General features: G+C 37.3%; 1 protein-coding gene and 1 non-coding gene across 2 annotated transcripts; one reads left to right on the top strand and one right to left on the bottom strand.

Annotated features, from left to right (window-relative positions):
• Window positions 1-17,197: 17,197 nt before the first annotated feature.
• On the bottom strand, window positions 17,198-63,004 carry LRRC63 (leucine rich repeat containing 63). Its single transcript, XM_007187059.2, has 9 exons — window positions 62,920-63,004; window positions 56,301-56,978; window positions 55,756-55,824; window positions 52,457-52,617; window positions 46,387-46,485; window positions 41,464-41,600; window positions 34,933-35,016; window positions 33,156-33,395; window positions 17,198-17,441 (listed from the first exon to the last, which is right to left on the bottom strand). The coding sequence occupies exons 1-9, from the start codon at window positions 63,002-63,004 to the stop codon at window positions 17,198-17,200; spliced, it is 1,797 nt and encodes a 598-aa protein (XP_007187121.2).
• On the top strand, window positions 32,425-32,496 carry TRNAE-UUC (transfer RNA glutamic acid (anticodon UUC)). The gene has a single exon. It is a non-coding gene; the product is annotated as a tRNA-Glu (tRNA).
• Window positions 63,005-72,089: the final 9,085 nt, after the last annotated feature.

Genomic DNA, 72,089 nt, shown 5'->3' with positions numbered 1-72,089 from the left:
GACAGAAAGGGGTCATGTTCCAGCTGTCTCTTACTAGAAGAATATCTTTGGGAAAATTACTTAAATTCTCAAAACCTCAGTTTCTGATATTGTAAACGTCCCACCTTGACGTTTACTGTGTGGATTAGAGATACAAAACTAAAGTCTCTGGTGTTCCCTCTTGTGGTAGGCAGAATAATGGTCCCCCAAAGATGTCTCGGTCCTAATCCTTGGAACCTGTGACTATGTCATGTCACATGGCAATGGGAGAATTTAGGTTGGCAGGTGGAGTTAAGGTGTGCTAATCAGCTGATCTTGAGATGGAGAGATTATCCTGGATCATCTGGGTGGGACCATTGTAAAGAGGCTAAGAATCCTCAAAAGATGGAGAAAGAAGAGGAAAAATTAGAGACGACAGCGAGAGACAGAATCATCGCTGGCTTTGAAGATAGAAGGGTGTCATGAGCCAAGGAATGAAGGCAGCCTCTAGAAGCTGGAAAAGGCAAGAAAATGGATTCTCCCCTAGAGCCTCCGGAAGTAACACAGCCTTGCCGACACCATGACTTAAACCCTAAACCCAGTGAGACCCATTTCAGACATAAATCCTCCAGAACTGTACGATAATGAAATTGTGTTGTTTTAAGCCACTGATTTGTGGTAATTTGTTACAATAGCTGTAGGAAACGAATATACCTTTCATCTGAGCATTATTCCTGCTTTCCTAGAGCAGGCTTTACTTACCTTTTGGAAGACATAGCTGTTTGGAGGACATCTCATAGTGGTATTTGGGGGCAGAATATGCTCTAACAAAGCCAGCCAGAGCAGAAAGCCAGCTTCTTTTGAGGGTGCAGCTTCTCTCCTGCTGTTTCTCAGTTGCTTTTAGCTATTTGGGTTAGAAACAGTGGTTTCATTTGGGAGTCATCACACTTGGGAATTCAAATGTACTCTAAAATAGCTAATAATCTGATTTTGTTTTTCTCTTGCCTGATCGTACATTTTAGTTAGAGCTGCCCTCTTGCAATGTGTCAGGCGCTGTTTGCCAGGAAAGGGTTAAGGGAGCAGCAACAATGAGGTTCCGTGGTGCCTGGCAGTGGTGGCAGCAGGCGGTTTGTGGTCTCTGCCCCTTGCAACACCTACCATCCTGTTTGACGCAACCCTTTGATGCAGTGTGAAAGGCAGCGACTTGCTCCGTTTGACCCACTTCCTTATACTCGAGCACAGGTATTGGGATTTGCATGTTTCGTAACCGGGTACTCATTACATTGCATACAATTCTCAGCATGTGGAGACACCATAATATGACCATTGCCAGTGATGAGCTTATATAAAAAAAGGAGAAAATGCAGCGTGAGGCTCAACCTAGTTTTGACACATACTTGGCCGCTTGCTTCCAATCACATGGGTGTGTCGCCTTCAGCTTCTCTGGTGATACTGATGTTGGCGGGGACCCGCGCTGGCTGTTGAGAAGAGGAACAAACTTTTTTGTGGTTCCTCAGAGTAAAGAAGCTGTTTCTATTTCTGAAACAAGCTGTAGAAGTGTGGGATACTTCTAGCTTCCCCCTTTTCTAATTTTTTTAGAATAAAATAGCTAAGTCTGGCTCCAGGTAAAATAGTGAAGCATTTAATCCATTTCCTTAAGATTTATGGCAATCAATTTCATTTAATTTTATTACAAAATGAAACTAGTAGAAAATAGGAAAATTTAAACAGACAATTAAAATAACCACAATAAGATACCAGTTTCCCCTATCAAATGATTAAATATTTTAAATGACAATCCTCAGTGTTTTGGTGAACGTGTGGTGGAAAAGGTGACGTAGATTGCTGGTGTGTATATGAGTGAGCACACAAATTTTCCAGAAAGCAAACTGGCTTTCTGTGTCAAGAGCCTTCAGCATGTTTATATATGTAACCCTGAAATGATACTGTTCAGAATTCATCCTTTTTAAATTCATCCTTTCAGTTTCCTTATCTCTAAAATAGAGATATTAATAGAGACTATTTCATAGGGTGATTTGAGAATTAAATAATGGAAAACTGGCACACAATGTGTGCTAGACAAATGTTAGGCATAATTATTGATGAAAAAAATAAGAATCTTTCCAGATAAAAATTATTACAACGTGGTGGCATAGGACTTTCAGATATTGGTGCCCTGTGTGCTTGAACAAACCTCAAAAAATATTTTAGGAAGAGAGCTTTGGTCCACGCACTGCTCATTCAGCTCTGGAAATAGATCTCTTAAGATGTCTCAAAGTTACGTAAACTGGAGCTTTCGATTTAATTCAGACATATTGTCATAAAAAAGGTTAAGGACTTCTGTGACGTAAGAAAACTACACATATAATTTCTATGGATTGCTTTTAGGGTAAACTTTGTTTTTTTTTTTTAAGATTTTTTTGATGTGAACCATTTTTAAAGTCTTTATTGCATTTGTTACAATATTGCTTCCGTTTTATGTTTTGGTTTTTTCGCCATGAGGCATGTGGGATCTTAGCTTCCCAACCAGGGATAGAACCAACATCCCCTGCATTGGAAGGTGAAGTCCTAACCACTGGACTGCCAGGGAAGTCCCTAAACTTCGTTTTCTGAGGGAACATTCTAGTGAGCACTCAGTGCCTGGAATTGTGTGTTTCGTGTGGGCTGATTGAACTTTATCAGCAGCAGGTTTGTAGGATTAGGATCTGGGTCTATTTGAAGGTTTTCAAAGGTCTTTGATGACGAGCCTTCCTGGCCCCTAAGGAACGGGAATTCAGATTGGTTTGGCTGGTAATGATTGGGCTGTAGTTTGGGTGAGCAAATCAAAGTCTGCTGTGAAAGAAAAGAGGCGAATTCGGCTGTTTGGGAAGACAATAAAGGGAGTGTGCAACAGGAACTCACAGAAAATAGAGAAGAGAGCGCTGCAAGTAGTGTTTATGGGATGGAGAGCTAGTTACCTGGGACTTTAGAGGGGATGGTCAGAATGGGGAGGGGCTGCCCGGGGAGGGAGAGGGGGAATTGGGGAACAGAGTAGACTGATAGGCCTGTCCTGGGTCCTTCTCATGCAGTTGGAGCCGCCTTGAATGGTGTCTCCATCACTGTCCCACAAGCGTTCACACATATAGAGACCTCCGTCCCCTCCACCACTGAGCTGCATATGGGGTAAACCTGGGCTCTACGTGCCCTGTGCTTTTGTCAGCTGAAAGATAGACCCTCAGGCTGGGACAGTGCTTAATGGCATCCCCATTACCATTATAAGGTAATATTGTTTTCCTATTTTTTAAAAACCTGTTTGCCTTTTACACAGGACGTGATATCTGCTTGTGTCCATTGTGAACTATAAATAGTTGTAATTCCATTTGCTCTGTAAAAAGGGGGTCAAGGAGATAGATCCAGTAGTCATGATAACAAACACCCTCTGTTATCATAATGGAATGAAAACAGCTGCAATCTAAATTCAGGGACGTTTGGGGGTTCTTTGAGAAATCACCAAAAGGAATACTGTATATCATTTTGGGTCTCTTTCTTGGTGTATTGCCAAGTGGACAGGGAAAATGGAATTGGAAAGTTCCAGTTAAGGCAGTTCTTTCTATGACACATGATGTTACAAAGAAGTGCCCTTTCCTGGATGCTGTTTCAAGGACTGTCTATTATCGTGCTTTCTGGGCCAAGAGAATCTTCAGTTAAGGTCAATTGGAAATCTGGTGGCTGAGCAGATTTTTCCCAAATAGATAATGACTTTTTGTAATTGTCTCTGTATCTGTCCTAGGCCTTGTGGAGACTATTGATCTGTGTGCTGAGCCAAGTTTTGCATTACTATAAATTACTGGGGTAATTCTTACTTTTTAGTGCCTCGCTCCTTAAATTAAAAGTGTATGACCAAAGCAAGAGTGACTCAGGGATCAAAAAATGCAATTAGTGTGCATCTCTTTTTAGTACAGAAAACACCATTTAAAAGCTATGTGAAATTGAGCTAAAAAAAAGTAAAGGAAGAAAATCAAGCTGACTGTTATTTGTACAGTTTCAAGTAAGCCCATAGTTCTCACTGAACTTTTTAAACTTACGGTAAGTGGCTTAGCTGAGTTGCCGAGGAATATGCCAGTTGTCCCCATAAAGTTTCAACTTTGGCTTCTGCAGAATTTTCTAACATCAAATTTCTGTATTTGAAACCCAGTGAAAATTTCATTGGTTCAGGTTTTCCCAGTGATCAAACATACTCAGCAAATTGCTGTGGAAATGTTGTTAAGGCGGGTCAGACAGCGTTTCAGAACTGACGCTTTGAGGCGACTGATACTTATTCTTCTCACGCTCCAGGTGCCAGGAAACATCCTTTCCAATTTTCAGAAGCAGCCGGGGTGGAAATTCTCTCAAAAGGAACAGGTGGTCCCAGTGTCCTGCACTCGTGCATTGTCCTTGGGCCACGAGGGCCCGATGGCGAGGGGGCTGCAGCTGCCTTTTTGAGCGAGTGGGACCCAGTGAGGGCGGAGGCCGTTGTCGGGAAGGGGGCGGCACCGAGTAACTTGACCCTTTCTCTGCACAGCCCTTTATATCCACGTCCAAGGGCTGGTTCTTTCCCTGCCCCTGCATGGAATTTCTGCTGGATCCCAAAGTCCTCCTGCCCTCTGTGTCCTATGCAGTATCATTTCAGTACCAAAGCAGCCAGTCCAGTAAGGTAATCACACTCTGAACTCTTCAGCAAGTAAGAACATATCGGGTCAGGCCTGGAACCCATGGAGGGGAGGGGCTGTGACCCACTGCATCTGGCACCCCTCACCACCCTCCCCCACCTTGCCCTCCGATTGCTTAGCTACAGTTCCTGACCTTTCAGAGAGGTGCCGGGGCGGGGGTGGGGGGTGGGGGGGGGGAGGGCGGGCGGGCAGGGGATTAGGAGAAAAGGACACAGTCTCATGTCGCTGTCATGATCTGGCATTGCGCCACGTGGGCTTGATGGATGCTCGAAGCCCGCTCTTTCTGGCAGTTTTGTGGGTTTCTTGGAGAGTCCGCCACGCCCAGGAATCCCCCATTGCGGCTCCCACAATTCAGGCAATGCTTCCTTCAGTTGCCGCTTCCATCTCCCTCAAGCCCTGTCCCTCCAGCAGTAGATCCCCCTGCAGAATCATTTGGCTCCACACCCCGGTAAAGCTCGTACAGAGAGAGAACCCTTTCACAATGACCCCAGGCCTGATGCTCCCCCTGGTCACGTGACTCAAAGGGAAACTCCTGCATCCCTGCCCCTGGGTGTGGTCCTGCCACTCGTGCCCAGGCTGTCCTGTCTCTTTTATCTTTGCTTGGCCACCTCAGGCCTATAGCCACAGTCTCTTCCCTTTAGAATTCTCTGTGCGTGTCCTTCACCAGTGCCTTGTGTCCGTGAAGTTCCAGTGAACATAAAACTCATCAAGCAGGCCCTAGAAACCTCTCCCAGTTGCCTGAAGGCCAGGGGGACGCTACCTCCACGCTTTCTTTTGGGTAGCTGTCTGTCTACCTGTCTGTCTGCTTGTCTGTGACTATCACAAATCTAGTTTTGTCCACCTTATTTCCGAGCTCTATATAACGTTTTGACTTGAAATGTTATGTATAACACCTCAATTTGGAAACTTATTTTAAGCATTCAGGCCCCCGCAAAACAGAAACACCAAGAGTCCCACTTTAGCATCCTGTTACAGTTGCTAACCAGTATCAAACAATAGCTTAGAACCCAAGAAGTGATAGCAAATGCATTTATAAGGTGCTAACATGTAAACAAAGAAAAGCTTAGTCTGGCAAGTTATACTGACAAGGATTCAGAGGCAAGTCAGGAGCTAGCAGGTGTGAGTGTTAGGATTGATTAGTAATGTCTGCAGGGAGCTGGGGAATATGATGATGCGGGGCTAGGTGTCTGCTGTCCCAGAAGATGTTGGGGGCTCAATAACAAAGCAGATCTTGCATGCTGTTCCCAGCCTATCTTGGTTTGCTATTTAGAAGATTTTTTTTCTTTGAAGAGGTGTACAGAGGTACAAAAAGGAAAGTAATTGGACCAGGAGTGGTTGCTTTCTTGCCAGTAGGCCAGATAGACCAGTGTCTGGTGAGGTGAAAGACATGGGCCCCCTGCCCCACCCCACAAGTGGGATCATAGCAAATCAGTTTGCTTAACCTTGTTCCCAGCCTAACATATAAACCTAAGTGAAATCAGGTTTAAAAGAGCAGCTTCAAGGGAAAAATAAGTGAGCTCAAGACAGATGACTTTAGCAGGGGGAATATTACTCTTTGCTGGTATCATTGATTGGAGTCACACAACAAGCTATATTTGTTAGGGTTAGGTTTGGCTGGAGATAACAGCAAATGCAAAATATCAGTGGCTAAACCAAGCTAGAAATTAATTTCTCTCTCATATACAAGATATGCAGTACCAGGTCTGATATTGTGGTTTATGGTGTCATCAGATACCTGGGATCCTTCTTTCTGTTCTCAAGGTCGACCACCTCATGGCCCAAAATGGCTCCAGTTGTCTCGTTTTCATCCTAGGCTGGAGGAAAGAGGAAAGGGCAGAAAGGGTCTTCTCTTGGATCAATCTGGTCCCTTTAAACAGACTTCCTGGAGCCCTGTGGAAACTTTCATGTCTCATTGGCCATAATTTCATCATCAAATCTAGCCTCAAGGGAGCCTGGGAAATTCAGCATCTTATACTGGGAGGCAATGTGCCTAGCTAAAAATCAAGATTCTGGTCCTAATGAGGAAAAGGAGAAAGGAAATGCTGTGGGTTATCAGTCTTCTGTGCCACACAGGTAATACTAGAAAAGCAATGGCTTTAAAATCCCTCTATTCTTTTGGTATATGAAAATGCTTTGCAAATTATAAAATATTTAGGCAATGTAATCTGGTTTCTAATGGGTTGTAAGAGTTTGAAGTGATGCAAAGACAGGGCACTATTTGGTGAGAGATTAAATGAGCAAATTAGGAGTATTCAAATCGTAGTGTCTTTTTCTCCTGATAAATAACTTAAACATTGTGACCATATATCTGAATTTTTTTTTTTAAATGAGAATGTATAGTCTGGCATCTCATCTGAGTCTGGAAATAGATCAGAATATTGTGAAGTCATTTTGCAATATGTTATTAGACTCACTTTCTGTTCTGTTGAGAAATTATTCAATTGAATAAAAACGTAGAAGGTGCCTGCTATGTGTAAGGCATTGTCGTAGAAAATACCTGAAAAACTAGCAGAAGGGAAAATGGCATACCCTATTTTTAAAAAGTCCAGTCCATTAGAATGTAAATTTCATGAGGACAGGAACTTTTGTCACTTTCATTCACTGCTATAACTGAAGGGTCTAGGACAGTGTCTGGCATACAGTAGGAGCCCAATAAATATTTGTTAATTGAATGAATGACTGAATGCATCCTAGAAAATATTGACCTGTCTCCTACTCTAAAAAAACAAAACATAAATCAACTTGAAAGTATATATATGTATGTTTTTCTTTTTTTTTTTTAGGCCGCGGCATGCGGGAACCAGGGATCGAACCCATGCCCTCTGCATTGGGAGCACGAAGTCTTAACCACTGGACTGCCAGGGAAGTCCTTATATATGTATGGTTTTATAAAATACATATGTTTCTGAGGAGTGGTATATTAAATCATACTTAGAGCTAATAATTTAAAGATGCCATATAAAGATTTTCAAAGAATGCTTTTATAAAGAGAATAATCACCCTTATTTTGTTTGTTTGACAAATCTGGATTTTTTTAATATGTGACACTTGCATAAAGTGGCCTCAACTCCACTTCAGTGCCCAGAAGAGAACAGAATATGACTTAAAACTAACATAGTTTTAAAATATCATATCAGTTCTATAAAACTAATTTTTTCCTATGACAAAGTTATAGGCTTGGTGAATTAATGAATGAAATAAAGATTTTTTTCATACTTCTTCCTCCTATGAAGTATAAATCAAGGGAATCATTCTAGAGACTTCCTCCATCATGTTCAACATCTACTAATTTTATATTTTTAAGATATTTCTATATATTTTATTTTATTTTATATTTATGTATTTATTTATATTAATATTGATTTATATTTTATTTATATTTATATTTTGTTTATATTTTATATTTTTATTTTTTATATTTTATATTCTAAATATTTCTTGAAAATTCTCCTCTCTGCTATTACTCTTGTGGCTGGGTAGAAACCTTAGCACCTTCTCTGGATTTTTAAATCTATTTCCATATTTGATCATGTTATTCTTCTGTTAAAATCTTTCAGTGACTGTTCAGCAGTCAGCGACCCTCCTTAGCATGGCATGGGAGTCTTATGACCCCACTCTGTTTATTTCTCTAGCCTTATCTCCCATAATGCTCTGCTATACACTTTACAACAGTAACCCCTTTCATTTGGTTCAACTAATGTGTCCTCAGGAAGTCTTCCTTGAATCCCCAGAATTGGCCTTGTGTGACCTCACTGTGCTCCTGTGGCATACGGGACACACCTCTGTCATAGTACAAGCCACATTACACTTTATCCAAAGGACATATACTTCATGGTACCCATCATCTAGTAGGTACTCAATAAATCACTGGTGAATTGAACTCAGCTGGAAAAAATTTGATCTCCAGAAAACATTAGTTTGAAAGTTTTATTTAAATAATAGTTAATGTGATTATTATTTATTTTCTTCTCCCATTACAAAACTACTAGCTTCAGGTCTCACCAGAAGTATGCAGCAGGACACTCTGAACCCTTTGGCCTCCCACAAATAATATGTTCCCCAACAACTATTTTCTGGTGAAACATATAACATTTCTTATTGGTGAAAAATAGGACTTCCTAACATGTTAGAGAAAGTGGTTAGATAGTCAAAATGGTTTGGCACTCCTGATTTGTGGAGGTATGGATTTCTGAGATTAATTGCATTGGGAACATTTGTATTGCTGGCCTAGCCAAAGGAATCCTATTCAGAGATTAGAAGTGCTTAACTAAGTGCAACTTGGAGAAAATAGAAAGAAGAATCAATTTTTTGTCATTAATCTCTGCATCATCCCCCCCCCAAATGTAATGAAAACAACAAATAAGAATAATCAGAGGGGCTTCCCTGTTGGCGCAGTGGTTAAGAGTCTGCCTGCCAATGCAGGGGACACGGGTTCGAGCCCTGGTCCGGGAGGATCCCACATGCCGCAGAGCAAATAAGCCTGCGTGCCACAACTACTGAGCCTGCACTCTAGAGCCCATGAGTCACAACTACTGAAGCCCATGTGCCGCAACTACTAAAGCCCGCGTGCCTAGAGCCTGTGCTCCGCAACAAGAGAAGCCGCAGCAATAAGAAGCCCGTGCACCACAACGAAGAGTAGCCCCTGCTACTCTTCACTAGTGGCCCCGCTCGCCACAACTAGAGAAAGCCTGTGCCTAGCAATGAAGACCCAACACAGCCAAAAATAAAAATAAAAAAAAATAATAATAAAAAGAATAATCAGAGATCCTCAACTGACATTCAATCAACTGGAAACGTCATTGTGTCAAGAATTTAAAAAAAGAAGAAATTGGAGAAATCTGTGTTTAAAATCCATTAAAAAAACAAACAAACCATAACGCCCTTGAAGGCAGCCATCATGGTACAGGAGGGAGAACTGGGCTGGGCCTGAGGAGACACATTCTGATGTTAAAAATAAGAGCTACCCTTTTCTGAGCCCCTACTCTGTGCCAGGTCCTGTACTAGGTCCCTTATCAGTACTGTACTGAGCCGAGAAGCCTTGGGCCTCTCAACTTTTCTTGGACTTATTGGAAGTAAGGACTCTGAATCTGGGCTTTAGGAAGGAATCAACTCCCATGCTCGCACATCCTGCCCACGTGGCAGGGGCTGCTGACGAGAACAACTCCACACACATATGCCACCCTCACTGTGGCCTTCCAACTGGGTGTCAACCCTCACTGCTGGGAAGTGGGAGGAGAGAGAGGTTTGGGAGGGATGGAGCATTAGCAGAGGAGGGTGGTTGGGCTGTAGAAAGCCTATTCGCTACAGGACACTTGTCTGCCCTTCGTGAGCAAGTCAGGAAGGACCTGGCCTCCCGAGCCTGCAGGAAGCAGAGGCCCTGGGTGGTACCACCTGGAATGCTCACCGCAGCTGCATCAACTTGGGCTGGAGGAGGCCCCGGGGAAGCCGTGGTGGAAGACTGGTGCTTCCCCATGCCTCCCTCTGCGATCTCTGGCAGACAGTGATACCATAGAGGATCTTCAAATTGTCGCTCATGGGGTGTTGTAGGAAAGGCAGTTTATGGGAGTCAGATTATCAAGAGTCCAGACTCAGGATGTATGATGGCAGGTATATGAAACTAAAGCTCTGCCTCCATGTGCAGGTTATGGTTAAAGAGTGACACCAGTGAGTGACCTTTGAGCGTCCGCTGCCCAGGAGATGTTACATGCTTCTACCTCCTTAGATTCTGAGCAGGAAATGACAATGTCCAGTAAAGGGGGCTTAGAAGGCCCTACTTGCCTATACCCACCCCCTGCCTTTCGCCGTAGCTGGCGAAAGCAGACTGATTCCACTTGTGGCTGAGAGAACAAAGCAGAGGGCAAGCAGAGCTGGCATCCAGTTTTTCAGAGCAAGGTATAGTATTCCTTGGAGCTATATTGATCAAAACGCTGAGCTTGAACATAATATTTTTTGAATAAGTGCATAAGCACTTATATCTATGATTAACTCCCAAATAAGATGCAGACATTTTATCATAAATAGTATGGGTCACACAGAAACAAATGCCCCAATAACTGAATTATTACGCTTATTATTACAGGAATGAAGTCACAGTGTATGTTTCTGAATGGGGAGACTCTGTATTGTGTGGATATCAGTTTTCTTCAAATTCTAACCGAAATCCAAAATTTTTTATTTGGTGAGGGGGAGAAGAAATAAAATAATTTTTAAAATTATAATAATTTTTAAAAATATAATTATACAAAGCAAAGTAATTTTAAAAATTATAATACTTTTCAAAAATATAATAGTTATTATACCTTTGTATAAAAACAAAGGTATAAGAATAACTAAAAAGTATTGAATATGGATAACAATGAGTGGGAACTTGATAAATGAAATATTAAGATGTGGTTTCAGTTAAAACAGCTAAAGCAGTAATCGTGTTGGCATCACAGAAGCAAATTAATGGAACAGAATAGAAAGTACAAAAGAAGTGGGCCTAACTATGTAAGAATTTAATGTATCACAAAGACAACATTTCATATTGGTTGGGTAAAGATTCAGTAGGTAATGAAAGAGAACACAACTTTGCAGCATTCTAGAAAGACTTGAATTTTGGAACCATACCCCAGTTAATGATTCTAAAGTAATTTCGAGATGGATCAAAGATTAAAATGTAAAATACGTAAAATATAGATCAATATTTATGTAAATTTGGGAATAAGGAAGGACTTGTTAAGCTTAGCCATAAAAAACAAAAACATAAAAGAATAGATTGATTTGGACCAGCATCTCCCCGTTTTCCCAACCCTTTCCTCCCACACCCCTGCCGTCCCTGGTAAATACCATTCTACTCTCTGCTTCTATGAATTCAATTTTTTTAGATTCCACATATATGTGAGATCATTCAGTATTTTTCTTTCTGTGACCAACTCATTTCACTTAATGTCCTCCAGGTTCATCCATGGTTTTACAACCTAAAATATAAAAATCTTCGCATCAAAAAAACCCAAAAACCCACTTCATATAAAAATAAAAGGCAGGCAGTAAGCCAAAAAAATATTTTCATCATACAGGACAGAGGGGTAATGTTCTCAATACATATAAACCTTTATAAATCAATAAACTAAACATACCAATAGAAACATCAGAAAAAGATGTAAATGGAAAGTCAGAAAAGATGATAAAATCATGACTATTTAACATGGACCCAAAATCAACTTTATGAGTAGTAAAAGAAAGTAAACGAGTCATGTATACTTTTTGTCTAATTGGCAAATGAATATACTAGTTAATTAATTCACTAAAATTAGTGATGTTGTGGGTTTGAGGAAAAGGGCATTTCATAAACTGCTGGTGAAAAGGTAAACTGGTATGAAGGAGCACGCTTTCATTCTAGAAGAAAGACTTAAACTTATGCAGATGTCTGCAATTTTTAAGTCAGAAGATTATATTAAAACCATATAAAAACAAGTATAACTTCTGGAAAATATTTAGCTTTATAAATTTTTATTGTTGCTTATAATTGATAAAAACTGAAGACAATTTATTTAACAAAAGAATATTAGACAAGTTAGGGCACTTCCATGATGACTTATCAATATTGGATATACTAACATAGAAAAATGTTTATGTATATGTTTATATATATATGATATATATATGATATGTATATATGTTTGAGGGGAGAAAGACCCACAAAATGTCACTATTAGTAGATCCCATGAACGGGGCTACTCTTCGTTGCAGTGCATGGGCTTCTCACTGTGGTGGCTTCTCTTGTTTCAGAGCGCTGGCTCTAGGTGCGCGGGCTTCAGTAGTTGTGGCTCGCAAGCTCTAGAGCACAGGCTCAGTAGTTGTGGCTCACGGGCTTAGTTGCTCCGAGGCATGAGGGATATTCCCAGCCCAGGGCTCGAACCCGTGTCCCCTGCAGTGGCAAGCAGATTCTTAACCACTGCACCACTAGGGAAGCCCCTATACTGATTGATTTTTGAAGGTTAAATCAGTCCTGCATTCCTGGGATGGTTTTTATAGATGGGATCTCAAGGATGACAGTGTATGGCTGAGATGGAATGAGAAGACAATAAAGTATTCTACACCAAAATCTGCATCTCTTATTTAATCAGCATCTGTCTGTGAGCCTTCTGGCCTCCGGAGACCAGTGATTCCCAGCTTCAGTGAGCCTTCGAACAACCTGGAGAGATAGTAGTAATGAAGATTCCTGGATACCATCCCCAGAGATTCTGATCTAGTAGGTTTGGGGTGGATCTGAGAATCTACATTTCCAAGAAGCTTACAAATGATGCTAATATAGAATATAATGCAAAAAAATGTTTTTTAAGCCTACTGGAATAAGGGAGGTTCTCCTATATACAAATGCATGCTTATATGTGCTTATAATTTCTCTGGAGCTGGTAGCATTGTTTGCCTCTGAAAACTGGCTTCTGAAAAAAATTCATATGAGGCACACTTACTTTTCACTCTCACCTAAATCTTTTTTGAACTGGGTATTATATGCTACTATTATTCATTCAAAAGTAAGTAAAACAAATATATATTCCCCCCAATTCCCTATTAAATATAAATGCACATACCTTTTGAACCAGCACTTTCACTTCTAGGGATATATCCCACAGCTATATCTAAACGTGCAAATGACAAGGTTATTCACTGCAACATTTTTTTTTCATAGCAAGAGTTTACAAAAATTTGAAATTTCACTACTAAAGTGAACTGGTAAACTATATACAGTGCTCAGCGGAATAATATGCAATCATTAAAAATAATATAAGCTAATAATATGCTGATGTGAAACTATCTCTGTGACATAATATTAAATGGAAGGGAGCAGAAAGGAGCATGTATTGTTTTAATATTTTATAAATAGTAGGAAATATATATATTTATTAGCTTACATGTACATAAAATATCCTGGAAGAATATAAAAAGCTTGATATCGTTGGTTGTCTCTGAGAAGGGAAATGAATGACAGGGCACTGGGGTTAAAGAATTTTTAAGATATACTCTTTTGTATCTTTTAAATTTTGAGTTACGTGATTTTAATACCTGGTAAATATTTCTCTAACAATACTTGGTAGATATCTTTCCATGTCAGGCAAAACAAAGCTATCTAATTTTTTAAGTGGCTGAATGATATTACCTTGTTGGATTTACCATATTTAACCAATTCTCCACTGATGAAAACTTAGAATGTTTCTAATTTTTCACTATTGTAAGTATCATTGCAGTGAATGTCTTTTGATATATTTTTGTACACATGTACAAGTTTTCTTTTTTTAATTATTTTTTAATTTTTGGCTGTGTTGGGTCTTCGTTGCTGGGCATGGGCTTTCTCTAGTCACGGTGAGCAGGGCCTACTCTTAGTTGCAGTGCGCGGGCTTCTCATTGTGGTGGCTTCTCCTGTTGCAGAGCACGGACTCTAGAGTGCAGGCTCAATAGTTGTGGCACACGCACGGGCTTAGTTGCTCCACGGCATGTGGGATCTTCCCGGACCAGAGCTCGAACCCGTGTCTCCTGCATTGGCAGGTGGATTCTTAACCACTGCGTCACTAGGGAAGTCCTGTGCAAGTATTTTTGAGCAATAACTTCTTAACAGTTATTAGGATAAAAAATACACATACTAAAATTTGATTGTTATAGCTATTTAAATATTTAGTTCATCTTTTTGTTGTTATTTGTAAAAAGTCTCTGATAGCTCTAGATTTTAGCTGCCCAAAACATTTTTCCTTTCCCCAATTTTCAGTTCCAGAACTCTTCTTCCTTGTAAAGAATCTATTTCATGTGTTTGGGGAGGGGCTAATTTCCCTTTTCCCAGTTACAAAAATGGGCATGTGACTCAGCCAATCAGAGTATTCCATTCATGCACCTAGAATGATTTGTTCATATATGGACATGTGAGAACCATGTTGAACCAGTGAAAATCATCCCTAATATGTTTTACAGTAACAGTGGAGATAGATAGTGCCCTTTTCTCTGAGGTTCCTGACATTCCAGCACACAAACCTGGAATCATCAGTGGTCATCCTTGCTAACTAGAAATGAGACAGACTTACAGAAAGGTGTTGCTAAGAGGTAGATGATAGATAGATAGATAGAAAAATAGATAATGCCTTGATGACACAGTTTGAACTGAATTTGCTGTGCCTGAAGACTCATACACAAATGACTACTAATACATTTCCTTTTGTTGCTTCCACTGGTTCTAGTGGGTTTCTGTCATTTACAATCAAGATTCCTGGGTGAATAGTCTAGTTCTCTGTCGGTCATATGTATTACAGATGTTTTCTCCAGTATGCTGCCTTGTCTTTTGACTTTATTTGTGGTGGTTTTGGCTATACAGGAATTTTTAAAAATTTTACACAGTGAATCTGTTCATCTTTTCTCTTGGGTTTCATTTCCTACTTAAAAAGATCCTTCTCATTCTGATTTTTTATTAAGACCCTATTTATCTCTTTATATTTTCAATTTTGACCTTTAGGAATCTGGAAATTAATTGTTGTGTGTGGTGTGAGGCAGATACATAGTCCCGTTTTTTTAAGTAGAGTAATGCATTATTTCAGTGTGTACATATACACGTAAACCTGTCAAAATGATTATCTCTTTTTCATTGGGTGTTGGCATTACAACAGGGATTTTATTTTCCTCTTAGGTTTAGTTTTATTTTCAAATATTTCTATAATGTATGCCTTTAAAAAAAATTTATTTATTTTTGGCTGCATTGGATCTTCGTTGCTGCACGCGAGCTTCCTCTAGTTGCAGCGAGCGGGGGCTACTCTTGTTGCGGAGCATGTACTCCAGGGCGCACGGGCTTCAGTAGTTCTGGCGTGCGGGCTCAGTAGTTGTGGCTTGCAGGCTCTAGAGCGCAGGCTCAGTAGTTGTGGCGCATGGGCTTAGTTGCTCCGCAGCATGTGGGATCTTCCCGGACCAGGGCTCAAACCCATGCCCCAGGCGGATTCTTAACCACTGCGCCACCAGGGAAGCCCCTCTATAATGTATGTCTTACTTTCATATTTAAAAAACACACTGTAAGTTATTTTTTAAAAGATCTATAAGAGATCATTTAGATTCTAGGTTTGTACTAACCATGAAGAAATAGCGAGATTGAGCTCTAAGTAGGTTTCATGTTTGTCCGAATGTCTAGGTATATTTGTGTCTCTGCAGTGTCTCTAAGATATTGTAATTTCCCATGAACCCTATTCTTTCCTGTTTATTCTTATTCCAGTATGACACCACCCAACCAAGAAACAACATTTTTTTAAATAAAAAATAAATATACTTTTCCTCCAAGAAATATTTCAGGGACAAGTGTAAACATGAGTAGGCTATATGCCACTAGGATTTAGTGAATTAGGATTTATTTTTTTAAATCTTGTTTCATAATTATGGGCATATTACATTTTTAATGAATTTATTATCATGCTATAAATATCCCCTTCTGGATTACATGTGTGATATGATAGTTACTTCTCCTACATTAATAATTTTATTCTTTTGCTGGAGAATACCTTGTATACTTCTCAGGCAAGGTTTTCCTATTTCTGCTTAAAATTGAATTAATTCCCAAGGAGAAGAATACAGGCATCCTAATTTATTGAATTCATTAGTCAGAAAAATTATTTTGCCTGGCTTATTTTTTTTATTTAAATGATATTACTACATGATATGCACAAACTGACATAGAATGTATTTTCTGACATTCTCTAATGATACGATAGTTGTATAAATTTAAATCGTTTCATTTCATCAGGTTTCATTAGCAATGACATTTTAGATTTAAGTTAACTGCACATAAAAAATATGCCATAAGTGAAACAATTCTATGCCTTTCTAAAATTGTTTGTTATCTCAAAATGCTCTTTTACCTTCCTCTTACCAAATACTAATTCTTAAAGCCTCAAGTTCTACTGTATCCATATGTTGCTTTGCAATGTAATTTTGTACGTTTTACTTTATTTTCTTGCCAGGCTATCACTGAAAGCCTACTGAATGCTGGCACTAGCCTATGGCACTAGCTTTATGAGATGGCGGTGAAGATAACTGAAAGATTGTACCAGTTTTCTTAGAGCCTGGGTAATGAATTCAAACAACTAAGTATAGTACTGGAATTAATCTTTTATTCCCCAAAGCAATCCACAGTTGAGATGGTTGGCACTGGACAAATTTCCACAGAAATGCACAAATATTGAGTACTTGGGTACATGACTTTGAATCCATATGAGGCCCAAACCCCACTGATGACTTTGATTACTATCTTATCCCTGAGAATGGATGCATAAAAAGGCCAATTGTAAGATAAATACTTTTTGCAAAGGATTCTAACATTTTTCTTTTTATAGTAAACATGCTCTGAAAGAAATTTTCTAGATCTTCTTTGAAATCCCCAAAGACTTTTTACTAATCATTCTTAAGTAAATATTCTGCAAAGATTCCCTAACAATCGCAGACTTTCATTAGGAGCTAGGATTACAAAGAGGATTCACATGAGAAGACGCTTATCTTCCCCACAGAACCTGTGCTCTCAGAGACATGAATGATTATATATGTAAACTTTAATGGCTTTTAAAGTGGGACTCATAAATCACTGTATGATTCATCAACTCGGAATTTAGAGATATTCTTTTACCAGGAACATTATCGAAAACAAAATTGCTTTCCTTTACTTTTCTGTAGCAGGAAGAGGAACAGACATAAAATATAACAGGAAACTGTGTTACTCCAAAAATATTGCAGGATCGGATGATGCGAAAACCTTCACCGAACATTGGACCATGACACCATTCACATCGGGATGTGCTGCAATGAAGGAAACATCAAATCTACTAAAGGAAAGACATTTTGTTTGATGCTATGTAAGACTCAAAGTAGTATAAAATATATGGCCTTTCTCGTTATCAATCTTACCATCTCATTGAGGAGCTAAGACATACGCAAGTGAAAAACTAAATGCTAAAAAATAAATATATGTGTATAAAATAATCCTAGTTCTCTAACACAAAAAAAGTATAGATTCATAATAAGAAAACACCCTAAGGACAAATCCCAAATGGAAGACAGTAATTATCTTTGGACCTATTCTCCTATGTGATCACAGGGAATTTTAAATTTCTTCATAATGTTTTTCTGTATTTCCCAAATTTTCTATAATAAATACATATTATTTTTATAACTCAAATATATCATTTTAAAAATAAAGGGACTGTTGTAACCTAGTGTAGGATTAGTGTCCATGTATATTTTTAAATGCTCACAAATCAGTTAAAAAAAGACATCAGCCCATTAGTATACTAAGAGTAGCACATGAATGGACTATTCACAGAAGAAGAAACTTGAACATCCAGAGAACATTGAAAAATAAAGCTTCTTAATTTCATTAGTAATCAGGGAATACAAAACAAAATAACAAAAGAATACCATTTCATAAATCGTCAGATAGGCAAAATATAAAAGTCTGATAGTGCAAAGTTTGGTGAGGATACGTATAAATTGGTGGAGTATAAATTGGTGTAATCACTTTGGAACAATTTGGCAATTTCTACTTAGGTTGAAGATGCACATACTCATAGAAAGAGTAGAGTGATGGTTGCCAGGGGCTGGGGGAAGAGGGAAATGGAGACGTGTAGGTCAAAGGGTACAAACTTTCAGTTATAAGATGAATACATTCTAAGGATCTAATGTACAACATGGTGACTATAGTTAATGTGGTATTATATACTTGAAATTTGGTAAAAGTAAACCTTGAATATTCTCACCTCATAAAACAAGAGTTAACTATATGAGGCAATGGATGTGTTAATTAACATTATCTTTGTAATCATTTCAGGATGTGTATGTATATCAAATAATCCTATTGTACAATTTAAATATATACAGTTTTGTAAAAAAAAAAAAAAAGACGAAAAACAAAGACAAGAAACAAGCCTCCTCTGGCTGGGAATTGTAAGGGAGGAAAAATATCTTTTCCTCTACACATCTTAGGTTCATTGGCTGGGGCTCTGGAAATAAAATTTGTCAGTTTAAACTTGTCAAGCAGATTAGCAAGAGAAAAAAACAGTTTAATTATGTACACGTACATGGGACTTTCTCAAAGAAATGAGACTCAAAGAAGCAGCCAAATGATTGAGGCCTATATACCATCTTAGGCTAAACAAAGGAAAAGGGGATTTGGGCTTCTGGGCTGAGAAGCCCAGTTATGGGAAGGTAAAGGGTGGAAATATATGGTAAATAAGGGTTGTCTTGTTATACAGCTAAGAGTCTCTCAGGTGATAAGATTCATCTCCTGAAGTAGTTCTCTTCCTGGTGTGAAAACATTTTACAAATGGAAATTTCCAAAAGGGGAAGTTTATATTCTATTTTAAGGTAGTTACTGGGAGGTAAAGAGCTTTTCCTGCATCTGCTAGATCTCAGTTGCCTTAAGCTCAAAATAATACCTATGTCAAAGAAGCATATTTTGTGCAGGAAAAAAAAAAAAGAAGCATATTTTGGGGTGGCATATTCTGGTAGCCTTAAGAAAGTGGAAGAGAGAGCCTCCCATCAAGCCTCTTAGATAGCCTCAACCACCAGAGGGCAGACAACAGAAGCAAGAAAAACTACAATCCTGCAGCCTGTGGTCCAAAAACCACAGTTACAGAAAGACAGAGAAGATGAAAAGGCAGAGGGCTATGTACCAGATGAAGGAACAAGAAAAAACCCCAGAAAAACAACTAAATGAAGTGGAGATAGGCAACCTTCCAGAAAAAGAATTCAGAATAATGATAGTGAAGATGATCCAGGACCTCGGAATAAGAATGGAGGCAAAGATTGAGAAGATGCAAGAAATGATTAACAAAGACCTAGAAGAATTAAAGAACAAACAAACAGAGATGACCAATACAATAACTGAAATGAAAACTACACTAGAAGGAATCAATAGCAGAATAACTGAGGCAGAAGAACGGATAAGTGACCTGGAAGACAGAATGGTGGAATTCACTGCTGCAGAACAGACTAAAGAAAAAAGAATGAAAAGAAATGAAGACAGCCTAAGAGACCTCTGGGACAACATTAAACGCAACAACATTCGCATTATAGGGGTCCCAGAAGGAGAAGAGAGAGAGAAAGGACCAGAGAAAATATTTGAAGAGATTATAGTCGAAAACTTCCCTAACATGGGAAAGGAAATAGCCACCCAAGTCCAGGAAGCGCAGAGAGTCCCATACAGAATAAACCCAAGGAGAAACACGCCGAGACACATAGTAATCAAAGTGACAAAAATTAAAGACAAAGAAAAATTACTGAAAGCAGCAAGGGAAAAACGACAAATAACATACAAGGGAACTCCCATAAGGTTAACAGCTGATTTCTCAGCAGAAACTCTGCAAGCCAGAAGGGAGTGGCATGATATACTTAAAGTGATGAAAGGGAAGAACCTACAACCAAGATTACTCTACCCGGCAAGGATCTCATTCAGATTCGATGGAGAAATCAAAAGCTTTACAGACAAGCAAAAGCTAAGAGAATTCAGCACCACCAAACCAGCTCTACAACAAATGCTAAAGGAACTTCTCTAAGTGGGAAACACAAGAGAAGAAAAGGACCTACAAAAACAAACCCAAAACAATTAAGAAAATGGTCATAGGAACATACATATCGATAATTACCTTAAATGTGAATGGATTAAATGCCCCAACCAAAAGACATAGACTGGCTGAATGGATACAAAAACAAGACCCATATATATGCTGTCTACAAGAGACCCACTTCAGACCTAGGGACACATACAGACTGAAAGTGAGGGGATGGAAAAAGATATTCCATGCAAATGGAAATCAAAAGAAAGCTGGAGTAGCTATACTCATATCAGATAAAATAGACTTTAAAATAAAGAATGTTACAAGAGACAAGGAAGGACACTACATAATGATCCAGGGATCAATCCAAGAAGAAGATATAACAATTATAAATATATATGCACCCAACATAGGAGCACCTCAATACATAAGGCAACTGCTAACAGCTATAAAAGAGGAAATCGACAGTAACACAATAATAGTGGGGGACTTTAACACCTCACTTACACCAATGGACAGATCATCCAAAATGAAAATAAATAAGGAAACACAAGCTTTAAATGACACAATAGACCAGATAGATTTAATTGATATATATAGGACATTCCATCCAAAAACGGCAGATTACACGTTCTTCTCAAGTGCGCACGGAACATTCTCCAGGATAGATCACATCTTGGGTCACAAATCAAGCCTCAGTAAATTTAAGAAAATTGAAATCATATCAAGCATCTTTTCTGACCACAACGCTATGAGATTAGAAATGAATTACAGGGAAAAAAACGTAAAAAAGACAAACACATGGAGGCTAAACAATACGTTACTAAATAACCAAGAGATCACTGAAGAAATCAAACAGGAAATAAAAAAATACCTAGAGACAAATGACAATGAAAACACGACGACCCAAAACCTATGGGATGCAGCAAAAGCGGTTCTAAGAGGGAAGTTTATAGCTATACAAGCCTACCTAAAGAAACAAGAAAAATCTCAAGTAAACAATCTAACCTTACACCTAAAGAAACTAGAGAAAGAAGAACAAACAAAACCCAAAGTTAGCAGAAGGAAAGAAATCATAAAGATCAGAGCAGAAATAAATGAAATAGAAACAAAGAAAACAATAGCAAAGATCAATAAAACTAAAAGTTGGTTCTTTGAGAAGATAAACAAAATTGATAAGCCATTAGCCAGACTCATCAAGAAAAAGAGGGAGAGGACTCAAATCAATAAAATCAGAAACGAAAAAGGAGAAGTTACAACAGACACCGCAGAAATACAAAACATCCTAAGAGACTACTACAAGCAACTTTATGCCAATAAAATGGACAACCTGGAAGAAATGGACAAATTCTTAGAAAGGTATAACCTTCCAAGACTGAATAAGGAAGAAACAGAAAATATCAACAGACCAATCACAAGTAATGAAATTGAAACTGTGATTAAAAATCTTCCAACAAACAAAAGTCCAGGACCAGATGGCTTCACAGGTGAATTCTATCAAACATTTAGAGAAGAGCTAACACCCATCCTTCTCAAACTCTTCCAAAAAATTGCAGAAGAAGGAACACTCCCAAACTCATTCTATGAGGCCACCATCACCCTGATACCAAAACCAGACAAAGACACTACAAAAAAAGAAAATTACAGACCAATATCACTGATGAATATAGATGCAAAAATCCTCAACAAAATACTAGCAAACAGAATCCAACAACACATTAAAAGGATCATACACCACGATCAAGTGGGATTTATCCCAGGGATGCAAGGATTCTTCAATATACGCAAATCAATCAATGTGATACACCATATTAACAAATTGAAGAAGAAAAACCATATGATCATCTCAATAGATGCAGAAAAAGCTTTTGACAAAATTCAACACCCATTTCTGATAAAAACTCTCCAGAAAGTGGGCATAGAGGGAACCTACCTCAACATAATAAAGGCCATATATGACAAACCCACAGCAAACATCATTCTCAATGGTGAAAAACTGAAAGCATTTCCTCTAAGATCAGGAACGAGACAAGGATGTCCACTCTCACCACGATTATTCAACATAGTTCTGGAAGTCCTAGCCACGGCAATCAGAGAAGAAAAAGAAATAAAAGGAATACAAATTGGAAAAGAAGAAGTAAAACTGTCACTGTTTGCGGATGACATGATACTATACATAGAGAATCCTAAAACTGCCACCAGAAAACTGCTAGAGCTAATTAATGAATATGGTAAAGTTGCAGGTTACAAAATTAATGCACAGAAATCTCTTGCATTCCTATACACTAATGATGAAAAATCTGAAAGAGAAATTATGGAAACACTCCCATTTACCATTGCAACAAAAAAAATAAAATACCTAGGAATAAACCTACCTAGGGAGACAAAAGACCTGTATGCAGAAAACTATAAGACACTGATGAAAGAAATTAAAGATGATACAAATAGATGGAGAGATATACCATGTTCTTGGATTGGAAGAATCAACATTGTGAAAATGAGTATACTACCCAAAGCAATCTACAGATTCAATGCAATCCCTATCAAATTACCAATGGCATTTTTTACGGAGCTAGAACAAATCATCTTAAAATTTGTATGGAGACACAAAAGACCCCGAATAGCCAAAGCAGTCTTGAGGCAAAAAAATGGAGCTGGAGGAATCAGACTCCCTGACTTCAGACTATACTACAAAGCTACAGTAATCAAGACAATATGGTACTGGCACAAAAACAGAAACATAGATCAATGGAACAAGATAGAAAGCCCAGAGATTAACCCACGCACCTATGGTCAACTAATCTATGACAAAGGAGGCAAAGATATACAATGGAGAAAAGACAGTCTCTTCAATAAGTGGTGCTGGGAAAACTGGACAGCTACATGTAAAAGAATGAAATTAGAATACTCCCTAACACCATACACAAAAATAAACTCAAAATGGATTAGAGACCTAAATATAAGACTGGACACTATAAAACTCTTAGAGGAAAACATAGGAAGAACACTCTTTGACATAAATCACAGCAAGATCTTTTTTGATCCACCTCCTAGAGTAATGGAAATAAAAACAAAAATAAACAAGTGGGACCTAATGAAACTACAAAGCTTTTGCACAGCAAAGGAAACCATAAACAAGACAAAAAGACAACCCTCAGAATGGGAGAAAATATTTGCAAATGAATCAACTGACAAAGGATTAATCTCCAAAATATATAAACAGCTCATTCAGCTCAATATCAAAGAAACAAACACCCCAATCCAAAAATGGGCAGAAGACCTAAATAGACATTTCTCCAAAGAAGACATACAGACGGCCACGAAGCACATGAAAAGATGCTGAACATCACTAATTATTAGAGAAATGCAAATCAAAACTACAATGAGGTATCACCTCACTCCTGTTAGAATGGGCATCATCAGAAAATCTACAAACAACAAATGCTGGAGAGGGTGTGGAGAAAAGGGAACCCTCTTGCACTGTTGGCGGGAATGTAAATTGATACAGCCACTATGGAGAACAATATGGAGGTTCCTTAAAAAACTAAAAATAGAATTACCATATGACCCAGCAATCCCACTACTGGGCATATACCCAGAGAAAACCATAATTCAAAAGGACACATGCACCCGAATGTTCATTGCAGCACTATTTACAATAGCCAGGTCATGGAAGCAACCTAAATGCCCATCAACAGACGAATGGATAAAGAAGTTGTGGTACATATATACAATGGAATATTACTCAGCCATAAAAAGGAACGAAATTGAGTCATTTGTTGAGACGTGGATGGATCTAGAGACTGTCATACAGAGTGAAGTAAGTCAGAAAGAGAAAAACAAATATCGTATATTAATGCATGTATGTGGAACCTAGAAAAATGGTACAGATGAGCCAGTTTGCAGGGCAGAAGTTGAGACACAGATGTAAAGAATGGACATATGGACACCAAGGGGGGAAAACTGCGGTGAGGTGGGGATGGTGGTGTGCTGAATTGGGCGATTGGGATTGACATGTATACACTGATGTGTATAAAACTGATGCCTAATAAGAACCTGCAGTATAAAAAAACAAACAAAACAACTAATACTAAACTTTCATTGGGTTATTTGTATGGAAATATGTTAATATAAATGTTTCAGACATTACATGAAATTTCTAAAACTGTTATATTTGTATTTGTATGGAAATATGTATGGAAATATGTTAATATAAAAAAAAAAAAGTGGAAGAATTCAGAAGGTCCAATATTTGCTATAGTCCCAGAAAGAGCACAGAAAAATAGAAGATAGAATTTTCAAAGTAATAGTATAAGAAAATTTCTCAGAATTAAAATACATGAGTTTCCAGATTGAAAGGATACATCAAGTGCTGAACACATTGAATTAAAAAAAAAAATCTCACAAAGGCACATCATCATGAAAATTTTAAACAACTAGCAAAAAAAAGAAGATTCAAAAAGCTTCCCCTTCCAAAAAAATGGTATAGGTTATATATAAAAGATAAGGAATAAGAAAGCTGTAGATCTCAAATAAAAAATAGAAAAGTAGAAGATGATGAAGCAGTGTCTCCAAAATCCTGAAGAAAATGATTGAACCCAGAGTTTTATACCCAGCCAAATTATCAATCAAGTCTGAGTGCAGAATAAAGGCATACTCAAATACGCATGGTCTTAAATTTTTACTTCCATGCATTCTTTTGCAGGGAGACACTGGAGGGCTGGCTTCACCAAAATGTGGAGGTAAACAAAGAACAAGGTATCCAATGTGACTATAGTAAAGGAAATTCCAAGATAATAGTGAAGGGAAGTCTTGGAATAACAGTTGTGCACCAGATCTAGACAGCAACATTTCTAGATTAGGGCAGAAAGACACAGGGCTCCAGGATGATGTATTAAAAAAAATTAATAGGACTGATAGCCATATCTGATACATTCATACTGATAAAGATTTAAATAACTATTAGAATTTTCATGGCAGAATTAATGATAAACACATAAAGCAAAGTAAATGAATAAAAGTCAATTACTCTTTCTAGGAAAAACAAAAAGTTGTACAGTAAGAGAAATATATCCATAGTACACTGTGTAGCCTAAATATGCATTACTTAAATTTTATAATTAAATAATAATTATTGATTTAACTTAAAATCATTATTTTACTCGAGAAATATTAATCATTTATTATGTCGCCAGAACTATCCTAGGTACTGGAGATAACATTAATGAACAAAACTATCATGTATTCTTCTTTTCATGGAGTTTACATACTAGAGGACCAGCCTGATATTAAATAAAATAATTAGATAAAATATAAAATGAGGTGATAGTAAGTGCTACAGAGAAAAATTAAAGCAAGGAAGGGGGAGGAATAAGGAATGCCAGTAATGTGAGGCATAGGATGCTTGAAATTTTAAACATTTTGTAAATAACTATACTGTGAGGTTGGAGGAAGAAGACAGATATATATAAGGGCTGATAAGAGTCCTAATACCTATCTTGCTTAGTAGGAAATTTAGAGATAATAGCTAAAATTGAAAACACAAGAAGAATGACTCAAGGATGCTATTTAAAAATATAGAGGCAACTCCAAAATAAATCCTCATATATATGGTCAAATGATTTTCAGTAAGGGTGCCAAGACAATTCAGTGGGGAAAGGACAGTCTTTTCAACAAATGGTCCTGGGAAAACTGAATATCCACACATAAAAAAAATGAAGTTGGACCCTCACACCATATCCAAAAATTTACTCAAACTGGATCAAAAACCTAACTGTAAGAGCTAAAACTGTGAAACTCTTAGAAAACAATATAGGGGAGGGACTTCCAGGTGGGGCAGTGGTTAAGAATCTGCCTGCCAATGCAGGGGACACAGGTTTGAGCCCTGGTCCGGGAGGATCCCACATGCCGTGGAGCAGCTAAGCCCATGCACCACAACTACTGAGCCTGCACTCTAGAGCCCGCCAGCCACAACTACTGAAGCCCACACGTCTAGAGCCCCGTGCTCTGCAACAAGAGAAGCCACCATAATGAGAAGCCTGCGCGCCGCAACAAAGAACCAAAGCAGCCAAAAATAAATTAATTAATTTAAAAAAAAATATATATATATATGGGGAAAAGCTTCATGACATTAGATTTGGTAATAATTTCTTGTAAATGACACCAAAAGCACAGGAAACAAAAGAAAAAATAGATTAAGTTGTACTTCAGCAAAATTAAAAACTTTTGTTCATTAAAGGACACCGTCCTTTAACAGTGTGAAAAGGCAACTGACTGAATGGGGGAAAATATTTGTAAATTGTATTTTAAAAGGGGTTAATATCCAAAATATATAAGCAACTACAACTTGACAAGAGAAAACACAAACAATCCAATTTAAAAATAGGCAAAGGACCTGAATAGACATTTCTTCAAAGAAGATACACAGATGGCCAAAAAGCACATGAAAGGATACTCAACATCACTAATAATTAGAGAAGTGCAATGAGAACCACAGTGAGATACCACCTCTCACCCATTAGGATGGCCAATATAAACAAAAACAGAAGCAAAACAGAACATAAGTGTTGGAGAGGATGTGAAGAAATTGGAACCCTGTGCACTGCTGGTGGGAATGTAGAATGGTGCAGCCTCTGTAAAAAGCAGTGTTGCTGTTCCTCAGAAAACTAAAAATTCAATTACCATTTAATGCAGCAATTTCACTTCTGGAAACAGAAGAAAAATGGAAAGCAGGTATTTGTACAACCATGTTCATAGCAGTATTCACAACAGCCAAAAGGTGGCAGCAATGCAAATGTCCTTCAACAGATGAATGGATAAACAAAATGTGGTGTATCCATACAATGGAATATTATTCAACTTTTAAAAGGAAGGAAATTCTGACACATGCTACAGCATGGATGAACCTTGAGGACATCATGTTAAGTGAACTAAGCTCATCACAAAAACAGACTAATATCGCATGGTTCCACTTCTATGGGGGGTCTCTAGAGTCGTCAAACTCATAGAGACAGAAAGTAGAAGGCTGTTTTCCACGGACTAGGAGGAGGGGGAAGTGGGGAGTTGTTCTTTTATGGGTATAAAGACCGATTCCAGTTTTGCAAGTTGAAAAGACTTCTGGAGATTGGATGCACAGAAATAAAAATGTGCTGATTGCTGAACAGTACACTTTAAAATGATCAAGATGGTAAATTCTGTGTTATGTGTATTTTACCACAATTGAAAATAAAATTTAAAAAATATGAGAGCAAACGCCCAGAGGAGAACTGCAAAAAGAGTTTGGCAATAGATGACTCTGGAGGTAAAGAGTGAAGGGGGATAGAGATGCGGGCAGGGGTGATTTTCATGATAAGCCCCGTAGTAAACATTTGATCTTTTAAACTAAATACTTGTGTTGATAAAAGATAAAATTATTTTAGGGCTTCCCTGGTGGCGCTAGTGGTTAGGAATCTGCCTGCCAATGCCGGGGACACGGGTTTGAGCCCTGGTCCGGGAGGATCCCACATGCTGCGGAGCAACTGGGCCCGTGAGCCACGATTACTGAGCCTGCGCTCTGCAACAAGAGAGGCCGCGACAGTGAGAGGCCCACGCACCACGATGAAGAGTGGCCCCCGCTTGCCACAACTAGAGAAAGTCCTCGCACAGAAACGAAGACACAACACAGCCAAAAATAAATAAATTTAAAAAAAAAAAAAAAAAGATAAAATTATTTTAAAGAGAAGAAAATTTGGTTGAGCAAGTCACCTAAACTCTTGAGGAATGTCATCTTCAGAATAAGGGAGTTTAGTGGCCTGAGTTGTTATTTCCTTATTTCCTCTAACTAAATAGTTCTATTACTGTCCCCAAGTAAGTGATATATACTTGAGAAAATACGCTGGTACTAATAAAATCACATGGAAAATTAAATTGCAATACTTAATATAATAATTTTATCAAAAAATTCAAAGACTTTTGCACAATAATGAAAAATGGAAGGCTATAAAGATGTTAAAAAACATACTGAGTTATCTCTAGTAAAGATGACTTCCAAGTATTAAGTATGATCAAGGCTTTACAGTTTAGTGGAACTGAATAATACTTGTGAAACTTTAGTCTATATCTCTAAGTAAACATTTCTATCATTCTCGTGCGCAAGGAAGTTAAGATAAAATCCTATGGAACGTGAGTCTTCCGACCCAACTCTCAACAAAGGCAGATTCTCTGTCTGATTGAGGTGATAGAATGCAGGTAGAGACACAGGGAGGCAAAATGCAAAGAGAAGTTGTAGGGGTCAAAAAAGAAGCTCACAGCTGCTAATGGGTAGGGCCCAAGTCACTGGGGTGGCGGCAGAAGCCAGAGCAGCCTAGGCGCAGGAGTTGTGCAGAGCCCAGAGCTGAGTCACCATCCAGACTCAGCAAACGTAGTACTTGGGACGGAGGTTGGAAATTAAGAATCAAAGCCAAGAGTAGACGTTAGAGGATGAGGGTGGGGTTGGGTGACAAACACCTCCTTCGTTGTTTCTATCTTTATTAATATCACGACAGTTGTCCTTGATGAGATTGAACCCCTCATCGTTTTTACTCCTCCCTCTCTTACTTGCCTCACATACTCAGGCAGCCGTTGAATTCATTTTACCTTCATAATTTGTCTTGTGTCATTTCCTACCCATTTACTCCTATACCTATTACTTTGGTTTAATCCCCCCTTACCAGTTACAAGAGCGCTTTGAGTGAGCTCCACCCAGCCTTCGGCTACCCTAGTCCATCTTTGACACTACTGCCAGGTCTGCTGCTGTCACCTGCAATGGTTCCCATGGCCTAAATAAGGAACCCCATCAGTGGTCTTCATAAGCTAGCTCCAGCCTTCCTTTTTAAACTGACTTTTTGCTACTCTTCGTAGATGTTTTGTTCTGGCTGGACATTCACTTTTCTCTTTGCCCACGTTCCTATTTTTACTCAACTTTGGTTCATTTCCCCATTCAGTTCCCTCTTCCTGGAATGTCTCTTCAATACAACACATATTTCCAAATATATAAATTTTACCTGTTCTTCGAAGACTGTTTTCAAACACCATTTCATTCCTAAATCTTTTCCCTATTTTCCCAGCTGTAGTTGTAATCTTTCCTTCTCTAGCGCCTTTTGTTTGTAATCCACTTGTCACTTTTTATTTACATGAAAACCCATCCTTGTAAAATTTCCAAAAAATATAGAAGCATACTGGAAAAAAAGCACAGAATTTCCCCTTTACTTTAAATCACTCTAACTCCCCTTTGCAGAATAACTAAAGCTCATGTTTGGTGGTGTTCCCTCTAGCTCCGAGACACATGACTATTTTCTACATAAATGGAATCTCTATTGTGTATGTGTTCCCTCTGTATGTATGTGTCTGTACATACAGCTTGCTTTTCTGATTTAACAAAATGCTTTGGACAGCTTTCTATGTCAATACATTTTGTTTTACTTCATTCTTATTAACAGCACCATAATGTTCTAAAATATGGATACACCATTTTATCTTACCACTTTTTTATTGATGCACGCTTAGTCTGCAGTTTTCATCCCTCTGCCTGTGTGTTCACATATAACTATTTCTATAAGACATATTACTAAAATTTAAATTTCTGTTTTAAGGAATATGTAAGATACTGTCAAATTACCTTCCACAAAACTTTCACCAACTTGACAGTGCCACCAATGGTGCATGCTAATCCTGTTTCTGGGCATGCAAGGGCAACACTTAATATCAATCTTTTTAATTTTGATAAAACAGGTAGGTAAAAAACCCTATTGTTGCTATTTTACATTGCAGTTCGTTGGTTACTAGAGAGATTTAACATTCTTTATGTTTATCATCTATCTATATATCGTCTTCCATGAATTGCATATTCCTATCATTTAACCACTTTCCTATGGGTTATATCTTTTCTTATTGATATGTGGGAGATATATGTTTAAACAGTTATATGCATTGCAATATCTTCTTTCAGTTAATAGCTTGCCTCTTAATATTACTGATGGTTATAATATTATGTAGAAACATCTTTTGTCAAATTTATGAAACTTTGCTTTACTGTTTATATTTTTGAGGTTTGTTTAAGGTATCTTTCTCTACCTTGAAGTCATACAGATAGTCTCCTATACTTGCTTGTTAAGGCTTTAAAATTTTGCTTGTCATATTTAAGTCATTAATCCAATTGGAAATGATTTTGTAAATGATGGTAACATATACATAGCAGAAACATAATTATATACTTCTTACTTATAGATGCTCAGATGTTTCAGTGTCATTTATTGAAAAGTCTATCCTTTCCCTACTTATCCACAGTGCTATTTTTGTCCAACATCAAGTTTCACATGTACATGAGAACATAACTGGGCTATGTATTCTTCATTGGTTAGATTGTCTTTCCTTGCGTGTAATATCAACTGTATTTCTCTACTTTTATAAGTCTTTATATCTGATAGGCAAGTCCCTAATATTAGGCTCCTTTTTCAGGCTTGCTTTGGCTATTTTGGAGTCTCTGCTTTTCCATACACATTTTAGAATCAGCTTATCAAGTTTCTCAGAAAATTCTGTTCAGATTTTGACCAGAATTGCATTGAATCTATAGCTCTATTTGGGGAGAACTGATATATTTTTGGTATTAAATCTTATTATACCTGAGTGTGTGTATCTCTCCCATTTAATTCAGCCTTCTTTACCTTTTTGTAAAGTTTTAATCTTTTTCTCCATAAATATCTTGGACATACTTCACTTTATATAATCCTAGGTACATTATGTTTTTTATTGCTATCATAAAAGGTATCTGTTTAAAAATCACATTTCTAACTGTTTGATGTCTGATTTTAGTTACATCTTCTTTTTAACACCACACCATAGACTTTGTTGTTACTATTTATAGATCGTAGCACTCATATTTGTTTACCCCATATTTTCTAATTTCTTTTCCCTCCATCCCTTCTTACGTCTCAGGCATACTTCTGGAGTTTTCTTCCTTCTTTCTGATGCACATTCTTTGCAAGTTTCATTTCACTAAAGTGAAAATCGGGGGGGAATAAATTCTCTGTTTTATTATCTGAAAATCCATTTTTCTCCCTTGTTCTTGAAAGTTAGTTTTGCTGGGCTAAATAACATTTACTCAGTTATTGTTCCACTGTTGCTAGCAGTTTATTTGTTGTTCTTTGTAAGTGACTTTTTTTCAAGCTGATTTCTAAGTCTTTGTCTTTGGTGTTCTTCACTTTCACCACAAGGTGTTTTACTTGGCTTGTGTAGAGTGTTCAGTCTCTGTGAATTCACTCCTTTCATCACTTCTGAGAATTTACAGACACTACCTCATTGAACAATGACTCCCAACATTCTCTGGGACTCTAAGGATATGTTAAATTTTCTCCTTTTACTGTCCATGTCTCTTTGCATCCTGTCCACATATACACAATAATTTCTCCAGATTTCTCTTCATATGTGGATAATTGTCTGTTAAACCCACACACCAATTTCAACTATTACACTTTTAGTCTCTAGAATTTAATTGTGTTTAAAATTTCTTTTTCATATTTGCCTGGTCATATTTGATGGTCTTTTATTCCTTAACCATTTTAAAAATTATATCTTACTTCTTTAAACACTTAAAGTAGGTAATTCATATTCTGTCAACAATTCTAATATCTTAGATCCTTGGAGATTCATATCTGTTGATTGTGATAATTTTTACTCTTGGTGTTTTATTTCCTCATGTATTTGAAAATTTTAATTTTGAGATAATATTCATTTGAAATTAATTTTCTGGAATCTTTAATGTCTAAATTGAGGATGTTTCTCTCAAAAACATTTGTTCTGCTGAAAGAGAAGTATTCACTGCTCTGGGGCCACCAGCCCCTTTGGGAGTACAGATTTCACTCAGGAATACCATGTTCAGCTTCCCTATTTTGTGGTGAATTCAAATCTCTTGGTCCCATATATGTTTACAGTCACTAGTTAGGTTTTAATTCTTTTTAAATGTTTTTGTCCTTGGTGATTTTCTTACTTTCTCATGTGCATTCAAATCTCGTGAACATTGACATAGTACATTAAAATTGAAAACTTTGGCACCTGGTTCCTTTTTTTATTGATAGATATTTAATTACTTTTTCAGTTTCTCCAATGGTTACTAGTCTGTTCAGGTTTTCTGTCTTTTATTCAATCAATATTGGTGATTAATATACTCCTGGAAAACCATTTTACTTAGGCATACAACAAATATTATATCAGGGAATTCCCTGGTGGTCCAGTGGTTAGGACTCAGCACTTTCACTGCTGTGGCCTGGGTTCAATCCCTGGTCAGGGAACTAAGATCCCGCAAGCCGTGCAGCACGGCCAAAAAAAAAAAAAAAAAAGTTATATCAGTAATACAAGCACTGATGATCGGCAGTGCAGTAAAAAATATTTTTACACCACCTAAAAGGAAATAAGAGGTGAGCCTGAGTGGACTCATAGTGTGTGGGCTTTAAGAATCCTAGTCCTGAGATAGGCAATAATTCCCACACTGGCTGTCGACCCCTGAGGAAGAGAAGTTGCCCTGTGTGTGTCTGCTCTATTCCTGGTCTCTATGAAGTTAGAGTAGAATAAAGCATTTCCCTTCATAGTGTGCCTGGCACTAAAGAATCTTTTTTTGGAAGAATCCCCTTTGTCCTTAGTGGTTCATAGAAAAGACTTATACTACAACCGTATAGATATTGCCAGCTACACCTCAGCAATCTGTACCTCACATTGGATTTAAGTAATAACTTGAGAAGGTGGGCTGAATTCAGACTACAAAATTATGCCTGAAGAGCCAGAAGGAGCAATCTGAAAGATTGCATATGTTTTGGTGTGTGGTGGGGTGTGTGTGTGTGTGTGTGTGTGTACAGTAAAACTATCATCTGGCCCTGTAATAAAGAATATTTTAAATATTCATTTAAATGCTTAAAAGTGTGTTTGGGTAAAAAGAGCTTCAGTGTTTGCTCACCATTTTAGTAACTTCTGAATTTCCACTGGGATCACATTATAATATTTATGTAGATTATTCTTTAAAAAGAACAAAGAAGTAAGTTGAGTAAGACGTTGTGGACTATTCATAGAATTCTCTTTCCAAAAACTAGGATGAGTGAAATTATTCTCAAATAGGATTTTTTTCAGATTAAGCTTCAAAATTGCATGTGGAAAACTAGTCAGTTCATTTCCATCAACGATCAATTTTTCAAGTGATCTGCAAATAAAGGAAACCATATTTTAAAAGAAGAAGAAATCTGTCCCAATGTTCCCAAAAAAATGGTATAAAACTTAGTAGTAATAAAATATGTGTTAAGTATTTCCTTAAAATCAAGAGAATTAACTAAAAAGCAACCAAACCAATATATTATCATGGAAATAAGTGCATTTGTGTAAATAGTAGAGTTAAAGCACATATTTTGGGTCTTTGCAACAAGTCATCACTATGGAAAAAGAAATAATCACAAACAGAAGAATGAATGTTATACTACATAAAATATAATATAGTATAGTATAGTGATACAAAGAAAGAATTTATTTTCATAGACAAATTAAACATTAACACGTACTTTTTTTCATTCAGGTAAAGGTCTCAACTATTGGTGGAAGGCAGCAGTGGGGAAACAGACCATCAGGCTGGGGGAAGCTTTTATCTTGCTTTTATAAAATATTAAAGAAAAATGTATTTATGAATTTTGGGGAAGGAAAGATAGCCTGTAATAGACTCAGAAAGTTCAATGGAGTTCCAAAATTAACAAGGGAGAAAAAAAGAGAACAGATAGAATCCTGAAAAAAAATCTCCCCCCCCAAAAGAAATATGAAAAGGAGAAAGTGAATAAATAGTAAATACAAAGTAAAACAGAAGGTAAAAAATTAAATATATCATAACAAATGTGAACAGGCTGAATTCTATTAAAATACAAAGATTATTACACAGGAAATTAAATAATTGGTATAAATATTAGAAAAGCAGAAACAAAATGATCTCATTTTACTGAAGATAAGATAATGCTCCTAGAAACCAAATAAAATCTAGTAAAACTCAATCAGAACTAAGGTAATTTTTTACATAGTTTGATTTTAAAATGTAAAGAAGTAAATAGTTCTTCTCTATTCTGTTATACTCTTTATTTCTCTATTCTGACTGGCGATAGTCAACTAGAAATAGGAATTACAGAAAATATTACATTCATAGTAGCAACACAATTGTATGTTTTTTGGGGGAGGAGGGGATCTTAAAGATCACAATGTAAAGAGACTAGTTGAGACTATTATTGAAAAACAAATCTCCATACTAGTTATTAAAATTATTCTAAAGTCATAATCAAAATAGTATGGTACTGACCTAGAAGGTCAGAGATCAACTTCAGAGACTTTTCAGAAATTAGTACAAGAAAAAATCAGAGCTTAGTATTAAAGCACTGTGTATTACTAGCATTTTGTGTATATGTATTTCCTTACAAAAAAATCAACTGATAAGAATTACAGGTGCACACACGGATAAATGGACAAAAGCAGCTTGTCATTCTGTTAAGGTGGTCATCAATATTAGCTTTTAAATAATTACTGAAAATGTTATGTCTTAAAAATACTAAACAGTCATTCAATTTACATTATGGTAAACCTTATGCTTCACATATTATGTTTTATGGCTATTGAATAAATGAAAGGACTCAATTTTATCCATCACAATCATCACCTAATATATCCTTAAGGGGCATATGTCTTGTGGGTACTTATTACTTCCAAAATACCTGAGTTTCTGGATTTCATTTGGAATAAAAGCAATACTATTGTAGGAAATATCAAGTTCCTCAAGATTAAACAAGCAAAATAACCTTAAATAGAAAGAGAAAATGATTATATGTTTACCATTACTGGGCATTAATAAAGAATTTAATTCTTCAGTAAATAGAAGCATAGAGAAACTGTATTTTTCTAAGATTTTCAACTTATAGACTTTTTAAAATTATAGATGGTATAATTACAATGAAATTTCCTAAAAATGATTCATCTATCCCTTAAGACTGGTTTGAAATGTTTAGAGTTGGTAAAACCCCATCTAGAAAAAACCACCTCTATTAGTTCCCTAGGGCTGACATAACAATTACCACAAACTGGGTGGCTTAAAGCAACAGAAATTTATTCTCTCACAGTACAGGAGGCCAGAAGTCTGAAACAAAGGGGTCGGCAGAGTTGGTTCCTCTGGAGGCTCTGAGGGAGAGACTGTCCCTTGCCCCTCTCCTAGCTTCTGGTGGTTGCCAGCCATCCTTGGTGTTCCTTGGTTTGTGGCAGCATAACTCCAATCTCTACCTTTGTCTTCACATGGCCTTCTTATAAGGACACCATTTATCGGTTTTGGAACCCACCCTTATACTACCCTAATCCAGTATGACCTCATGTTAACTAGTTACATCTGCAAAGATCCTATTTCCAAATAAGGTCACATTCTAAGGTTCTGCATGGACATCAATTTTTTTTTTTTAAATTTTATTTATTTATTTATTTATTTATTTATTTATTTATTTATTCTTGGCTGTGCTGGGTCTTCGGTTCGTGCGAGGGCTTTCTCTAGTTGCGGCAAGTGGGGGCCACTCTTCATCGCGGTGCGGGGACCGCTCTTCATCGCGGTGCGCGGGCCTTTCACTATCGCGGCCCCTCCCGTTGCGGGGCACAGGCTCCAGACGCGCAGGCTCAGCAGCTGTGGCTCACGGGCCCAGCTGCTCCGTGGCATGTGGGATCTTCCCAGACCAGGGCTCGAACCCGTGTCTCCTGCATTAGCAGGCAGATTCTCAACCACTGCGCCACCAGGGAAGCCCGGACATCAATTTTTGAAGGGCAGCATTCAACCCAGTGCAGTTGCATTAAGATTTTCCTGGTGAAATATCTTTGGTCTTTCTTTCCATTAAACAAAGTACTTAAAAGTAAGAACCAAAGAACACAAAGGCTAACGCAGAGTCCTGTCTCCTGGGGGGTGGGAGTGGGAGTTGCTTCTTGGAGACTGGAATTGAAGTATGACATTTACCAAAATCCCTAGTCAATATTCCCCTCTTTGTGAATGCTCTTCTCAAATACCTTCCTGTTTTCCTTAAAGGATGAAAAATTACTTGCATGATTATTAACTAAAGCATCATGAGCACAATATTTCATTAACTTCCTACTATTTTAGTGTGGATTATAATGGTCCTCATGATCTGTCCCCAGACTACTCATCCAACTCACCTCTCACACTACCCCGCATTCACCTCAGGCCCAGAATTTATTTGCTGAATTTCCCTGAATTAGCCCAGTTCTCACATATCTCCAGTTCCCCCAAATTTGACTCTTTGATCAGTGTCTTCCATTTTTTAAGTCTTGGCTTAGATGTCACCTCTTCCAAGGAACTCTTCCTGCATCTTTCAGAATGGGTGAGCTGCCTCTTCTGTACTTCTCTGCTTACCACTATCATAGAATTTATCACACTGTGTAATAAATGTCTGTCTTCTAAACTATGACATTGTGGAGGCCAAGGATTCTATTTTACATTTCTGTATATCCAGTGCTTTGGCCAGTGCCTAGCACATCAAAAGTGCTTACGAAATCACAATTGAATAAAAGGTGTGGTGACCCCAGTTAATATAAAATCATTTGCTCTGAGAAATTAATGAGATTGAATAGAAAAGAAAAAAAAAAACTTTTCAGTTCAGTGTTCATCTCAGACTTTTTTTCCACCTCTGTAAAGAAAATGTTAATACCATCTGTTCCATTTTTTTAATTCAAAATTATGTTATTTCATTTTCTTGCCTCAGACAGTTTCTAGAGTCATTTTATCTTCCCTTATTACTTCAGTACAAGCAAACTAGTCTGGTTCTAGGCTTTCACTGTTGATGATAAATTCCTGTTGATTGTAATGTTTAATTGGGCTTGTAGACAGCACTGAGAAAGCTAATTAAGAAATTTCATAGGCTCTAGAGTTGAAATTTATCTCATCTATATATGATTTTAGAGAGCAAATCTGTTTAGACAGCCTCAGTTTGGTTTGATACTCTATACCCCACTAGCAACAAATCTATCACAATTTTCAGGGTGTATAGAATGTTTTACATTTATTTCATTGTTTTATTTATCAGCACATCATTGAGCAATGAGATGCTTAAACTAGAGCCTTGCTGTTGGCTTGGAAGATTGTGCTAGCATTAATATTTGCATGTCATAACATTAATCACCACCACAGCAACATAAATATTATTTATTGAGAGCCTACTATGTGTTTGTGGCAGTTTAGAATGGTCTTTCACTGGATCACAGCAATATTGTTAATATTATTTACAGATTTAAAAAATGGAAGCTACCTTGATTCCTTGCAATGGTAAATGGGAGTGTTCAAAAAGAATAAAATACCTAGGAATAAACCTACCTAAGGAGGGAAAAAATCTGTATGCAGAAAACTGTAAGACACTGATGAAAGAAATCAAAGATAATACAAACAGATGGAAAGATATACCATGTCCTTGGATTGGAAGAATCAACACTGTGAAAATGACTATACTACCCAAAGCAATCTACAGATTCAGTGCAATCCCTGTCAAATTGCCAATGGCATTTTTCACAGAACTAGAACAAAGAATTTTACAGTTTGTATGGAAGCACAAAAGACCCCAACTAGCCAAAGCAAACTTGAGAAAGACAAACAGAGCTGGAGGAATCAGGCTCCCCGACTTCAGACTATACTACAAAGCTACAGTAATCAAGACAGTATGGTACTGGCACAAAAACAGAAATATAGATCAATGGAACAGGATAGAAAGCCCAGAGATAAACCCACACACATACGATCACCTTGTCTTTGACAAAGGAGGCAAGAATATACAATGGGGAAAAGATAGCCTCTTCAATAAGTGGAGCTGGGAAAACTGGACAGCTACATGTAAAAGAATGAAATTAGAACACTTCCTAACACCATACACAAAAATAAACTCAAAATGGATTAAAGACCTAAATATAAGGCCAGACACTATAAAACTCTTAGAGGAAAACATAGGCAGAACACTCTTTGACATAAATCACAGCAAGATCTTTTTTGACCCACCTCCTAGAGTAATGGAAATAAAATAAAAAATAAACAAATGGGACCTAATGAAACTTAAAAGCTTTTGCACAGGAAAGGAACCCATAAACAAGATGAAAATACACCCTCAGAATGGGAGAAAATATTTGCAAATGAAGCAACTGACAAAGGATTAATCTCCAAAATATACAAATAGCACATGCAGCTCAATAACAAAAAAACAAACAACCCAATCCAAAAACGGGTGGAAGACCTAAATAGACATTTCTCCAAAGACATACAGATTGCCAACAAACACATGAAAAGATGCCCAACATCACTAATTATTAGAGAAATGCAAATCAAAACCACAATGAGGTATCACCTCACACCAGTCAGAATGGCCATCATCAAAAAATCTAGAAACAATAAATGCTGGAGAGGATGTGGAGAAACGGGAACCCTCTTGCACTGTTGGTGGGAATGTAAATTGATACAGCCACTGTGGAGAACAGTATGGAGGTTCCTTAAAAAACTAAAAATAGAACTACCATATGACCCAGCAGTCCCACTACTGGGCATATACCCTGAGAAAACCATAATTCAAAAAGAGACATGTGCCACAATGTTCATTGCAGCACTATTTACCATAGCCAGGACATGGAAGCAACCTAAGTGTCCATTGACAGATGAACGGATAAAGAAGATGTGGCACACATATTAATGGAATATTACTCAGCCATAAAAAGGAACAAAATTGAGTTATTTGTAGTGAGGTGGATGGACCTAGAGTCTGTCATACAGAGTGAAGTAAGAAAGAGAAAAACAAATACCGTATACTAACACACGTGTATGGAATCTAAAAAAACGGTACTGATGAACCTAGTGGCAGGGCAGGGATAAAGACACAGTCGTAGGAAATGGGTGGGGGGGGGGCGGGGGGAAGGGGAAGCTGGGACAAAGTGAGAGAGTAACATTGACATATATACACAACCAAATGTAGAATGGACGGCTAGTGGGAAGCTGCTGCATAGCACAGGGAGATCAGCTCCATGCTTTGTGATGACCTAGAGGGGTGGGATAGGGAGGATGGGAGGGAGGCTCAAGAGGGAAGGGCTATGGGGATATATGTATACTTATAGCTGATTCACTTTGTTGTACAACAGAAACTAACACAACATTGTAAAGCAATTATACTCCAATAAAGATATTTTTAAAAAAAGAACTGTAAAAAAAAAAAGAAAAAATGGAAGCTATAAGAAGTTAAGTGGTTTATCCAAGTCAGTATGAAATCAAATTAGTACTCCCCGTTCTTCAGGTATATGGATACAAAGTAATTCAATCCCTATCTTTAATCAATAGCAATATGGGAAAATAAATTTGTGCATTTCCAGAATCAGCTCTTACTTCAGGGTTCACAAGTATGTTCTTAGGTTCTTTATTCCAAACAGCTTCTCTTTGCCAAAGAACATGCTGGCTAATTAAATCAAACTGAACCAAAACAAGGCAAAACTTTGATTCTGTTAGTTAAAAGTAGTAATTTTCTATGTCATTTTCCTCCTGGTATCCACTGAGAAAAAGATAAGAACTTTTTTTTTTTTAACTTTTGTTACAGTTATGGCTTCATAACTTCCGGGAGTGAGGTGTGTGTACATATATATATGTGTGTGTGTGTATACACAGAAACAATTATAGATATGTGTGTACACACAGATTAGTATACATACATAAGTTACCTATCTCTGTCCACTGAGAGTGTCTAGAAGCAATATCATCCCAGTAGCAGTGGGAATATTCAGCACCCAGATCTTGTTTTTTAAATACCATCCTCCAATAGAAAGGAAATAGGGTTTCCTAAGAGAAATGGCTGATTCTAGTGTCAAGGCAGGGAATCAAGACAGTACAGTTTATGTTACTGTGGAAAGATAGATGAGTCAAAAATAAAACTCATAATGCAATATCTTTACTTCCTTAGTATTTATTCTTTCCTTTTAAATACATTTTATGTGTAATGTGTGATGTGTATATAAGCATTTTTACACAGAAATGATATAATTTTTACATTTTAATTTTTCAAAATGAATAGTTTTACAGTGTATTAATGTAGACCTTGGATTGTTAATTACAAACAATGCTGGATGAACAGTTTTATAAATGAATTTTGATGCACTTTCTTAATTAATATAAGAACCTTCTTTTGCAAAATGTTATTCAACTATTTAAGAGTCCCTGTGCTCTTTTAACTTTTTGCCCTTAACCTACATTCAATTTGTTAAAATCTAACTGGAAGAGATATCTTGTTTTGGCATTTGGTTAAGGTTTTGGTTCAAAACTTTCATTAAGACTTAAATAATTACCAGTCCATATGTGGGGAAAAAATCCATCTCTTTTATACCTGGATATCAACATTCCTATTAGAGTTTAAAGGATCTTAGACATCATACAGGTAATTTATTAGTTCATAGATTAGGAAATTGAGGCCTAGAATGGTTGTGTCTTTCTCCAGATCAAATAGATAATTCTCAACTTTGAAGTTAAAAGTCTAGAATTCTTTTTTTTTCTCGATCTTTTTTTAAAAAATAAATTTATTTATTTATTTATTTATTTTTGGCTGCATTGGGTCTTCACTGCTGCGTGCAGGCTTTCACTAGTTGTGTTAAGCAGGAGCTACTCTTTGTTGTGGTGCGTGGGCTTCTCATTGCAGTGGCTTCTCTTGTTGCGGAACACGGGCTCTAGGCACACGTGCTTCAGTAGTTGTGGCTCACGGGCTCTAGAGCGCAGGCTCAGTAGTTGTGGCGCACGGGCTTAATTGCTCCACGGCATGTGGGATCTTCCCAGACCAGGGCCCAAACCCATGTCCCCTGCATTGGCAGGCGGATTCTTAACCACTGCGCCACCAGGGAAGTCCCAAGGCTAGAATTCTTAATTCCAAGTTCAGAGTTCTTTCGATATCTAAAAAGGCTACCAAGGGATAGGTGTAAGTTTCTCACCTGAGCTTCTTTATATGATTTAATCCATACTCAGATAATGGATGTCTAGATATGTATTTACTAGCCCCAGATTAAGTGCCATCTATGTAGCTGGTAGGTTTTCTTTTTTTTTTAACACAATAATTAGAAGCAAATCAGCTAATTGGAACTGAATAAAAATTATCAAATGGCTAAAAAGTAGCTAGCTGCTTTCAGAAGGGAAATTGATCCTTTTCTAAATTATATGCTCTTTATTTTCTGTGTTTATAATCTCAGACTATCAACCTTACCCAGGTGGAAGCGTAGTAATCAAATTAAAGGCGATGTTGAAAGTTCTAAGGAACTTAAGTTGTCGAATTGTAGAAGGGATTTTTTTGATAGGATTATTTCTCAGATTCAGTATTTGTAAATTTTTAAGACAAAATATCTAAAGAATGGAAAAGAGAAATAAGCATGAGTAGAATACTAAAGTATGCGAATCCTTATTTTTTACATTTTATAAACCCTTTGAACTAATGCAGTCAAATCAGTATGGTAACACTAATTGGCTGTGTCATATATCTCAATAAATACCTTTGGTAAACCTTGAAAGTAACTAACCAGCATTCATATGTATGATATGGTAAGATAGTGCAACTGCTGTACTCATATACCCTTGACTCAAGAATGTTCCTTTTCTAAATGGGAAAATCATCCTGTTTGATCAAGCTCACGGTTTCATAAGAGGCAACCATGTCAAGAATGAGGAATGTAGGAGATACCTGCAGAATCAAGAAAATAAGTGGAATTAACCTTAGCAATCAGTGGGGTGTCTGATATCATAGCCAGCTTGATTCACTCTGATATCAAAGAAATTTGTAAATACTGATTTTTCATATGAAATTTAAAAATAGAGTATGCCATTTAAATCCACAATTTTTGTTTGATTTATATATTTCTTGCTCTCTAATGAATCTTAACAAGCTTTTACATTAGCTCTCTTTAACATTAAATTAAAACTTTTTATATCATGAAGATTTAAAATTGGTGGAGTAGAGCATGCTTATTCTTGCCATCAGAAAGGTTAAGTCCTCCAAGTTTGTTTTTTCTTTTCAAGATTGTTTTGGCTATTTGGAACCCCTTGCAATTCCATATGAACTTTAGGATCAGCCTGTCAAATTCTGAAAAAAAGGCAAGTTGTAATTTTCATAGAGAGTGCAGTGAATCTGTAGATCAATTTGCAAGTATTGCCATCTTAACAATATTAAGTTTTCAGATCCATGAACATGGGATGTCTTGTCATATAATTATGTCTTCTTTAATTTCTTTTAACAATGCTCTGTAGTTTTCACAGTATAAGTTTTGTGCTTTTGTTAAACTTACTCCTAAGTATTTTCTTCTTTTTTGTGTAAGTAGATTTGCTTTATTAATTTTATTGTCAGAATTGTTTGTTGCTAGTATGTAGAAATACAATAGATTTTTGTATATTGATCTTGTACACTGCACCCTTGATTAACTCGCTCATTAGTTCTAATAGTTTTTAGTGAATGCCTTAGGATTTCTGTATATAAGACCATATCAGCTACAACAAAAGATAGTTTAAACTCCTTCCTTTTTAATGCGAATGCCTTTTACTTCTTTTTCTTATCTAATTATCTGGGCTAGAAACTCCAGTACAATACACCGTGACACGAGTAGACATCTTCATCTTGTTCCTGATCTTAGGAAGAAAATTTTCAGTTTTTCACCATTAAGTATGGTATTGGCTGTGGGTTTTTTGTAGATGCCCTTTATCAAGTTGAGGAGGCCCCCCTTCTATTCATAGATGTTGAATTTTTTGTCATGAAAGGATGTTGGATTTTGTAAAATGATTTTTCTGTCTCTGTTGATATAATTGTATAGTTTTTTTAAACCCTTCACTATATTAATGTGGAATCACATTGATTGATTTTTGTATGTTTAACCAACCTTGCATTCCTGGAATAGATCTCACTTGGTTATGGTGGAAAATCCTCTTTATATGTTGCTGAATTTGGTTTACTAGCATTTTGTTGAGGATTATTGCATCTATATTCATGAGCTATTGTTCTGTAGTTTGCTTTTCTTTCCATATCTTTGTCTAGTTTTGGTATCAGGGTATTACTGGTTTAATAGTTTGAATGAGAATGTTTTCTCCAATTTTTCATAAGAGTTTGTAAAGGATTGGTGTTAATTCTTTTTAAGACATCTGGCAGAATTCGCCAATGGAGCTATCTGATCGTGGACTTTCCTTTGAGGAAAGTTTTAAAATTACTACTGAAAATCTTTCTTTTTTTATAGAACCATTCAGGTTTTCTATTTATTCTTGACTCCATTCTTGTGTCTTCCTAAATATGTGTCCACTTCATCTACATTATCTAGTTGGCTGGTATACAGTTATTTGTAGTATTCTCTTAAAATCTTTTAAAAAAATTTCTGTAAGGTTGGTATGATATCCCATCCTTCACTCCTAATATTAGTAACTTGAATCTTCATTTTTTCTTGGTCAGTTTATGTCAGGTTAGTCAATTTTGTTGATCTTTTCAAAGTAACAGTTTTAGGTTTTGCTGATTTTTCTTCATTGTTTTTCTATTCCCTGTTTCACTAATTTTTATTATGTCCTTCCTTATTCTTTCTTTAGATTTATTTAGCTCTTTTTCTCTTGTGGCTTAAGATGGAATGTTAAGTTTCGATTTTTTCCTTTTTAATATAGTAAATGATAGCTATAAATTTCCCTCTGAGTACTGATGTAGATGCATCCCATAAGTTTTGGATTGTTGTGTTTTGCTTTTTATTTATTTCAAAGTAATTTTTAATTTCCCTTTTGATTTCTTCATTGACTCATTGGTTATTTAAGAGTGTGTTGCTTAATTTCCATTTATTTCCAAATTTCTTTCAGCTACTGATTTCTAATTACATTTCATTGTGGCCCAAAAATATACTTTCTGTGACTTTCAATTTTTTAAAATTTATTTATTTTAAATTTTTTGTAGACTAACCTATGGTCTCTTCTGGAAAATGTTCCACGTGAATTTGAGAATTATGTATTCTGCTACTTTTGGTTGGAGTGTCCCATAAATGTCTGTTAGGTCTTATTGGTTTGTAATGTTGTTCATGTCTTCCATTTCACGTTTCATTTTCTGTCTAGTTGATCTGTGTGTTATTGAAAGTGGGGTATTGAAGTGTCCAACTATTATTTTTGAATTCTCTATTTCTTCCCTCAGTTCTTTCAGTTTTTGCTTCATGTATTCTGAGGCTCTGTTGTTAAGTACCTAAATGTTTACAGTTGTTACAGCATCCTGAAAGATTGACAAAATGTCCCTCTTTATCTCTAGTGACATTTTTTGTTTTAAAATTTATTTTGTCTGATATTGGTATAGTCACTCCAGCTTTCTTATGATTGCTATTTGCATGATATATCTTTTCCTATACTTTTACTTTTAACCTCTTTGTATCTTTCACTCTTAAGTGTATCTCCTTTAGACAGACTCACTGAGGCTGACAAACTATTTTTTTATTGGATTGTTTCATGTATTAACATTTAATGTTATTATTGACATGGTTGGATTTACATCACAATTTTACTTATAGTTTTCTAAATGTTATGTCATTTTTGTTCCTCCTTTACTGGCTTCTTTTGCATCAACTGGATATTTTCTAGTATAACATTTTAATTACTTTAATGATTTTTTTCCCACTGTATTCTCTTCAGTTATTTTCTTAGTGATTGCTTTAGGGGTTGTAATATACACCTTGACTTACCAGAATCTACTTCAGATTTACACTAACTTAATTCCAGTGAGATATGGAGATGTTGTTCCTAGATAGCTCTATTCCCTCTTCCTTTTTTGTACTATAATTGTTATACATATTACATCTGTATATGTTTCAAACCTAACAATACATTATTATAATTAATTACTATTGTACATGATTTTGTGTCTTTTAAAGAAGCTAAGAGAAGAAAGGAGACCAAGTATATATTTATATGGTTTGTTATATTTACCATTTCTGCTTCTACCTTTTCCTGTCCTAAACTATTTCAGTAGGCTCTGTCTCTGCCAGAGTCTACCATCTTGAATTTTCCATGAAACTTGTCCAATCACCACATGTATGCCAGCCTCTAGTCTTCTATTCATTTCACTTACACTATGCTAATAACTTGGCATCATTTGCCTACCCCTAGTACGGCCCTTCCAAGCCTGGATATTGCCATTTTCATTGGAACATTTTATCTATAGCTGTACAACACTGATCTGCATTTTAATGGCAAGTTCTGCTTATTTCTATCACTTTAAAAATGAGCGCTTTATATTTTACACCTGAAAATCTCCCATATGGTTATACATTCTGCTTGAGTGGTTAGAGTATTCTTTGGCAGATGCACAAGTCTCATGTATGACTGTTTAGAAGAAAGGTTAAAATTAATGTGAAGAACTAAGATCCCTATATTCCTTGGGAATTCTTGTCAATTTGTCTTAGTCAAATTAATAAAACTAGTGTGATATACTAGAAAAGAACAAATAACTCTTCTAGTGAAAATAAAAACACAATATTATAGAAATTATGGAAAATATATGTTTCCAATACTACATGTTTGAAATAGAAAGCAAGTCAATTTGCTAGAAATCAGTTCATTAAAAGTTAATACTCTGGAAATCAATTCACAAAACAACAAAACACCCCGTGACCAATGAAACAATGACTAAAGACACTGAAAACATAATCTGTCCTAATTACTTATAATGACTTGTTTATATAATGACATTGAATCATCTCATCCCATATCTGATTATCCTTGGTATGTTTTATTAAGCAGAATATCCTATTTCAGCCTATTGTAATTAAAACTTGTTACAACATCATATTACCTTGTCACTAAACATTGCCTTTAAAGCTTCCAATTAACGTGGATAAAGTATATCTTACGTTTTATTCAGAATCAGAAAAATAAATAATTTTATATACATTGTACAATTATGAGAACATATTTGAGAGCCTGATCATAACACAGTCTTTGAGGATTGTGTCATGGGACTTGCTAAGAAAAATGTACTATACTTTTGGTACTTCTAAAAATAAGCCTTTTAGGATGCAATCCAAAATATATTTATTTATAGTAACTCCAGGGTATCATAAGTGTCTATTTTTAAATTATAATTATTATTAATAATAAGAAATTATGACAATATATACAATAATAAAAATGGACTCACTTCTGTGGGAAAGTAACAGATGTTATTATATGATAAATTAAGATATATCAATTGGAAAGCCAAAGGTGTTAGGTCTGGACAATTCAGGAGAAAAAAGCCCTAAAAGAAAGTGACAAGAGATAAGAATTAATTATTTACCATGCACAAAATATTTTATACAAGTGTTTAAAAAAAGAGCACAATCTAAATGACAATGTTTGACCTAATAACAAGCCTATAATAATCTTCCATTCATTTATTTTAGTCTTTCATGATAATAATTTCTTAAATATGTAAAGAAACAAAATAGAAAAACTAAGTATTTACATATGTAATAAATATAGTGTTACATGTGTGAAAGGCATTATTTCAGTTAATAACAAGCAAACATTTATTGACTGTCCACTACATGCTGAAATAAGTAATTAAATATATTTTATATTTATACCCCCTCTTTTTTTCATGTCTCTACTTCTATTTCTCTGTTGTCTTTCTATTAATCTAACATCTTCTTAAAATTTCTTGCTTAAATATGCCAATTTCTGATTGAGGAAAACATATGCCTTTGTTATGGACTAAATGTTCGTGTTCCCCCAAAATTCATTTGTTGAAGCTCTAATCCCCAACATGATGGCATTTAGAAGTGAAGTCTTTGGGAAGTAATTTGGGTTAGATGAAGTCTTAAGGATGGAGCCCTCATGATGGAATCGGTGTCTTTATAAGAAGAACAGTGGACCAGAGACTCATTCTCTCCGCATGTGAGGATACGGCAAAAAGTCAGCTGTGAAAAAGAGAGCGCTCACCAGGAACCAAATTGGCTGACACCTCAGTCTCAGACTTCCCAGCCACCAGAACTGTGACAAATAAATGTCCGTTGTTTAAGCCACTCTATGGCATTTTGTCATAGCAGCCCAAATTGACCAAGACATGCTTAGTGTCCCGAGTATCTTTAATGCTCCAGGAAAGTTGGTACATTTGTTTCTTAAAGATCATAGAATCAGTAGTGTTCAACTGAATGAACCAAGGAACTCTAATGCTGAAGGATCAAACCTCAGCTTATAGGGAAGGGAGGCATTGCTACCAATGCATTAGGTTATGGCATGCACTGTATGAGAGAGATAAGGTTCATGGCTAAAGAATCTTAGAATTGACAGTACTGGTTTCAAGACTGACCTCTTATTAAAGTATCAATATTTGTAAATGTCTAGATGTTGGTAGACATAAACACCTATAGAAGAGTAGGTGTTCTTTCTTCCTGTCACTAAACATTCATCTCTTCTCGGCATAACTAGTAGTACACTAAATTATGTAGCAGGAAGGTGTCTGTCACAGTCTGTAATCATTCCACTAAGTGTGCTCAGATAACTAGTGCCTTTACATTTTCTTCTGCCTGGAAAGCTCTTCCCCCATCTATTCCCATGAAGTATCTTCTCACTTCATTCACAGCTTGCTTATAGGCAGCTGTCTGCTCATAAGTCATCACATCCTATCACAAATAGCAACCTCTCAAACCAATGCCCCATTGATGGCTCTCTGTCCCCTCCACTTGCTTTATTTTTCTTCATAACTCTTATCACCAGAGGACAGACTATATATAAATGTATGTATGTATGTATGTATGATCTCATCCCACTAAAGTATAAGCTGCATGAAATAGGTTTTTTTTGTCTGTTTTGCACACTGATACATAATGAGATACATAGTTTACCACTGGGTACATAGTGGGTTATTAATAAATATTGGCTGAATGAGTGACTATCCAGGACCTTCTTATTGCCTCATGGAATCCCAGGGACCTTCACTGTGGATATACTATGAGGTCTTCCCAGCATAGGTACGCTGGATCTCTCTTTTACCATCCCATCATAAAACCTGTTTGCTGCAGTTACCATGATAAGGATGTGAAGAATTAGACAACACCAAGAAAGTGGAGGCTTTCTCAATCTCTTGAATTGCTCTAGCAACCTTTAAGCATTGATGCACTGAGTCTGTATTAAATTAATCAGTACATTTGTTTTGTGTAAATTCTATTCATGTAAAATCTGTTTCCTTAATAAGTCCATGAGATAGATTAGAAATTATGACTTTTAATTCTTTTATATCACCCCCACAGAGCTCAGGATTCTACTCTGGAGTCAAATATTCTTTTAAAATAATATTGATGACTGTGTAAGTAGATGTTTCTCTTGACTAGCTCTGTTTAACTCTTTAGAAGATATACTCTTCCTCAATTTAAAGCAGGAATCAGTGAGCTACAGTCTGCCACCTGTTTCTCTAAATAAAGTTTTATTGGAACACAGCCACGCTCTAAGTTTGGGTGTTGTAATATGGCTGTTCTTGTACTACACAACAGAGTTGAGTAGTTGTGACTGAGACCATGTAGACCTCAAAGTCTAAAATTTTACTTATCTGTCCCTTTACAGAAAAACCTTGCCAACCTCTGATTTAAAGTAATTCACTTTGGGACTCAACACTATTTTTCTCCAAAAGTCATTTGCCTAATCCAAAGCTGTGGTGGTGAACTATAGCCAGTCTCACAGGGCTAGGGAGACAAAAATTGGAATTCAGGGCTTCCCAAGGAGAAGGGACTTCAGACTTGATATGAGGTGGCTAAAAGGCTACAGCCTTAGGAAAGAAGTTTAACAGGAAATCTCTACAAAAATTAAAGTCCAGCACTAAACCAGCTGATTTTGATTAGATTAAGATGAACATCCCCTAGCCTCTTTGCCTGTCAGAAGCAACAATAAAAAATTTTTGGAAGAAGATAACATTATCTAGGGCCTCAAATTATTTCTACACACCATCTATCATGCAATCAAAAATAAAAAGACATGCAAAAAGATAATACTTGGACAAAAATCAAGAGAAATGATAGACAATAGAAATAGGCCCACGGAAGGTCCATATTTTGGATACATCAGATGTGTTAAAAAAAAAAAAGTTAACTGTGATTAATAGGCTCGAAAAATCAAACTATAAGATAAAGAATTTAAAGTTCAAAGAAATTAGATTATAAAATAAAACAACCAAAATTAAGGACTTGATAAAGGGTTTAATAGCAGATTTCACAAAGCTGAAAAGAGAATGAATGAACCAGAATTTAGGTAAGAAGAAAATGCTCAGAATAAAGCACAGAGAGTAAAAAGGATACAGGAAGAGAGTAAGGGATATATGGGACAGGATGAAAAGGCCTAAGATACATGCAGCTGGAGACTGATAAGAAGAGGACAAAAGGAATGAGACAGGAGCAATATCTGAAGAGATAGTAGGAGAGTTACACAAGCATCAAAAAATGAGTTAGCAAGTGTTCTTCCTCATCTGATTTCTGAAGGAGTTAGCCTAAACTGATATTATTTCCTTCTTCATTGTTTGATAGAATCACCAGTGAGGTTGTTTGTGCCTGGAGCTTTCTCTGTGGGAAGGCTCTTAATTAAAATTTCAATTAGGTTTTTACAGGTGCAGGACTATTCTGATGTTCTAGTCCTTGTTGTGCCTGTTTCAGCAAGTTGTGTTTTTCAAAAAATTTTTCCGTTTCATCACAGTTGTTGCATTTATTGGGAAAATGTTGTTCTTATTATTTCATTATTTTCTATTTTAATGTCTGTAGGAAATGTGATTTCCCCTTTTTAAATTTTGAATTTGGTATTTAGAGTTTCTTTTTTTCTTAATCATATCATGGATTTAGCAATTTTATTAATTAATTAACAAAGGATATTGATCTGTAGTTTTCCTGTGGTGTCTGTATCTTCCCTTGATATCTGGGTTATACTGATAGCATAAAATGTGTTATATGTTGTTGATATCTTTACTTGTTAAAAAATATATTTGGTCATCTGAATGACCAAAATATATTTCTCATATATAGTTGGACTTTATCCATGGTTCCTCACTACCAGCTCCCAAAACCCCTGGAATTTCCAGAACAATAAGAGCAATGGGAGCATCTTTTGTCATAATACTTATTCTCTTATCTTCAGTTCCTGAAATTGCTTCAGAACCATAAAGGCGAAATGGGTGTCTTGTTATTCATAACAAACCCCTTTCCACCACAACTGGATTTATGTTGGTGAGGTGACTTTTGAAAAAGCTCCTTAGAATGGGAGCTGGGTGTCAGAAGAACCAACCATGTGATTAGAAGGTTGGAACTTTCAATCCCCTCACCTCTGAAGAGAGAAAGGGATTGAAGACTGAGCTCAATCAGCAGTGGCCAATGATTTAATCAATTATACTATTAATGAGACCTCCATAAAAACCAGAAGGACAGGATTTGGAGAGCTTCCAGGTCGGTGAACACGTGGAGATTTGGGGAGAGTAGCACCTGGAGAGAGTGTGGGATCTCCACACCCTTTCCTCATACCATGTCCTATGTTTTTCTTCATCTAACTGTTGATTCACATCCCTTAATATCCTTTGCAATAAACCAGTAATCAAGTAAGTAAGTAGCTTTCCTGAGTGCTGTGAGCCACTCTAGCGAATTAATCAGGAGGGGGTCGTGGGAATTTCTGATTTATAGCCAGTCGATCAGAAGTATAGGTAACAACTTGTGATTGGCATCCTGAGTTGGAGGGGGTCCTTGGTACCTCCATTCTGTAGCTGGTTGGTCAGAATCACAGGTAACCACCTGGGCTTGTGATTGGCGTCTGAAGTGTAGAGCAGTCTTATGGGACTGAGCACTTTACCTGTGGAATCTGATGTTATCTCTGGGTAGATAGTGTCAGAATTGAGTTGAATTGTAGAACACCCAGCTGGTGTCCAAGAACTGTTGGGTGATGTGGGATTCCCCCCGCTCCACCAGCACAACAGTGGAATTGGGTGGTGTTCCTTCCTCTTTTATTTTCTGGAAGATTTAGAGAAGTATATATGTTCCTTTTTCTTTAAACGATTAGCAGAACTCACCCATGAAGCTATCTGGTCCTGCACTGTTCTTTGTTGGGAGGTTTTGATTATTTCTTCAATCTCTTTACTTTTTATAGGTCTGCTCAAATTTCTATTTGTTGTTGAGTCAGTTTTGGTAATTTATGTTTTTCTAGAAAATGTTTCATTTCATCTAGGATATTTAATTTGCAGGCATGCAATTGTTCATAGTATTCTCTTATAATCCTTTCTGCTTCTGTGAAGCCAGTAGTAATGTTTCCATTTTCATTTCTGATTTTATTTATTTGTATCTTCTCTCTTTTTTTTCTTAGTCTAGCTAAAGGTCAACTTTGTCAATCTTTTCAAAGAACTAACTTTTGGTTTCATTGATTCTCTCTATTGCTTTTCTATCCTCTGTTTCATTTATCTCTGTTCTAATCTTTATTTCCTTCTTTCTGCTAATTTTGGGTGTAGTTTGCTCTTTTATTCAAGTTCCTTAAAGTACAAAGTTAGGTTACTGATTTGAGACCTTTCTTTTCCACATACCCCTTCCCCACACATACCCAGTACATCTCCTGACATCAACATCTCACACACCAGTATATTTGTCACAATCAATGGACTAACATTAGCACATCATTATCAACATAAATCCGTAATTTATGTTAGAGTTCAGACTTTGTGTTGTATATTCTATGGGTCTTGACAGATGTATAATGAAATGTATCCATTATGACAGTATCATACAGAATAATTTCACTGCCCTAAAAATCCCCTGTGCTCCTCCTATTCATCCTTCCCTCCCTCCCTCCAAAATCCCTTACAACCACTGATATATTTACTGTCACCATAGTTTTGCCTTTTCTGGAATTTTTGTTGTTGTTGTTATTCCTCGTTTACTACATTACTGCCTCCTTGGTGTTTAATTTTTTGTAATCTGTCATATTGATTCCTTTCTCATTCCCTTTCGTGTACATTTTTAAGATAGTTTCTTAGGAGTGGTTACCATGAAGATTACGATCGGCATCCTAAATTTAAAACATCTAGTTTGGATTGCTACCAAGTTAACTTCAATAGCACACAAAAGTTTTGTTACTATACAACTCCATCACTCCCTCAACCACCACCATTTTATGTTGTTCCTTCAATACCGTGGAGAATAACCTAAGTTAGGAAACCTAAAACAAAAATGACCGATAATACAACAGGAAATTGCCATTGAGAAGATGTAGTATACCTTAAGATTCAGTGCATTTCTTCCATGAATTTGACAGTTTACTATGGCCAGGTTGGTCATGGCTGTTACTGTTTCATAGCATGTTGCCGCAACAGTCTTAAAACCTTCACCGTGTACGATACGTGCCACTGAGGATTCGATTTTTCTAGATTTAATGCTACCTAAATAAACAAAACAAGACAGGAGACGTAAATGTGTCATCACTCAGAGTGAAAGTTAAAAGGTATTCATGTTATGATAACAGTAAGTCATCATAAATAGGTTACCTGGATGCCTCCTTTGGAAGAGATTCCCCATAACTTTCACCCACCCAACCTCATGTTGGAGATTCCCCATAACCTCCATCCACCCAACCTCAGTTGGTTCTGTTGGCCAAACTTTTTAATATTAGATAGCAGACTAATATTAGATAGCAAACTTTTCTTTCCAAAAGAAAACCATAAGCTCATAGATTTCTACCGCAATAATTTAGATTCCATCAGTCTGAGTCTTGTTGTAATATATGTAAAAACATCTTATTTTACGATGAATTACATAAACAACTTCTCGTTTCACAAAATGAATAAAGGACATCATGTAAGCATATCTCAGATAGAGATCACAGCCCAAGGAGCAATCTTGCTTTTTGCCTTAATATCGCATTGATGCATGATTCAAATACCCTATGTAACTCAGCTCTTCCCTCAGTTTAAAGACCTCACATGAGAAAGGGGGGGGAAAAAAAAGCAGACAACTCAGGAGTAGCCAAACAGCGACCACCTACATTACTTTATCACAACCCTTGTGGGTTTCACCTTTTGTCAAAAATGGCCTATTCAAGCACACACCCAGGTGTGGCAGGAAAATATTTTGAAATATATTTTACACTCCCAGCCATTCTTGCTATATTACTTGCTGCAACATATTTTATCATCTCAGTAATTCTTATACCATTGCTTCAATGAGAAGAAATGAGGCATCCTAGACCAAAGAAAACAATGTTCAGTTGTTAATTTCTAAAACAGGCCTGTGTGCCCATTTCAGGTCAATCGATGTGAAAGTTAACCACAGAATAAAGAAAGATGTATGATGTGATACGGAGATTCCTTGTCTTGTGGGAGGGAATGGAGCAAGAGGAATGGAGAATGAGTTAAGAATTAAGTCTGTGGCCTGCTTCCTGCCCACCCACACTTATGGGCTAAGCTCAAGCAGTTGATTTTTGAGTGAAAAGGAGGGAGATGGAGGTGCAGAGGTGGTTAGAAATTCCCTGACAGATCTCTGAAGGATCTCAGGATGCTTAAACTCACCTGGGAACTTTTCAAAGAGGGAAATACCAGAGTGGAATAAACTCCCTAAGTCAGAAATGATAACATGACTTGTTTAGGTCTATGATGTGGAGAAGACCCGTGGTTAATTTATGTCACAGACAGGGATAGGGAACTGCTGGAAGGGTAGTGTGCTCAGAAAGTCTTATGGTTGCTGTAGTTAATGATACTACAGTGTATATTTGAAAGTTTCTGAGAGAGTGAAGCTTAAAATTTCTTGTCGCAAGAAAAAGTTGTCAGGTGATGGGTATTAACTGAATTTATTGTGGTAATCATTTCACCATACTGTATATTCATGTATCAAATCATTATGTTGTATACCTTAACTTTATACAGAGTTGCATGTGAATTATATCTCAACACAACTGGGAAAAAAAGAGAAAGTTTTTGGCTGGAGTGTTCTTCTGTGTATAATCTCCTACTAAACACATCTGTGAATCATTAATTTGTTATATTACTTTTTCTGTTCTAAAATTTTATATGACTCTAATTTTTAAAAACAGAAAGTCCAGTTCTCTGACAAAATTCTCCAACTTTTTATTTTCTTCAACATAGTAATCATAATTATTTTAAAATCCTTGTTTGAAAACTCCAATATCTGATCCTATGGTTCTCATTCTTTTGCCTCTTTTTACTGGTTTCCAGACCTTTTATCCTGTTTTTAGGATGCCTTGTGATTTTTAAGTTTAATGCTGGACATTGTGGATGAAAATTTTAAAGGTTCTGGATAATATTATCTGTCTCTAATAAGTGTTAGGTTTCTTCTTCAACTAGGCAGGAAGTACCACTTTGATTTATCAAGGATTGGTTTTGAGTTTTGTAGGGGATAACCTATTTTAGTTTTGTCCTTTCTCCTAGAGCATCATTCTTATTCCCAAGGCATAGGTCTTCTGGGTCTGCAACTGAAAGCCCAGTGTGTTTACCAAGGCCTCTTCATTTCAGCAGAGCTTGAACTCCAATTATTGTCTTCTGTGCAACTGTCAAAATCTAGGCTCACTTCCTTAGCATCTCAGCTGATGTTTTCTGCTGTGTTTCTTAGCGTATTGTCCTGTACATGCCCAGCTTAGAAATCAGCCAACACTCTTAAGGGAGTTTGTATGCAGATATTTGAATTCAGTTCTCTCCTCTCTGATATATTACCCCTCTATCCCAGCTATCTTGTCAACTCTGAAGTCTGACTGCTATCTCCTCAATCCAGTAAAACTATCACCTTCTTTCTACCTGTGCCCTGTTCTCCAACACCACAAATCCCCTCAGGCAAAAGCCAAGGTAAATGTACAGCTAATTCAGCTTCTTTCAAAGATGGTAACCACTCAAGTCATGCTTGCAAGGGTTACTCTCCAGTAACTTCAATGGTTATTTTATATATTTGGGGGCAGCTTTAATAACTGATTTTGGTGGGAGGGTTTGTCCAATGCAAGCTACTCAATCTTGGCTAGAACCAAAGTCATTAGGTTATTTAAAAAACTGAATCTGATCATTCTAATAGCTGGAACTCCTGTGGGTGTGTTTCTACTGCTTACTATTTCTGCTGGTTTTCATTCATTTTGTTTTTCTTTGTGTACCTGATAATTGTAAATTGTTTACTACACACTGTATTTGTGAAATTGTTTATAGAAATAGTGTGAGATGTAGGATGATGTAATCTTTCTTTAAAGATGATTTTTCATTTGTTTCTGCTAGGTAACTAAGGTCAAAGCACTTAAAACAGTGCTGGCACATGGCAAGCAGTTAACTGTCATGATTGCATGTCTATCTTCCCCATCCAGACTAAGAATACTCCATCTTTTATGTTCCCAACATCAGTACAAAGTTGGGTTTATAGTCAACACTCTAAAAATAGTTGCTGAGTAAATAGCTTAAGGAATGGAAAATGAGGTGGGACATATGTGTGAATCACACACATATACACAAACACACAAAATCACAAATACTTTTATGGAGAGATAATCATATATACAATTTTTAAAAGAATGATATAAACCTAGCATTTACCTTCACATACGCTCAGCATGCTTTGCTTTGGGACACTTTCTACATGTTCATATTCTGTTACACGACTTTCTAGGGAAAAATTAAAAATAAGATAATGTTTAAATTCGTGTGAAAATTCATGTTGAGGGTATTATGACTTCATTATAATTGTTCATCATTTAATGAATTGAGGTTATCCATGGAAAAGTGCCCATGAAGGCATCCATCAGCACTGGCATTATGCTTCTAGAATTCATCTAGACCACCTTACGGATGACTGTTCATTCATACTGCTCCTTTATATGAGCTTTTCTGATCCTTTGAACTGCTTTATCTGGTTCCCATCACCACCATCTGGGTGGAGTTCCCAGTTTGCCCTTGGCAGACCTGCAAAGTCAGGATTTCTGCTACTGCATTCTGCCCAATATATTAAATGTACAGGTGAAAAGGGATCCCACCATCCCATTCTGCAGACCCAAGGGGGAACCACCATATGCTTGGATGCCTTCTCTCCCTTTTGCTCTACTTGACCCCGTTATTACAGACCATGTTCAGACTGGATTTACCTATCACAGACTGTCTTAGAGGTTTCCTTGGTAAAACTGGCATCGGTATGAAAATGGGACCTGGAAAATCATTAATATTTAGCGTCACCGTACGACACTGTAAACGGTCAGACTGCTGACTTTCAGCTTTAACAGGTATAGTCCTCGGTACAGGGAATGGCACTGCTGCACTTAAACGTAACAGGGGCTGCTTAAAAGTATAGGTACTGCTCTTTTGTAAAAACTGGTCAGAATGAACTTCCTTGAGTTTGGGAGTGGGCACTGAAGAAGAGACACTTGGAAGTTTGGAGAACTCTGAGGAGAGAATCAGAATCTCTTTTAAAATGTTAGCATAAATATTTGTTATTTTTAATGGCTCTTCTGATTTTCTGGAACTTTGCATCTTGCTTGTTACTTTCCCAAAAACTCGACTTGAAGCTGAACGACACTTGGGAAAAAATATGGAACCAGTAGCAGTCTCTGGAATGTGCCAATAGACATGCTTAGAAGATGTTTTGGTTGTCGAAATAGTAGTCACTCTTTTTTGTACACGATGATCAAGAAAGAGATTTTGAATATTGACAGGGGGTTGTGACTGATCTCTTGGAACATCAGGAAAACTAGTTTTATCTCTTTCAAATGAAGCGGTTTTATCTGGAATGAACTGTACACGTGGTAGCTTAGTTTCACCAGTCTTTCCTAAACCAGAAAAAGAAAAAATAAAGCAGAATTAGATTATGTTTATCAAGGTGTCAGGGGCAGAACTATTAATGTCTCAGCATTTATAGCTTTCCTTTTTTCTTTTTTTCTTTTTTTTTAAGAAAGTAGAAGCCTAGTGCTTTTTTTTAAATTAATTAATTTATTCATTTATTTATTTATTTATTTATGGTTGTGTTGGGTCTTCGATTCTGTGAGGGCTTTCTCTAGTTGCGGCAAGCGGGGGCCACTCTTCATCGCGGTGCGCGGGTCTCTCACTATCGCGGCCTCTCTTGTTGCGGAGCACAGGCTCCAGACGCGCAGGCTCAGCAGTTGTGGCTCACAGGCCTAGTTGCTCCGCGGCATGTGGGATCTTCCCAGACCAGGGCTCGAACCCATGCCCCCTGCATTAGCAGGCAGATTCTCAACCACTGCACCACCAGGGAAGCCCCCCATAGCTTTTCTTTATCCACTCACCCTCTCTCACCTTATAAAAACGTTTCTGTATACACTCACTCAGCTATCAGGACTTTTGCTTACCTTACTGGGATAAAGTTTGCATGAACAATTGGAGAATCAGGAAGGCTAAATTGTATTAGATTTAGAAAGAGTAGGGAGCTACTCCTGGAAGAACAGAATGGATGAAGAAGAGTAGGACATAAAGGGAGATTTTTGAGCAGTTGCCACTAAAAACTCTGGCAATATGGAGAGGTAAAAATGACTCAGTGAAGTTTGGCTATTTATCATTTATCATTATCGCTTCCTCATTTGAAACTTCTTTGAGCAAAGATTTTACATTTCTTTTCTTTTTTACATTTCCTCTACCTTCTGGCATTTCAGGGGGGTACAGAGACTGATGACTGATTCTCACCTTCACTCTTAACACCTTAACTCTTTCCCACTCCTAGCCACACCTATGAAGATACCAGAAACTATGAGTTGGGGAAGAGAAGTAAAAGAACAAGGTGGAAGAATCTATCATGCCCCTGTTTCCCTTGGCTTGTCTAAAAATTAGCAGACCGAGTCTGAGCTGGGAGAAAGGGCAAGGTTTAATTGCATGCTAGATGAAAGTGTTGATTTAGATTGGACTTGTTTAATATCTAAAAATGAGACAAGGCTAATAGATGAAAGTGACTAGAAAAGCCTTGGTAGAGAGATGAGTGCCATGTGAGTTTAAAGGGCAGTAATAGGAGAAGGATAATGTTTGCTTCCTGCTTATATGGAACTTATCAAAGCTAGCTCATTCCATAAAATGGTTACAGCACCATCTTCAACTTTCCTTTCTCTCTCTCTCATATTAAAACAAAACATGATAACATGAGCAAAATCTAGGTGATGTCAGGTGTGGCAATGACTTTTTTTCTTAATTTTTTTATTGGAGTATAGTTGATTTACAATGGCGTGTTAGTTTCTGCTGTACAGCAAAGTGAGTCAGTTATACATACACATCTATCCACTCTTTTTTTTTAAGATTATTTTCCCATATAGGTCATTACAGAGTTTTGAATAGAGTTCCCTGTGCTATTCAGAATGACTTTTTAGATATGACACCAAAACAACAATCCATGAAAGAAAAAATGGTTAAGTTGGACTTCATTAAAATTAAAAACTTCTACTCTGTGAAAGACATTCTTAAAAGAATAAAAAGACAAGCCATGCACTGAGAGAAAATATTTGCAAAACGCACATCTGATAAAGGACTTGCATCCAAAATAAAGAGCTCTTCAACTCAACAATAAGAAAACAAGCCAATGAACATAGCTACTCCAGCTTTTTTTTTTTTACATCTTTATTGGAGTATACTTGCTTTACAATGTTGTGTTAATTTCTGCTGTATAACAAAGTAAATCAGCTATACATATACATATATCGCCATATCCCCTCCCTCTTGCGGCTCCCTCCCACCCTCCCTATCCCACCCATCTAGGTCACAAAGCACCGAGCTGATCTCCCTGTGCTATGCGGCTGCTTCCCACTAGCTAGCTATTTTACAGATTGCCAACAAACACATGAGAGGATGCTCAACATCAGTAATCATTAGAGAAATGCAAATCAAAACCACAATGAGGTATCACCTCACACCAGTCAGAATGGCCACCATCAAAAAATCTACAAACAATAAATGCTGGAGAGGGTGTGGAGAAAAAGGAACCCTCTTGCACTGTTGGTGGGAATGTAAATTGATACAGCCACTATGGAGAACAGTATGGAGGTTCCTCAAAAAACTAAAATAGAACTACCATGTGACCCAGCAATCCCACTACTGGGCATATACCCTGAGAAAGCCATAATTCAAAAAGAGACATGTACCACAATGTTCACTGCAGCACTATTCACAATAGCCAGGACATAGAAGCAACCTAAGTGTCCATCGACAGATGAATGGATAAAGAAGATGTGGCACATATATACAATGGAATATTACTCAGCCATAAAAGGAAACGAAACTGAGTTACTTGTAGTGAGGTGGATGGACCTAGAGTCTGTCATATAGAGTGAAGAAGTCAGAAAGAGATATTACTGTATGTTAACACATGTATATGGAATCTAAAAACAAAAATAGTTCTGATGAACCTAAGGGCAGGACAGGAATAAAGATGCAGACGTAGAGAATGGACTTGAGGACGCGGTGGCGGGGGTGGAGGGCGGCGGATGGGAAGCTGGGACGAAGCGAGAGAGTAGCATCGACATATATACACTACCAGCTTTCTTTTGATTAGTGTTAGTATGATGTATCTTTCTCTTTCCCTTTACATTTAATCTATCTGTGTTTTTATATTTAAAGGAAGTTTCTTGCAGACAATATATAATTAGCTCTTGTCTTTTATCTACTCTGACAGTTTCTATCATTTAACTGGCACACTTAGACCATTCACATTTTAACGAATTACTGACATTGTTGGCTTAACGTCTACCACATTTGTAAAGTTTTCTATTCATTGCAGTTGTTTTACTTCTTTGTCTTTTTGAAATCTTCCGTTCTCTTTCTGTCTTTTCTGGTTTTAGGTGAGAATTTTATGAGTCAGTTTCTCTCTTTCAGTTTCATTCCTTTCTTAGCATATCAATTATACTTAGAAAAAATTTTTTAAAGTGGTTGCCCTAGAGTTTGCAATATACATTTACAGCGAATCTAAGTCTACTTTCAATAAACACTACACCGCCTAATGGGTATGGCAAGTGTCTTTTAACAGAGTAGTCCCAATTCTTCTCTCCATTCCTTATAACACCGCTGTCATTCGTTCCATTTATCCTTGTGCTATAATCACCCAGTACATCGTTGCTATTCTTGCTTAGAACAGAGACTTACCTATTAGATCCAGTGAGATCACTTATCCTTCTCTGACACTCTTCTTTTTTTAGGTAGACCTGAGTTTGTTTTGTTGCTCACACGGTGTGGAATACTTTCTCTTACTAACCAATTTAAATCATTTTCCTTTTCCAAAGTCTACCTTAAACCTTATACAATCCATCCTTCTTGATTAACACAACCCATACTTACTGTTCTCATTACTTAATTCAACAAACATTTAACACCTCCCATGTGCTAGCTGTACACATAGTGCTGAGGGTACAATCACACAGCACAAACCTTACTACCATCAAAGATCTCATGATTTAATATAGAAACTAGGCAGGTAAACAGTTACACTAGAGAATAAGAGCTCAGTAAGGGGGTAGATAGGGGATACTCTGGGACCATAAAGGTAAGCAGTCTGACTGGGTGTAGAGAGAAGAGGTACTTAGGGAAATCTGCCCAATGAAGATGATATCTGTCTTCTCAATTTAGACTTCCCTATTTTCTGATACATTTCCCCATCCCCATGATTTCTTTTCTTTTTCTTCTAGTATGTTAAAATTCCACCTTTCCAATAGACTCCTCTGCCATCAAAAACTACATGGGTCTCCTCTATAATTAAACATATTTCATTTCACTTTCACTAATTCCTCAAGTCTTAGTTCACACCCCATTCCTGCCCCAGGGTTACTCACATTTATGAAATACTACTGTCTGTACCATTAATTGGGCATAAATTCTATGCTCTTTGTATTGTTATTTAAGGTTCTTACTGTATGTGTATCTCATCTTTAGAGTTTAACTAAAGTTCTTGAAAGGTCCTGAAAGGCAGGGACCAGATCAATCGTGTCATTCATTCCCTACAGCATTTAGCATTGTATGCAAACTGCAGGTATTTATTTCAGGTTTTTATTTCAGTGTTTGAATATTCATTTTTATAAATTGTATTTTGGTCATTTTATAAAGTATTCATTCATTTATTCAACGAGTATTTTGAACATTTACTATATGCAAAGCACTCTGCCAAGAACCTTTGGAGACACAGGATTACTAATAGTTAAGGTCATTGAATCTCCAAGTTGCCAAAAGCAGGAAAGCCCCCCACAAAAAAGAATTGTCCAGCCCAAAATAGCAAGAGTAAGAAACTCTGTACTAGAGGATAAACTTCAACTAAAAGATAAACGGAAAAACAACAACCAAAGAACTGGTAGTGAGCAGTATATCTACATAACTGTGGGTATTATTATTACAGAACAGATTGTAAATTCAGAAATGTAGAACATTATAGAAATGTAGAAATGATACAACAAAAGTTGGTAGGGAAAGTGAGAGAGGACATTGGATGTAACATAGGTATGTTGATTCACACATCTTTAATAGCCATGGATCAAAAGGTAATGATTTAGCATTGTAAATCAAGTTACAGACTAGGCACATTTTAACAGTATAAATGTCGACATTAAAATAATTAATATAATCAACTAAAATCAGGGGGTAGGGGAGACTGAAAAGGGGAAAGAAGAGGAAATATGCTAATTTTACCATTGCTGATAAGTAAGGAGTTAATAAATACCATATACAGAAATAGAGGATTAAGGGTATTATATAAAGTTATAATCATAAAAGTGGCTCATCTTTACTTCATAGCACTTATCACAGGGTAATTTTACATTTAGTTGTATGATTATTGGATCCCACCAGAGGGTAACTAATAAAGAGGATTGGCAGAGTTGGTTTTGCTCACTATTATATCTCCAGTTCTTAGCACTGTACTTATAAATACACTCAATTCTCATGATTTGTGGCAGTTCTGTTCTGTAGTCTCAGTGAGCACTGAGTTATCCAACACTGAACCATTACTTCTTGGGAAAATACGGGGTTAGGTTCCTGCAAGCCTCTGGTCTCAACATTATCAGCAGCCAATCAATACATAACCTTGTTTTATATGTGCTTCTATTTAAAGACACTTTATTTAATATAGATTGTTCATTCATTAACATTGAACTCTCAGCCAACAACACTGTAACTCAGGCCTGAAGGAAGCTTCTCTAAGGCATATATTTTCTCCATAAGGCACATAACAGCCTTCTTGTACTATACCTAGGGGCTATTTTAGACTGTTAAATCACCAACAAAAGGTACAGAATTCAGAAAACATGGCACTAACTAGACCAGGAAAAGGGCAGTTATTTATAATACGAGAGCTAAAACAGGAAGGCACAGCCGTATCTTTCTTTGACCTCAGCTGGGAATATGTGTGTTTTCAATGCCCTGCATGTGTCCGAGAATTATCATATATACCCCCCTCCTGCACTGTTTCACTATTATAAAAGGAGTGAGAAAGAGCTCTATATACTGCTCCAAAGTGTTCTTCATGATATATTTTGGGGCTAAAAAGACAAAATATAGTACAGTGTACTGATTGGGGGGTTATAAATAGATTCTAGCAGTTAGGTAAATTCACTCCTACAGAATCCACAAATGATGATCAACTGTACTTGTAGAAATGAATTGGATGTTACCATCTTACCACAAACATTTGTAAGTTGCTGGGTATTGGTGAGTGTCTTTAACTATTGTGATTCTGAGCTGTGCAGGTTGAGAAACTTCTGTAAAAAATAAAGTTAAACATCTGAGTAATGCACATACCTGCACGGGCTTTCTTCTGACATAAAGACAGCTTAGGGAGATTTGGAGGTAAGGGTCTTCTAAGAAGTTGTGGGTGGTTTTGCATTTTACTAATAAGCACTGTTTTTCACAGCTGTTGACTGAGAATTGAAAAGTTTTTGAATATGTTTGAATTGTTGCTGAAAAATAATTCATTCGAATCCAGATTACATCCTAATGAAACTTATTCTGCACTAATACTATACTGGGTCCAAGCAGAATTCCTATAAAAGGAAAAGAGGGTAAGAAAATAATTTCTTAAAACTTCTAGAAAGAATCTAAATAAAATTTAGGCTTATAATTAATACAGAATTTAAAAATACATATACTGTTACCAATCAGGATCATTCTAAAATTTCACGTTAGCAAAAAGTTCAGTCAGTGTTATTTCAGCTAGTAAATACTGATTTTCCAGAACAGTAGAAATGACACTCATTTTTTTTTTCTACCTCCAAAATATTATCAGTTTATAAATTTGGAAAGAGTTTTTGGTCAAAAAGGTGAGGAAGTCCTTCCATGGCCTCTGAAGACCCACAATACCTAACTCTTCACAAATAAGTTGTTTCCTTTCTGTAATAATGACTTATTTTAAATTTCAACCACTACACTTGGGCCATAACTATTTAACCCAAAAATAAAATGGTCTTCAATATAATGAGATTTTCCAGGATCGCGGTCCCAATTAGTACTGTTTTAGAAATGATGCCAGAAGATAGAACCAAATAATGTGTGCTTAGTCGGGACAATATCAAAGTGCCTGGGACATCACTATTCCGTTGACAGTCTAGACGGGTACGCTCTGGAGCTGCACAAATGGGCCGCTTTATCCCCCCAGGATGACTTGCACAGAAGCACTCAAGGTACGCTTCCTGGTAGTACGTCCCACTTGATGCCTGTAATTTTCCGTTAGTATTGGAAGAGATGCTTGGAAACGTTGGACTCGTACGCTTTCCTTTAGGGCAATCAGCTGCTTCTCAAAACAATCAGCTTTTCCTTTTTTTTAATCTCCTCTTCCTGGGAATTTAGGCAGGTTAAGGTCAAGTGAGGTCGCAGGTCTTCCCGCGGTATATGCTGTCCGGAAAGAAAGCACCCAGGCCACCCTCACCCACCCGCCAGGTGCGACCCGAGGCCAAGCAGACAGGCCCTAGCAACCGGAAGCCCATAAACCCGTCCCGGCCGCCGGATGCGCAGGCGCAGGGGGGAGGGCGGGGCCAGGCGGGGAGCGCACCCGCCCGCGGAGCACTGCGCAGCCGGTCCCGCCCCACCGGGCGGCTTGCGCCGAGCCCACTAGCCTTGCCCAGCCGCTGTGCCGGGCTGCAGGAGAAGCCCGCTCCACGTGCACCTGCTGTACGGAACCCCGTGGTGACAATCGTTATTACTGTTTTTATTCTTAATGACAATGACCACTATTATGTATTTACTTTCCTCGCTTGCAGGGTGCTTAACTCGGGTGTCTAGGGTCCGGGCTGACATTCTTTCATGCTGCACTTCTGCGCAGCCGGGTCCCGGGGCTGATTTTACAGGGCCCACGAATAGCGAACATTCTGTTTTGTTTCTCTTCCTTTAATGCAACCTGTTTTGTCTTTCTGATCTTTTAAAGTTCCTGGATGAATAAGAAATGTGTAGGCATAGGGGCATTAAGGATCCAAGAGAGCTTTAAAAGAAACCCATTTCTCACTGTCCTAGTTATTTGTTCTGACTATCGTGTTGTGACTTGTGTCCTGTGTCATGTTGTTGATGAACCTGTACGTACAGTGATCGATACATCGTGTGTGTTTGCATGTATGCGCATGTGTTTCTCTGGAGATTTGACGGAGAAAGTGCGAGAGAGAAAACTCATTAGGTAGGTGTGTAAATCCCAGCTCAGAAAGTGAAGTAGATGGAGCTATCTTCCAGTCTTGTGTTTTGTTTTGTTTTGCTTTATTTTGTAAGTACAAGTGTAGGACCTTTAGTACAGTTGTTGGAAGATGAGACTTGTTTGTAAATCTTTGTAACTTTGGGGATCTTTCAAGATTTACTCCCTAACCAAATCTTCCTTTTTCTTCTTAGGAACAAGCATATATTTTTAAACAGTCAGTGAAAAAAGTGGAAAAGTAAAAAAGTATTTCATCAGACTCTGGGAAATATTCTGCACCTTGTTTTCCTTTGCATGTGGTTTCTTTTCCTTGTAAGATAACTATGTCCCAATTAAGCTGCTGCCCAACACCATGAATTTATTCCACTTTTAATCCACCGCATAGATTAATTAGCTTCTCAGAAAGCTAAGAAAGTCGACAGTAGGCAGATCTGTTTGCTAGGTTTTGTCTCAAGTAATATTTGTTGTGCATATTTTGTAAGTGTGAAAAATGTTTATATTTTTAACCATGAAAAATATTTATGTTCCAATAGATAAATTGAGTCAGGTTCCTATCCTCTTAAAAGTTGTTTGAACCGTGAGAACTGCTGGGATTCAGTTTTACTGACCAATGCTTGGCCTTTAAAATTTATGCTTTGTATTGCATAGTCAAAATCAAAGCGATGCACTTATCAGTAGTTTTTTTTTAAATGCTTTGTCACACATGGAATCAGGCATCAGGCTTCATTCCCTGCAGATTTCTTCTAGCAAATAGCAGGCAGAAACTAGGGCTGTTTAATATGTAACCTCCTTAGGCGTGAATATTTTGTCTTCCACTACTTACTACTTCTGTTACTTAGCACCAAACATTTAGGTAAATGAGATCGTGATTATGAAAATTCAATTCATGGCTTGGTGTGTTTTATATGCATATATCAGTTTTTCTAACACAGATTACGTGCTTCATCTATGGAAATGATGTACAAGTGCAGGCCGTATTTAGAAAGTACACATCACATTCAATTTGGATTCTTTTATTATTTTTATTTAATTTATTAATTTTTAAATTTTGGGGGGAGATATTGCTACCTCAATCTCCTTTTCTTTTTTAAAAATAATCATGTCTCTTTAAATAATACAACTCCCTCTGATTTTAAGGGTCTCCACCTGATATGCAGTACAGTCAGCCTTTTTGTTTGTCGCATTAGCTGTGTGATGAAGCTTGTCAAAGTGAACCACAGCACTTGTAGCAGACTGTATTAAGGATGCCACAGTAATGGTGAGCGCCAAGGTTGTGTACATTCTGCGGTTTTTTTGTTTTTTTTTTAATGTTGCTAAAATGAGATAAAAGCCTTATGCACAAGCAACCCTACCCACCCTGCAGGTAATGCTATTGATTTTCCTAACGAGTGGGGAGTACTTGGGGAATCTCAGATTTGCTATTGGTGAAAGGACACAGCTCTGTTGGAATGGTGTAGAAACTGTTGCTGGAAATCTTCACTATTTTCTATATACCGCTCTGTTTGTTTTCCTTTTAAACGGGATGGAGGTTTACAAAATAGTTTGGTCAGTGTAGATTTAATTTAGCATTTTACTTTATGGAAATAACTGCAGTGATCTGTATTTTTGTGCTCATATTAGTTTTTAGAAGTTCTTTTAAAAAAATAGTTATTTTTGAGAGCACATTGAATAAACTGTTGAGTCCCCATGGTAAACCAAGGCACGAAAAGCTTTTGAGAAAGAAGTATTTTCTTGATCTGAGTTTACCTGTTTTCTTATATATATACTGAGAAATGTCTTTACTCTTCACCAGTCACAGCGGCTTAAATGTATACTTTTATTTCATGTGTTTTCATGCTGCTGCATAGAGAACAATTTTGTATTTCCTTAAATGTTAATAAAGATATTTTGAAGAAGCTGCTTTTCTTTTTACCTCTCCTATCTCATTGCAAAGACAAAAACTTCGTTTCTGTTCTTAATTATTTTGGGGCCGGTTATTTAGTTTTTTCTTTTTGTCTTTCAGGATGATAGTCCTGGGATTTTTTTCAGAAAAATCATTTTAATAAGGAAAGGTCATGCAACCTGCATCATGGAATTAAGAAAAATTCCCAAACATAGTGAAAGAACAATGTCTATCTGTTATAAAAGCATATTCATGAATTCAGCCATTCATTCCAGAATGATTTATTGGAACCTGTGTGTAAGGCTCTATGCTAGGTGCTAAACTTTAAACTTTATTAAAACAACATGTAATGATTCATTTGAGGCTTTATAATTTTAGACATTAGAATGAAATTTTAAATCTTTTCAAAGTCTTTATTTATCTATAATTATGGCTACTTGAGGTTTTTAAATTTTTTAACATTTTTTTATTATGTTGCTCGGGTAGAATATGGTTATTTATTCACACTACCCCGAATACTTAGGAACAGTTCTGTATTTCCTTAGTTTCAGTGATTGTTTTAGACTGTCTGCGCCCAGCTGATACTAGATATCTGTGTATATTGTATGATTGTGTCCTTCACCAAAAAAGGGTAAATAATACTTGTTTCCTTAATGTTAGGTTGACTAAGCAACATTGCCTTTCATGCTGTGAGTGATGCAATGTCAATGGTGGTTACTTACCATGTGGAAGGCACTGGTCTAAGTGTTGATTTTATGTTTTATCTTACTCCACAGTTCTCATGTTAACTGAAAATTCTATTACCTGCATGATATGTCAATCAAAGGCAGCATAGCTCAGCTCGGCTGGGTTCAAATCCCTGGCCGCTACTTGATAGCTCTGTGCCCTTGGACCAGCTACTCAACCTATTAAAGCCCCTGTGGTTTCTTCACCTGTAAAACTGGGGTAAAATGGTACCTGACTCAGGATGTTGTGAGGATTTAGAGAGAGAATCTAGGTCAAGGACTTAGGTTCATGCTGGGTACAGATGAGTCCTCATTAGATGCTAGCTGTTTAAAAACAAATAGCTCCGATTTCCTATCTGCGCTGTCCCTGCTTTATGTGATTATAGTTGATGTTAACCAAAGTATTTGGAGGGTTGAAGGGTGAATCCTGGGCATTTATCCATAAAGTATCACACTTGGTTTGCTAACGTCTCTGGTATGTTGGTGAAAGAGGTCTGCACCTCTCAGATTGTGAACAAATGCCACGCGTGCTCCAGGGCAGGTCCCTACATTCTGTCACTGGTCCTTATACCCCTCTGGGCCGCAGGGGAACCATGGGACAGCTCATGCCTGAAAATGTCCAAGTGCAGTGATGTGAGTAAAGAGACCTTGACCTGTGTCATTCACGTGAGTTGAGTCCGTGAGCTGCTGTGAGCATTGATTGAGCTGGACCGAATCCATGATGAATGTCAACCTGTGACCCAAGGATGAAAGCTGCCTTGTTCTCGGTGTCCTCCAGGCCAGCTGGTGAGCCAAACAAAAGTGGAAAAGGCCAAAAGGCTGCAGTGTGACCCTCCTCGGAATTGCTAGAGGGAAAGATGTTCTGAAAGCATATCATTTTTCTCAGGTTTTTTCTAAAGTGCTCACTGGACTTTGGGAGGATAATCTACTGAGTCCTTGGGACCGGCTAGGATTCAGTCCTCAACTTACAAGGAGATGTGTCATACCCATGAGGTGTAGGGGCTGCGTGCCCTCTGTTCAGTCCTCAAAAACGACCTCTAGCATTTAGAACCACAGGTGAGCAGAAATGCTCTGTAATGACTTCCTCTTCATTCTAAGGCAAATAGCAATTTATGATCTTAAACAGTAAATATGGTGGATTTGCTTTTCAAACTTATTCTGCTTTATGCTTACAGTCCTAAGTGTAATGAGGCCGAAATGGTGCCTGGGGATGGCAGGTGGGGAAGAGCACAGGTTGCCCGCTCATGTCATGGTGCTTTATATTCTCCGTGTTGGTGAAGAACTCACATTTCTTACACCACAACCAGACTAACAGAACCATCACTTTTGTTTCAGTGTCACACAGTGAGTTTAGTATGCTTTTGACAGTTCTTCAAGAGTTACAACAATCTCAATCCCCCCACCCTTATGTTTTTTTTTTTTTTTGGCTTTTTAAAATTTATTTATTTATTTAGGCTGCGTTGGGTCTTCGTTGCTGTGCGCGGGCTTGCTCCAGTTGCAGTGAGCGGGTGCCACTCTTCACCGTGGTGCACGGGCATCTTATCGCGGTGGCTTCTCTTGTTGCGGAGCACGGGCTCCAGGCGCACGGACTTCAGTAGTTGTGGCACGTGGGCTCAGTAGTTGTGGCTCACGGGCCCAGCCGCTCCACAGCATGTGGGATCTTCCCGGACCAGGGATAGAACCCCTGTACCCTGCATTAGCAGGCGGACTCCCAACCACTGCACCACCAGGGAAGTCCCCACCCTTATGTTTTGATGTTGGAGATTATATCAGGATTGAATTTAGTCAATCCCAGGACACTGTTTCTTTTCTCACCCTGTTCCTTCATTTCCTCTGCCAGTTATTCCAGGTGAAGTAGTACCCTCCAATGGAAGAGATAATGGTGTCCAGCTCTGTTCAGGAGCCATGGAGAAGACAGATTATGGGGCTTTGCTCTTCCCTCCACCGCAATTCCAAGCAGAGCAACTACCCTTTTATCTGTTTGGCATATTAATATGGCTCTGCTTAAGACTTGCTTTAAAGAAGAGGTTCGGTAACTACAAGAGATTTGCATGCAAACCACCAAATAGCATGAGAGTAAGTCTGTGCTCCTGCTTTTCATCAGATGGTACCTCGTCCTGAATCATGGAGACTTCGCATGCCATTGCTGGTGGGGTACCTTCCTTGCACCCACAAACCCCACACTACCCACCCACCCGAATCAGACCCATAAGGAGATACCTCTAGTCACCCCTTCTTTCAGTAGGAGCTAAGGAAACCAGACCATCCCCTTCTTCCCCAACACCCACTTACCAAACCCAGACTCCCGGCATTGAAAAGGATTTGCATCCAGAGGATTTGTACCTTCTCATATCACTTTGTCCAGGTGATCCCTTTTGGGAGGAGAAAAAGCATCTCACCCTCACACTCACTCTCTGCTTCTTCTCAGTACATGGTTGTGAGGCACTTGATGTCCCCGGTGAATGGAAAAGGGACTTATAGGGTCAGTGAGCAGCTAAACTGTTAGACCACAGTGACTGAAAGTGGAACCACAAGTATAACAAATCCGGCTTGTCACCATTTGCTTAGTAGGAATTATTTAGTTAGGAACCAGAAGGGCCGGTTTTGCTAATCTTGTAGTGTAAGACGAGCTGTAATGAATTAGAGCAGCTGTGATTTCTAGACCCACACCTGAGGACCAGACTTGATCCAGAGTGGGTTTTTTTGTTTGTTTTTTAAAATATCCTCAAGGTTTTAATTTATTTATGTATTTTTGGCTGCATTGGGTCTTCGTTGCTGCGTGCGGGCTTTCTCTAGTTGCGGCGAGTGGGGTCTACTCTTCGTTGCGGTGCGCGGGCTTCTTATTGTGATGGCTTCTCTTGTTGTGAAGCACGGGCTCTAGGCGCGTGGGCTTCCGTAGTTGTGGCACATGGGCTCAGTAGTTGTGGCTTGCGGGCTCTAGAGCGCAGGCTCAGTAGTTGTGGTGCACGGGCTTAGTTGCTGCGCGGCACGTGGGATCTTCCCAGACCAGGGCTCGAACCCGTGTCCCCTGCATTGGCAGGTGGATTCTTAACCACTGTGCCACCAGGGAAGTCCCCCTATTTTTCTTCTAGAAATTCTGATTTAAACACCTATCAGCTGTGTGTAAGAGTGTTTATTTCCCTTCATTCTAACTGATCCTGGGAATTAGTCAATTTTTTAAGCTTTGCTATTCTAATAGGTGGGAAATAACATCTTATTTTAATTAGCGTTTGATTATTAATGAGCTTAAACATCTTTTCCTCTGTTTATTACTGAATGTTTTCTATTATAAATGACTTATTCTAGTCTCTTGCCTATTTTTACATTTTAGTATTTATTATTCCCCCTGGTGATTTTGAAGGGAATATTTGTATAGTATAGATACCTAATGTACCCAGTTTGTCTACCTCAGCTATTTAAGATGAGACATAAAGTGGTTACATATTTGGGCCCTAAAACCAAACAGGCATGGTTTGAGTACTGTCTCCACCATTTACTATTTGTAAGACTTTGGTCAAGTTTCTCAACCCTTAACTATTAATGTCCACATCTGTAAAATTGGGACAGTAATGGTGCTTATGCTACATAGAATTGTTGTGAAAATTAAATGAGAATGTCCTCAAAGTGCTTTAAGACAGTGCTTGGAGTATTGAAAATGCTCAATAAATGTCAACTATCATTTTTTCCCAATGATAATTCCAGAATCTAATAGTATAAAGAAAAGGCTACACTCCTGACCATTATTATTATAATTACATATAACAGTGACTTTCTTTGTTGCTAAATTAAACTGAAATGGAACTTGCGCCCTTCCCAAAAATTATATACATGTATATATATATTCATAAAGTTATTTTATGCTTGAAGCATGTGTAGTTTGTTTAGTTGGTTAGAAATCGGTGCTAGGACTTTCAGTCTATGTGGCTATTAGTGCTGATGTGGACAGCCTTCTACCCACCTCAAATACATAGAAATGTAAGATAAAATATGTATGAGATGAACAGAAAGGGAGATCCCAGGTGTTGATACAAAAAAATTTAATGGCAGTGAAGTAAGGTCGAGGTGAAGCCATGGTACTCCATGGGGGTATCCGACGTGGAGTTTTAGGGGCCAGGCACTGGGATTGTACCGCTGACACAGGAAGTAAAGATGAGCTCTCTAGTCTGCAGTGGGCAGAGAACTGAATCAAAACACCCTGAATAAAGTTGAGAGCCTCAAAACTGAGACCCATCCTCTGGAGCTAGAAAATCTACACCTTAGCCAATGAAGTGTCAAGGAAGTTGACCATAAGGCTGGGCAAGAAATATACAAATATTGGACAAAGTAGGCGCTCATGGACTTATTTTTTAAGGATGCAAGGAAATGATTCATCAAGATGACATGCCAACATGAGACTGTCTGCACCTAACAACGTAACTTCTAAATACATGAAACAAAAATGGACAAAATTACAAGGAGATGTTATTGATACATTCATTTCTAAAATGGGGATTTTTTAAAAACACGTCTCTCAGTAACTAAGAGATCAAGCAAACAAAATATTACTAAGGATATAGAAAAGTTGAATAACCCAATTGATAAGTTTGATCTGATAGACGTATATAGATAACTGTATCCAATAACCAGAGAACACACATTCTCTTCAGTACACAAAAATATTGACCAAGATTGATGCTTACTTGGCCATAAA

This window comes from Balaenoptera acutorostrata, chromosome 18 (assembly GCF_949987535.1).
Source record: "Balaenoptera acutorostrata chromosome 18, mBalAcu1.1, whole genome shotgun sequence".
Taxonomy (NCBI): domain Eukaryota; kingdom Metazoa; phylum Chordata; class Mammalia; order Artiodactyla; family Balaenopteridae; genus Balaenoptera; species Balaenoptera acutorostrata.
The sequence above is the reverse complement of the archived record's forward strand: the minus strand, read 5'-3'. Positions and strand labels throughout refer to the sequence as shown.

What these genes read in the sequence shown, in the direction of transcription:
- LRRC63 (XM_007187059.2), bottom strand. Translation starts at nt 63,004, where the DNA reads ATGCAAAACCACCCACAACTTCTTAGAAGACCCTTACCTCCAAATCTC. An exon ending in GAAATGCACTGAATCTTAAG is followed by an intron (nt 46,486 to 52,456) that starts GTATACTACATC and finishes ACTTTCTTTTAG; the next exon opens with GGCTTTTTTCTCCTGAATTG. An exon ending in ATTCAGAAGTTACTAAAATG is followed by an intron (nt 17,442 to 33,155) that starts GTGAGCAAACAC and finishes CCTTCATTGCAG; the next exon opens with CACATCCCGATGTGAATGGT.